Source organism: Zingiber officinale, unplaced genomic scaffold, assembly GCF_018446385.1.
Source record: "Zingiber officinale cultivar Zhangliang unplaced genomic scaffold, Zo_v1.1 ctg126, whole genome shotgun sequence".
Taxonomy (NCBI): Eukaryota; Viridiplantae; Streptophyta; class Magnoliopsida; order Zingiberales; family Zingiberaceae; genus Zingiber; species Zingiber officinale.
The window spans coordinates 356287-428375 of NW_024589822.1; the positions used below are offsets into that span (position 1 = coordinate 356287).

Below are 72089 nucleotides of genomic sequence, written 5' to 3' on the forward strand. Positions count from 1 at the left end.
ATCACGCGCGCTGCGCACGGTAAGGTGCGCTCATTAAATGCAACCTGTATCTAGTTGACACGTGGTAATCCCGCTTTGGTCAGGGTATGGCGGTGGCGTCACCTCCGATGGGACAGCCGCCGTTTGAAATGAACGGCCGGATGATAACCTCGCTATTCACGACCTGCATCGGACGGTGGAAATTGATCGCAGCCGTCCTTATAAAGCTCCGACTTCTGCTCTCCGCCGCACTTTGGCTTCATCGCTCCCCGACACCTCGCTGCTCCTCTTTTCTCCGGCGACTTTGCACCTCCGACGACCTCAAAGCCCCCTGCGGCTGTCTTTCTACCAGTAAGCCTTTCTTCTCCTCGATTCCTCGCGCTTTTTTTCCCTGTCAGTCACCTTTATCCTTCTGCCTTCTTTCCTGGCTTTATTCTTTTTTCCTTCCTTTCCGCGTTCATTCCTAGCCCTATACCATGACTAGTACCTTACAGCCGACCGGCGGGGCTCCTGGTCTTTGGTACTCGACCATGGAGAGCCGGTTCGACGAGGAGGACGCCTTGCGCCTCACTCGAACCTATAATCTGTCGATCGACCACCACATTATAGTAGCTACCCCCACCGACCGGCCAGACGAACCGCCGTCCGGCACCGTTCTTTTCTTCCGGGACCAATTTTTGGCCGGGCTACGTTTTCCACCCCATAAGTTCTTCTTGCAAGTTTGCAATTATTTTCGCATTCCGCTCGGCCAGGTAGTCCCTAACTCCATTAGGCTGCTGAGCGGAGTGATAGTTCTTTTTAAACTGAACGACATCCCCCTCGACCCTAAGATTTTTCACTACTTTTTTTATCCCAAGCAAGCCGAGTGGGGTACCTTTATTTTCCAGTCTAGGATAGGTTTTGTCCTCTTTGATAACATGCCGAGCTCCAACAAATATTGGAAGGAGCATTTTTTCTATGTACGTTTTCCCGAGCCACCGACCTTCCGTACCAAGTGGCAAACGGCGATGCCAGCGCAACCAGAGCTCGGCAAATTTAGAGGCGATGCGGCCTACCTTCATGCAGCCGACCGGCTGGTTGGTCAGCGCTATCACATTGACAAGCTGCTCCTTCCGGGAGTAATGTATATATTCGGCCTGTCTTCTACCCCAGCCGATCTGCCCTGCAGCATGAGTAAGCGATTCTCATCCCTCCTTTTTCTTTTGTTCTAACTGATTTAATCTTTGTTTCTGCAGCTGAAGTTATGTGGCGTGCTAAGGCAACCGAGAAGCTCAAACTGAAAGCCGCCCATATTGAGGCGGTGAAGAACAAAGAGGTCGCCGAGCGGGGCCTTGCTCCAGCTGATCCGGCCGACGAAGGAGGTGAGGGGACTCAGGATGCCCCCGAAGCCTTAGCAGCTCCTACCTCTCACGACGAGGTCGTGGGCGGCATAGAACCTTCTACCCAAGCCGAGGTAGAGGGTCGTTCGGCCAACGATGTTCCACTGCTCACTCGGAAGCACAGACGGCCAGAGTCGGCATCTGCATCAACTCCATCTGATGAGCCACAGTCCGAGCGGGGCGCTGAAGCTCCAATGTTATCCGGGACAATTTCCATAGAGAGTACCCCGACGCCGCATGGCTCTCCAAGGGCAACCTCTGAGGTGCCGCCCTCCAGTCCTCCAAGAACCCTGCGCCGTATCAGGTGGTTGGGCGAACTTCCTTCTTTGTCCACCGATAGGCCATCCGGTAAGGCCGTTGCTTCTCAGAGCGAGCCGAGCGGCCCAAAGTTGATTAAAACCGTCATGCGCCTCCCTTCGGAAGAATACATGGCTGTTGCTGATCGGCCAGTGGTCCCTGAGCAGCAGATCACCTTGACGGGCCCTCTTGCCAAAGCTTGGGAGGATGCTCGGCGTCGAATCGCCATGCTGACTCCTGGTCAGCTCGGCGACAGGAACTTACAACAGGCGACCGGGGTATGTTCTCTTGCTTTGTTGACATATTTGAATTAAGTTTTTAACTTTTCACGTTTGCTCGCAGAACTGGGTGGAGCAGATTGCCATTAGCAATCGATTGGCCGAGCTGGAGGACGAATTGAAAAAACTCAAAGCTGCGGGGGACAACAGACAATCGACGGCCGCTCTGGAGAAGGCCAAAAGATTGCTGGAAACCGAACGGAAATGAGCTTCCGATCTGGCGAGCGAGGTCGCTCGGCTTGAAGCTGTGGTCAAACAACGAGATAAAGAGATCAAGACGACGACCACTCGGAAGCGCAAGGCCATCGATGACATGGACCGAATGAAGGTGGAGAACATAGGGCTGGAGCAACGCATCAAGGATCTGGATGCCCTTCTGGCCACCGAGAAGGAGAGCCGCTCGGCCGATCTTCTCAAATTTGAAGGAGACTTGAAGGATCTCCAGGCCGCCATTGATGCTTCCCGAGCCACGCTTAAAGAGTATCAGGAGGGGGAGTCTGCTCGCTCTGACGAAGTGAGGAAGGCATTTGTCCGCTCGGAAGATTTCAGAGAGAAGTTCACCGACAAGATCTCCCTCACTTTCGAAGAGGCGATTAAGGCGGCGGTGAATTACTTGAAGACTAAAGGCCATCTTCCCGCCGAGCTGACCATCCCCCCAGAGGATCTAGCTACCGTGATGGGCGCCATTCCTGATGCTCTTTTTGATTTCGATGCGTAAGGAGTGTTTTTTATCAACTTTTTTGTATCCTCGCCGTTCGGCAGAACTTATTTTTGTTGTAACTTCTTTTGTTTGCCTAGCGTTTGGCGTACGTAAATCATCTTTCCATTCCTGCAACTTTTGTTTTGGCAAGAAATTTTTCTCTCGTCATGTCTAAAGTGTTCTTTATAACTCCTCCGCTCGGCTTCATACTCTAACAAGGGCTCAAGCCGATTATCTTCAAAAAACGTCTTTCGGCGTAGCCGCTCGGCGCGCAAACATCACTCGTTCACGTGCTCACATCTTTAATTTTTATTAACCATCTTTTGCTTTGCACCTTACCTAAAAAGGGGTTTTCCCTATATTTTTTCTAAGCGAGTCGCTCGGCCGGATGTTGGCTTTAAAGAACAGGCTCTGTCGTCGGTCAGCTCTTAGCGTCGGAATGTATCACGTGGATGGCTATCCTCTCGGAAGTTTATAGACGCCGTCTCGTCTCTCGATTTTTAACGTCGGAGCTCGACGGTCTTCCGCTCGGAAGTTTATAGACAGCGGCTCGTCTCTCGATTTTTAACGTCGGAGCTCGACGGTCTTCCGCTCGAAAGTTTATAGACGCCGGCTCGTCTCTCGATATTTAACGTCGGAGCTCGACGGTCTTCCGATCGGAGGGTTTATAGACGCCGATTCGTCTCTCGATTTTTAACATCGGAGCTCGACGGTCTTCCACTCGGAAGTTTATAGACGTCGGCTTGTCTCTCGATATTTAACGTCGGAGCTCGACGGTCTTCCGATCGAAGGGTTTATAGACGCCGATTCGTCTCTCAATTTTTAACGTCGGAGCTCGACGGTCTTCCGCTCAGAAGTTTATAGACGCCGGCTCGTCTCTCGATATTTAACGTCGGAGCTCGACGGCCTTCCGCTCGGAAGTTTATAGACGCCGGCTCGTCTCTCGATATTTAACGTCGGACCTCGACGGCCTTCCGCTCGGAAGTTTATAGACGCTGGCTCGTCTCTCTATATTTAATGTCGGAGCTCGACGGTCTTCCGATCGGAGGGTTTATAGACGCCGATTCGTCTCTCGATTTTTAACGTCGGAGCTCGACGGTCTTCCGCTCGGAAGTTTATAGACGCCGGCTCGTCTCTCGATTTTTAACGTCGGAGCTCGAAGACCTTCCACTCGGAGGGTTTATAGACGCCGATTCGTCTCTCGATTTTTAACGTCGGAGCTCGACGGTCTTCCGCTCGGAAGTTTATAGACGCCGGCTCGTGTCTCGATATTTAACGTCGGAGCTCGACGGTCTTCCGATCGGAGGGTTTATAGACGCCGGCTCGTCTCTCGATATTTAACGTCGGAGCTCGACGGCCTTCCGCTCGGAAGTTTATAGACGCCGATTCGTCTCTCGATTTTTAACGTCGGAGCTCGACGGTCTTCCGCTCGGACGTTTATAGACGCCGGCTCGTCTCTCTATATTTAACGTCGGAGCTCAACGGTCTTCCGCTCGGACGTTTATAGAAGTCGGCTCGTCTCTCTATATTTAACGTCGGAGCTCAACGGCCTTCCGCTCGGAAGTTTATAGACGTCGGCTCGTCTCTCGATATTTAACGTCGGAGCTCGACGGTCTTCCGCTCGGACGTTTATAGACACCGGCTCGTCTCTCGATATTTAACGTCGGAGCTCGACGGCCTTCCGCTCGGAAGTTTATAGACGCCGGCTCGTCTCTCGATATTTAACGTCAGAGCTCGACGTTCTTCCGCTCGGACGTTTATAACGCGGCTCGTCTCGATATTTAATGCCGGGCTCGGCGGTCTTCCTTCGGGCGTTTATAGACGCCTCGTCTCGATATTTAACGCGTCGAGCTCGGCGGTCTTCCTTCGGAAGTTTATAAACGGCTCGTCTCTCGATATTTAACGTCGGAGCTCGGCGTTCTTCCGCTCGGACGTTTATAGACGCGGCTCGTCTCGATATTTAACGCCGGAGCTCGGCGGTCTTCCGCTCGGACGCTTATAGACGCCGGCTCGTCTCGATATTTACTCGAGCTCGACGGCCTTCCGCTCGGAAGTTTATAGACGCCGGCTCGTCTCTCGATATTTAACGTCGGAGCTCGACGGTCTTCCGCTCGGACGTTTATAGACGCCGGCTCGTCTCTCGATATTTAACGTCGGAGCTCGACGGTCTCCCGCTCGGACGTTTATAGACGCCGATTCGTCTCTCGATTTTTAACGTCGGAGCTCGACGGCCTTCCGCTCGGAAGTTTATAGACGCCGGCTCGTCTCTCAATTTTTAACGTCGGAGCTCGACGACCTTTAAGGCTAATTTTGACTGATTATATACGCCCCGCCGAGCGGCGAGGGGTCTTCGTTGTCGAACACTTGGCTCGGATAATTTTTACGCCCGGCTGAACGGCACGGGGTCTTCGCCGTCGAGCTTTTGACCCGTGTAATTATACGCCCCGCCGATCGGCACGTGATCTTCGCCTTCGAGTCGGTGACTCGAATCTTATACACCATCAAGGTGGGCCGCTTGGCGGATAATGCCAATTGAGTTTTTTAACATTTTGCTTCCTGCATTTCAAATATACAGCCAAATGGAAAATATACAGCATACATTACATTGGCGCACCTTTCACCCTGTCCCGGAGAGGCTGGATATAATTTGCCCTTCATGGTTGATCCAAGTCCCAATCCATCTTCATCCGCTCGGCGGTGCTTCCCCTTGAATGTCGGCTGGATCTGTCTCGGGGGAGGCCTCCGCTCGGGGAGCCTTGCCTGTTGCGACTTCAGGAGGCGTACGGAATAAGGGCCGATGACATTCAACCGCGGCAGGCGATGCTTCCGCTCGACCACCTGATGCTGACGTTGTTTGTTGCTCCCGCCGTTCGGCTTGCACATTCTCTCTCTGTTGCTCCACGAGTTTAGCTACTCATGCCTTGATTAGAGCGTCGAGTTCTTCCGTGGAGAGCGTTACCGTGTGTTGTCGTCCAGCCTCGTCCATTGCTTCCGCTCGGATGCAGGAGCGTTCCCACAGACGACGCCAAATTGATCCTGTCTGAATGCTGAATCAACGGACGCTGGGCACGTGACGCTCTCTGGGTTGATGATGTAGATCTCCGGCTAGTCGTACGAAACTCCGGCGAACCTGCACAGAAGTCGGGCCGGGAAGGGGTTCCCGGCGGCGACTCTCCGACGCTCAAGTCAGGCAAGCAAGCAATGAAAGAAGTGGCTCCAAAGGTCCTTCACACGTACCTCCGGCGAAGTATGAGGCTCTTTATATAGAGCGGTGAAAGAGCTCCTGCATGTCCACCGAGGCGTACACATGTCGGCAGCCCATACCTCGGTATGTGTCTGCTAGAAAGCTTACCTGACGCCATACTGCTACAGTCCAAGCACGTCTTCGATGGGACAACAGAGCACCTCGTTGTCAGACTTGGAGTATGGCCTAGCCATATGACTTGACAGCTGTCATAAGATGTTCGTCTTTCTTTACCGACCACAGGCCGGGACGTCCGACCGGCTGGACGGGGAATCCGTCCGGCCAGCCTTCCCCTCTTATGCGCCGGCCGGATGGTACTCACATCACGTCCGGCCTGCCGTTGGCATCGATATGCTGGGGATATTTCCAGTAGGGTACTATGTAGGGACTGTTAGCAGTATGTCACCTTCTCTTAGGCCTTCGGCTCGGCTCTTTGCTACTGTTTCAATTGAGCGTCGGAACCCCGATCCCTGTCAGGGTGCCCTTTACTATCGGATGTTCACCGGTCGGCCGATCGGTCTGCCCTTTTCTCATGAGTCCGGTCGGCTCACCCTTCTCCGATGGACCACCTGGCCCTTTGACCTACACGTGGCGTTGACCCCTCGCTATGGGGTCCCGTGCCTTAACCGTCGGATCATCAACCTAACTTTATGACAAATAAAATTAATAGTTGGTTTGTCTTCGGTCACACAAAATAATAGCAGTGACTCCGATGGGGAGGATACTATTAAATGCGCCTAAGTGTATACCATTACTTGATACTTAGTCCATTAAATGAGATTGTGCCCCTTCAGATGGAGAAGATTACACAAACCTAAATAATTTCCTATAATCATCCATAAAGGAAGTTTGATCTAGTGATCCGCAAGCAAACTCATCCGATGTGGAGGAAGACACTCAGAGCCAACGTGCAAGTTTGAATGCATCACTTACAAACTAGTAATGGAGACCGTGGAATTTAATTAAATAAACCCTCTCCCACTTAGTTATTTAAAATCGAGGAATTTTAATCATGCATGCACATCACAGCACATAAAACAGCATATAAAGGCAATAAATATGAAAATAAAATTTCCAACTATTATAGCCTCATCCAATGCTGTCCTCCAATATACTGCCAATGGATCAAGCCGTCGTGTATGCCGCCAATGGATCAAGTTGTCGCATCTATCTCGCTTCCTTCTCCGTTGTGCCTCTGGTCCTCAAACAATACCACGCCTTGCAAGGATACGATCCGCGACAAAAATAAAATTTTATATTTATTGATCCTATATTCCACAAGGGAATGCACATGTAATCTAGATCGAACAGAATGTAAAACAACAACAATAATAATATGGCAATCGACCATATTTAATTATTATAATCATGCACACACAACAACCTCGACATGCCCGAGGGTTCAAATCACATACAAGCACACAAAAGCCATAATAGTTGGATCTAGGATGCCTGCAACCACAGAGTTAATCTATTTAGCACATCCTACTATTATCCGGCCTAAACTTATGTATGAGCAGTGCATAATTTAACCGAAAACCAAACACACAGAAGCAGAAAACTAGCTCTGATACCAATTGTTGGTGCTACTTGGAATACCGTTCTGTTTCTCTTGTACAAAAAAATTGTACAAACATAGAACTTTTCCTAGCAACCCATGTGCTCTTCAGAAGTCAAACTTAGATTGGAAACGAAACTTAACATTTTTACTCCAAGTTCGTTCTTCAAAGTTAAACCTAGATTGAAAATGAAACTTAACATTTTTACTCCAAGATCAACCCTTGTGTTTTTCTGAAGTTAAACCATATTACAGAAGTTGATTAAATATTTATTTCAAGGATCGGCTTCCAGGTCATAGGCGAGGCATTAGGCATTCTTGGTTATGGGATCATCCACCACTTCCTAGACAAAGCCTTTCAAAGAAATTGAATATTTAAACTTCTCACAGTAACCTTAGGTTTAACTACAAAGACCTCAATCAAAGCACAAGATCGAAACATAAATCAAAACACGAAATTGCTAGCCTCTTGTGTTGGTATTTCAGGATCTATACAAAGAAAACAAAACTAGTTGTACTGTGGAGTAAATAACTAGTTGTACCTTTTTTCGTAGACAAAGACCTCTTGATCTTCTGCCATATTTCTCTCCTCTTCTTGGGAGTTGTGTGGGCGACGATCTACCAAGTGAAAAACACACCCGGACCCTTTTTGTTTCCAAGCCATCTACCACCAAAAGACACAAAGAAAAGAGCGCCTTCTTCTTCTTCTTCTTCTTCTTCTTCTCCTCCAAACCGCCGACCACCAAGGTGCTTCGTCTCTTTGTTTTCTTTTCCTCCAAGCTCCGGCCACCAAGAGAAGATGGGGTGCCGACCCTAGAGGGAAGAAAAGGGAAGAAGAAAAGAAGTGGGGTGTCGGCCCTAGAGGAAAGAAAAGAAAGAATGGGGCGCCGACCTTAAGGGAAAGGAGAGAGTTTTTAGTTGTGGAGAACAACTTATCAATTCTTAATTAAATTAATAATTTTTGTGGCATAACCTCCTCTCCTTTTATAACCCTTTGCCCCAGATAAAAAAAAGAGAAAAAGTAATAGATTTTTTTTAGAAAAAATCTCTAGAAAAGAATTAACATAATTATTTTTAGAAAAATTTCTTAAGAAAGAATTAGTATAATTCTTTTTAGAAAATTTCTAAGAAAGAACCAACATAATTCTTTTTAGAAAAAATCTCTAGGAAAGAATTAACATAATTATTTTTAGAAAAATTTCTTAGGAAAGAATTAATGTAATTATTTCTAGAAAATTTCTAAGAAAGAATCAACGTATTTTTTTTTAAGAAAAATCTCTAATTTCGTTGAGAAAAAATCTCCTTTTTTTTTTCTTTTCTTTTGGTTTGGCCGACCCCTTTCTTGGGCACCAAGCAAGGCTTGGCCGGCCCCTTTCTTGGGTAGGAAGCAAGGCTTGGTCGGCCCCTTGCTTGGGCACCAAGCAAGGATGTGGCCGGCCCCTTTCTTGGGTAGGAAGTAAAACCAAAACGGGTGAATGCGAGACTTTATAGAGGCTACAACAGGGATCGAGAGGAGAAATTGGTTTTGGCCTCCTGATGGACTTGAGCTTCCTGTGCTTGACCCGAACACCTAACTCAAGTTCATCAATAATAACTCATACCACTAAAGAGTTATTATTGAACTACCACACCAATCTCATATTATATTATGGGCTCCTTCTTATCATGAGTGTGTTAGTCTCCCAGTGTTTAAGATATCGTATATCCATTAATTAAATGAATTACTGACAACTCACTTTAATTAACATCATCCTCCAAGAGTAGTACCACTCAAATTTATTATCATGTCGGACTAAGTCCACCTGAAGGGTTTACATGATAATCCTTATGAGCTCCTCAAGGGGACATCATCAACCTAAATTACTAGGACACAGTTTCCTTTTATAATAAAAAACACACCATATAAATAATATTATTTTCTAGCTTATCGGGCCTATTGATTTAACTAAATAAATCTCACCCTTTGATAAATTAAAGAAATAAATACTAAGTATATGTGTTTGTTATTATATCGGAATTAAGAGTACGCACATCCATAATAACAGAGGTTTTATTATTTTATGCAGTCAGTATAAAAAGAAACAACCTCAAATGGTCCTACTCAATACACACATAGTGTACTAGTGTAATTTTATAGTCAAGATAAACTAATACCAAATTACACTACAACCGTTCCAATGGTTTGTCCCTATCCATCTCAATCGTGAGCTACTATTTATAATTTATAAGGAACTGATAACATGATATTCTGTGTGACACCACACACTATGTTATCTACAATATAAATTAAATTGACAACTGCATTAACATAAAAATGCAACACTTGACCAAAGTGATTCTCATTTCAAAATATAAATGTTCATACAAAAGTTAGACTTTTAGTATACATCATAACAAAGGCAACTTGGAACCTCCCTACTAGTATACTATGAACGTAAGCATAGACATCGACATAAGCATGAGAGCATAAGCATAGCATGGTAAATGACCTAGGCATAATGATATATTTGATCATGAGCATATACATAAGCATAACATAAGCATACGGAAAAATATAATCATGAGCATGTACATAAATATAACATAAGCCTAAACATAAGTATATAAACAAACATAATTAGGAGCATGTACACAAGCATAACATAAGCCTAAACGTAAGCATACTATATCATATAATCTTTTTAAAATAAGGATCGTTGAAAGTGATTAGCTATCATCCTATGATCGATTGATCAATCTTAGCTGTAAAACCATGGTACCTAGCGATGGGACGTCAGCAATTCTCATCACTGGGCCATGGCCTAATATGGAAACCGATATTCGGCTCTCTCTAGGGTCTTGTCCCGTAAACGTGATCCCTCTAGGGCCTTTTCCCTCATAGTATTTTCATCAAATCCTCATCATTTTGTCACAGTTAACTTACCTAATATTGGACTCCCTCTAGGGCCTTTTTCCATAAATAGGCTCCCTCTGAGGCCTTTTTACTCATGGTATCCTCATTAAATCTTTATTATTATCATTATTACTTTATTACAGTCAACTTACCCGGTATTGGGCTCTCTTCGGGGCCTTTTCCTGTAAACAGACTCCATCTGGGGCTTTTTCCCTCAAGGTATCCTCATTAAATCTTTATTATTATCATTATTATTTATTACAGTCAACTTACTCAATATTGGACTCCCCTCTAGGGTCTTTTCCTGTAAATGGGCTCCCTCTGGGCATTTTCCCTCACGGTATCCTCATTAAATCTTTATCATTATCATTATCATTATCACTTGATGAATTGTTCAGGTTATTGATTTCCTAACATTTATCATGATACAAACTGGAAATTAAGCTATAACATGTGATATTAAACAACTAACATGTCAACAAGATCATTCAATGACCTCAATACATAGAATATGAAGATCCCCACATATTTTTATAGTATTTAAGGGACCTTAAATTTTGATGAAATATCTTTAAATGTTCTCTATATAGTAACCATGAGGTCTATAATTTTAAGGGTCATTGTATGCATCAATAAAATGAAGAAACTACATAAAATGTTAAAACTACAAATAAGGATCCGATTTAATGAAGCATGAAGAATCCTAACGTTTTCACAAGTGATTAAATGACATTAAATTCAGATTTAATTCACATAGTGGTTACACCAAATCGAAGTGACCCTGCTCTGATACCAATTATTGGATCGAAACATGCTAGAGGGAGGGGGTGAATAGCGCTCGTGGCTTTCACTTTTCGTTTCGGAGATCTTAGAATAAATGCATCAGAAATAATAAATAAAGAAACACAAAGGGACACCAAGATTTACTTTTTTCGGAGCCTGGGGCGACTCCTACTCTAAGACCCACGCTTGTTGAGCGTTTACTTTGAGCAACAACTATAATCTCACAAAAGATTACAAATGAATATTACAATTAATCTGTACTGAAAATTATACCGACACAAGCGAATCATAAAACTGAAGCTTCTGGTTGTCGGTGTCTTGTTGTAGCTCAGTCGAATCGTCTCATTAACAGTGCGTTGAAGAAAGGTTGCTTGGAAAGTGTTGTGTCAAGCTGCTGGTCGAGACTGTCTGATATAAGTCGTTGAGGGCTCCTTCAAGGCCCTTGAGGGCACCTCCGAAGGCCCGGATCAACAGCGTGGATATGATCTGCAACTCCCGCAGCTTATCCTCTTGAGGGCACCTCCAATGCCCTTGAGGGCGCCTCCAAGGCTGTCCGAGGCACCTCAGCACTCCATGAGGGCGCCTTCAACCTGGCTTTCTGTGCAGCTTCTACCAAAGAATCTGAGGCACCTCCAAGCTCCATGGAGGCACTCCGGACACTGTTTATCCGAGGATTTGAGTTCTTTTTACATCCTACAAGATACGTTAGTCCACAAAATAACAACATATCCTGCAAAACAAAGTTAGCATACTATAAACATGATAACAAAAGTATTTGAAGACTCCGGACTGTTCGGTTCTGACTTTGGATTTCCGTCCGGAAACCTTAGGTTGAACCGACACCTATTGTTCCCTCAGCGGGGAACACGTCCTCACCTACTCCACTCAGGAGAGTATACCTATTGCCAGTTCGATCCTCCAGATCGACTGAGTTTTTGCTTAGCGCTCGAGTCTTCAGGTCTTTCCGCTGGACGTCCGCTCCACGACTCGTTCAGATTTTCCACCCGATCCGCAACACGGGGATTTTCACCTAGAGTTTTAGACTCTAGGACTTTCGTCCGAAAATCTCGACTCGCCAAGGCTTTCCGCCTAGGGTTACCACCCTTTAGGATTTTCTGCCTGCCTAACCGCAGCTAGGACTTTTGCCTAAAATACCTTAGGACTTTTCCTGCAAACTCATTCAAACACATTAGATTACAGATAACCTTAACTTTGAATTTTTTGCCATTAAAAAAACTCAGGTTCGATCGTCAAATGCTTCCCGCACCAACAAACCACACTGATCAATTGTTCGATGCTAATCAATTATCTCAATTGATTTTGCATCCTTTTGTTTGTTTGAGAAAACGTAGTTAATCAATTACCTCAATTAATTATGAACCCTTCTGTTTGCTCGAGAAAACACAGTTAATTGATAGCACCAATCGATTGGCACTACCTAATCAATTGTCCCTCTCAATTTGAACACCTTTTGTTTGCTCAGTAGACTCCTAATCGATTAGAATAGCTCAATCGATTAGAGCAACAAACTCGGAATTTTGAGTTTAGGGTTTGTCAATCGATTGGTAGCCATCACCAATCGATTAATAACCTTAATTTCAGTATTTCCATGACTGAAATCATGTCTTGCCTGGTATTCGATTGACATCAACCAACCATGACTTCCTCTTCCTAACATCCATTCATCCGTGACCTATTGGGACTTCCACGTTGCCTAGCATCCAATCAACCTGACTTGCTAGAGTTTCCTTACTCATGTCAAGTGTCCGATCTTTTTTAACCCACTTGGACTTTTTATCACCAAGTGTCCAATCCTCCTTGACCCATTTGGACTTTCTCCTTGTCAACTTTTTGTTAGACTTTCAATCACCCAGTGTTTGATCCTCCTTGACTTACTTAAACTTTTTCTCTTAACAACTTCCCGTTGGACTTCCTATCACTAAGTGTCAGATCCTTCTTGACCCACTTGGATTTTTCCTTATGTCAACTTCATGTTGGACTTTCAATTGTCAAGTGTTCGGTCCTCCTTGACCCATTTGGAGTTTTCCTCTTGCCAACTTCCGTTGGATTTCCGATCATCAAGTGTTTGGTCCTCCTTGACTCACTTGGACTTTCTCTTTTCTCAACTTCCTATTGGACTTCTAATCACTAAATGTCCAATCATTCTTGATCCACTTTGACTTTTTCTTTTGCCAACTTTTGATCACTAAATGTCCAATCCTTCTTAATATACTAGGACTTTTTCTCTTATCAACTTTTCGTTGGACTTCCGATCATTATATGTTCGGTCCTCGTTGAACTACTTCGACTTTCTTCTTGTCAACTTCCCATTGGATTCTCAAATTAAGTATTTGGTCCTTCTTGACTTAATTTTTCTCTCACATATTGTCGAATATCAAAATCCAAAATCGAGCCAACCCGAACTTGGTCAATCTTAACCTGAGGTAGTTTACACCAACAATATTATTTATGGATATTTGAGACTAATTAAATAAATTTTTTTTTTATGAAATTAATTTACAATCAATAATTTATAAATATAATAAATATGTTTTTAATCTTTTGAATATATAAATAAAAAAAAATCATACAATAGTTTATTTCATAGGTTCAATATCAATATACGAGGATAGAAACACATTATAATAATTATATTTTGAGAGGAGATTTTTTTTTAAAAAAAAAAAATTACTCTCCATACATGCTCTCGAGTATACATTGTAATGTATGTAATCTATAGCAAACAATGTTCCTAAAAAAATGTTATGGTAGATTCACGACCATCTCAATGAGGCCCTTGGTAGAATGATTTTTTTTAAGGCCTTAATATTTTCTTAAAAATTAAAGATTAAAAATATTACTAGCGACATTTAATTTTATTAGTAAAATTTGAAAGGATAATTTTATACCCAGCAAAAGATTATTTGGGTCTTTCCCAAATCCCACTTCTCTATTAGTAAAATTTTAAAAATAAAAAATTAGGTTAAAATTTTGAGCATAATTTATTAAAATATAATATATATTGTATAATAATTTTTTAATTAAATAATTAATATTAAATTTTGTCAATAAAATATTATATAATATTAAATAAAATATTGTTTAATAACTATTACTATACATTTTAATTGCTATTTTTTTTAAAAAAATTATCGATCAATTTTAACTTCGATAGAGGGAAGTCTTGACATAGCGGTAAAATTATTGTTGCGTGACCAAGAGGTAACAAACTCGTGTAGGATTGAAAACAACGAGGAGGGGGGAATGAATCTCGTTTATAAAATCTAAGTTAGATCATTAGTGCAAACTGCACCAACAGTTCGAGCAGTAGATATAGTCACTGTGTTGAAAGATGAAGACCCTTCCCTACGATCCTGCATTAGTGAGAGCTTCATGTATCGTGCTATATTTTTTTATCAATTTCAATTTTGATAAATTATCAATTAAATTTATTTAGATAAAAATATTTAGCTGGTAAACATCGATGATGAATTATAAAAAAAAAAGTATAAATAATAACTTGTAGAGGAGCAAGGGCACAAGATAACGAAGCAGTAAAAAGATAAAGAAAAACATAAAAATTTAGCGATAAATAAATAGTACGATATTAAATATGTTTTTAATTTTTTAAAGTATTTTTAAAATATATCAATTAGTATAAGCAATAAATATTTTAAATTTATTAACCAAACTTAAGTTCTAACGGTAAATTAATTTTTATCAATAAAAAATTAAATTACGAATCAAAATAAAACTATAATGGAAAATAAATATGGACTAAATATCAATTAGCCTGCACATCTTTACTTGCACATTCATAGACATATAAATTCGAAAGCCTAGACATATATCCGAGCACTCAGATAAGTTGTTACTTTTTATGATAATGATATATAAATATTAATTGTTATACATTACGCAAAATCTCTAACATTATGATAAAAATCGAATACGCTCATCCCCAGTGCCCCCGTCAATCCGGTCCAAGGCCAACACGGAAAAGGTAAATCACGCAAAATCTCCAACATGACTTATAATGTACTCGACCTAATAATCAAATTTTTTTATATTATTCTTAACAACATGACTTATAGTGTACTCACCTAATAATTAATTTTTTTATATTATTCTTTATTATTAATTGGTCATTGATATTTTTTATACTGTTTCAAAATTATAAATTTATTTTATTGGATAGTTTGAATTAAAATAAATTTTAATTCATTTTTCTACCTTCATTAACTGAAGATGAATAAATTAATTAGATAAAGTTAGTCAAATCTATTAAGTCATTTGAGTTAAATAAACTTGGCAGATGATTAGTAAAGAAATTGAACTGAAATTTATAAAAAACTGTGTTAAAATGAATGTTTAATAAATTTATCAACCAAATGACTTGGATTATTGATGCAAGTTGAATAATTTAAATAAATTAAATAAACTATATAATTTAAGTTAATTGAAAAAAATTAGATAAATTAAATAAATAATTCCATTAATGATATCATTTTATCAGTATAACTAAATAAAAATATTTTTTAAAAAATAGTTAATGCTTTATCGTATTAAAATTTCAGATCAAATGGAGATAATCGAATTATTCTATATTTTCTTAGTTTAACAATAGTTTAATTATATATACATAATGTTTATTAAAAAAAATTATGTGATAATTAATTTTTATATTCATTATCTTAATAAAATAAATATATCATAATCTATGGGTACAAAAGTTCATATGAGCCCATGGACCTTTTTTAAGGATTCCGATGTAGAAAAAGAATTGATAGTTTATACTTCTGTCGTATTAATTATCATTTCAACGATCAACTTCTCCCATAATGATATCTATACTACCTAGTATCGTCATGATATCAGCCAATTTCATTCTTTTAACTAGTTGAGGAAGAATTTACAAATTTATGAAGCCGGGTGGACGAATTTTTCATCTCTAAAGGAAAATACTATTGTCTCCTGTCAAATAAATTCTTAATTCCCCCTTTGGGGCTTCTACTCTTACGTAAGCTTAATTTATATAACTATCAAATATGCCCTAAAAAATATTTTTCAAAAGTCTTAATCCGTTACACAAATTTATTTACTGTCCCATTAAACAAGGAAGATATTCATTAGGATTTACTTATCGTCATAATTACCATTCTACCCTCGTGATAGATCCTCATAAGGGTGACATGGTACTTAATCTCCTCCGTCTCTTTAAATTTTAATGGCCAAGATCCATTTCTGCAATATTACAATTAGACCTCCCGATCACGAAACCCTAAAAGCCCTCCTTCCTCCTCCGCTCCTCAAGTCCTCATTCCACCGATCCAAAACATCTTGCGAGCGCAGTCGCCCTTTTTGCCGACTGATCCAAAACATCTTCTTCCTACTCTTCTGATTTGGAGTATCCACAACAGTGGTCGCCTCTCGCGAGTTCGTCCATTTTCTTCCTTCCCTGCCGTCTGTCCATCGAAGCAGACCTAGGGTTTGGAGCAGGGGAACTTGTCGAGCCAACTCATTGAAACGACGGTCAACATCTTGTTTCTACTCTCCTTTCTCTTTTGTAGCTTCAAATTATTTGGATTCCTCAATCTCTTCGATGTTGCAATTTTGTGTGTTGAGTGAAGTGATATGTCGAAGGCGATGTTTGTCCGAGATCAAATCTGATCTGAATTAATTATACTTTCTTTTTATTTATATCTTTGGTAGTGTTTGATGTGTGATTTTGCTTCATTTAGGGTCTGAAAGTTGTGCGGGGATTGTTTGACATATCTAGTTGAGATCCCACTTGTAGGCGTGAAGACCAAGACTTTTGAGGTAATTTTGGCTTAGATTTGTATTTGAGGAAGGCTTTTATCCACTTGTTTCTATGAATCATGGTATTATATGCCCATATGCCCATATGCCCATACATTTCTGCTCGGCCTGAAATTTGGTTGTGTTTCATCCTTGGTTTTTATAACCGGTGTTTCAAGTCAATAAATATTATAATTGGGGAGATTCTATATTTGATATGAGTGTTTGGTTGCTTGTGGTTCTATATCTGTCAAACTTAATTGGTTAGTTTTGGTGTATAGATACAACTGTTAGTTTGTCTTTCAAGGAGTTGTTGCTAGTGTTAGGACCTTCGGACGCGGCTAGAGAGGGGGGGTGTGAATAACCGACCCCAAATTCACGTTTCTTCCTACAATTTGAGTTAGCGCAGCGGAAATAAAAGATAGAAACGAAAATGGAGAAGATCAAACCTCAAACGCGACGATATAACGAGGTTCGGAGATGATACTCCTACTCCTCGGCGTGTCCGTAAGGTGGACGAATCCTATCAATCTGTCGGTGGATGAGACCCCGGAGAACCGGCTAATAAAAACTCCTTCTGGGTGGAGAAACCTCGCCACAATCTCTCTTGCAACAGCAAGATCAGAGTACAAGAAATACAGCAAGAGACCAAGAACAATATGAATGTAAAAAAACACTGGTTTGCTTGCCTTCTCGTTGACTGTTGATGAAGCAGCAACTTCACGGACCCAGTCGAGGGAAGCTCACACGAAGCTTCAGTAATGGAGAGCTCAGCAAAGCTCTGATCGCAAGGAACAAAAAGCAGCAGCAAGAACTTCTTCTACTGTAGCGGCCTTATATCCTGCACCTGCGAAGAAGACAAAGAGAAACCAGAAATCTAGCCGTTGAGTCACAACGGCTAAGCCTGGACCGATCAGGCTCTATCCTGATCGGTCCAGGAGGTCCCTGATCGGTCCACAGACCGATCAGGCATCGGTCCTGTATCCCTGATCGATCTGTGGACCGATCAGGATACAGGTGGATCGGTTCACAGACCGATCCCCCCTTCTCTGAATCCCCTCGCTTCCTAAGATAACATCGCTTCCTGATTGTTCTACGGACCGATCAGATAACTAAGGTATCACTGGATCGGTCAACAGACTGATCCAATTTCCCAGCCTTAAACCTAAAGCCTTCCCGGTCTAGAGAACAAGCTACCGAGCCCTCTCTGACCTAGTCCGGAGAACGAGCTACCGAGCCCTCTCCGACTTCCTCATCCGGTCCAGAGAACGAGCTACCGAGCCCTCTCTGACCTAGTCCGGAGAACGAGCTACCGAGCCCTCTCCGACTTTGTCCGGTCCAGAGAACGAGCTACCGAGCCCTCTCTGACCTAGTCCGGAGAACGAGCTACCGAGCCCTCTCCGACTTCCTCATCCGGTCCAGAGAACGAGCTACCGAGCCCTCTCTGACCTAGTCCGGAGAACGAGCTACCGAGCCCTCTCCGACTTCGTCATATCCAGAGAACGAGCTACCGAGCCCTCTCCGACTCTATCCGGTCCAGAGAACGAGCTACCGAGCCCTCTCTGACCTAGTCCAGAGAACGAGCTACCGAGCCCTCTCCGACTTCGTCCGGTCCAGAGAACGAGCTACCGAGTCCTCTCCGACCTCCCATGCCAAGCTTCCTCCTTGGACTTTTCCCGTGCCAAGCTCCCTGCTTGGACTTTTCCGTGCCAAGTCTCCATACTTGGGCTTTTCCCGTGCCAAGCTCCCTGCTTGGACTTTTCCCATGCCAAGTCTCCATACTTGGACTTTTCCCGAATTAGGTCAACTCAAGTCGGGTCAACCAGGTCAACCTTGACCAAAGGTTGCACCCACAATCCACCAAGTTCCTAATCTTGTCAAACATCAAAATATAACTTCTCTATTCTTGTCAAACATCAAAATATACCTCGAGTCAGGTTAACTTGAGTCGGGTCACCCAGGTCAACCTTGACCTAAGGTTGCACCAACAATCTCCCCCTTTTTGATGTTTGACAAAAACCATAATCAAGTTAGGTTAACCTGATAACCTAACTTAGGTTTTCCAATAGTTCTCCAATGTTCTTCCTTGAACATTCTCTGAACATTCTCCCCAAACTCCAATGTTCTTGCTTGAACATTCTCTGGACATTCTCCCCCTTTTTGACACACATCAAAAAGAGTGAATCAAGGTCAAGAGTTTCTTCCTAATGAAAGTCCCATACCTTTCATTGAAACCCTTAATTTCCCCCTTGATACTAAAGTCAACAATCAACTTAGTGATAATCCCATATCACTCATCCTCAGGAATCTTGACGAGTAAAAACTCCCCCTAAAAGTCAACTCCCCTTTGACCAATAGGTAAAACTCCCCCTAAAGGTCAACTCCCCCTTGACCATTGCACCAACAATGTCTTGGAGAGTTTCAACCCTTTAGAAATCAAAAACACCAACTTCCAAAGCTAAAATTTCAGACAACAATCGAAAATCAGCATTTTGGCACGCTCTGATCGGTTACCAGACCGATCAGAACTTCCCTGGATCGGTCACCAGACTGATCCACACTTCTCTGGATCGGTCCAGTGACCGATCCAGACTTCCCTGGACCGATCAGGATCCCCTCTGATCGGTCCACAAATCTCTGATAGGGATTTCTGATTTTTCTCCCAAAATTCAGAAACCCCTAAAAAATCACAGAAAATTCCAAAAATTGTAAAATTTTGATGATACATTCCTCATAACATATGTTATCATGGAAAAATAGTTTTCTATGAAAATAACTTCCATTTTTAAATCTTGATACAAAGTTCGAAAGACTTTGAAATAGCTCAAGGTTAATCCATCTTTGTGCCAACTTGCTCAATGATGAATGCTATCATTAGAAAAGTTTCATCAAGGTTTTTCAAATCAATTTTGAAATGTTTTTAAACCATTTAATTTAGGACCACAATCTTAGGGCTAAGTGTACATGACTTGTACGCAAGCTTTCCCTATGATCCTCAATTTCAAATTAGGCTCATCTAGGTACAAGAACTATGCACCTTGATCCTAACTCATAATCCTAATATCTCACACACATCTAAGGTGTATCAAACACATCCAAGTCAATTTTGATGTGAGATATGGGTTTAGGTCATCTTAAGCTAAGTTCTCATGCATTTTCTAAACAACAATTTGATCTCCATATCAAATTGTGTTTTTATCCTTAAATCAATTTAATTGATCATACATGCAAGAGATGATGACATGACATAAAATAATATCATAAGTGGAAACATGTGCCAATGTCATGATGTCATGGCATAAAGTATGAAACTTAAATAAGGCATGACATATAACTAACCTAAGCATTATCATGACATTTCAAATGATAGTAAATTAGATATGATGTCATGACATGGCATATGGCAAACAATATATGACAAATAACATATAAAGGTATAGAAAATACCTAATTCTAGCTTTAGTTGTCATTTTTGATAATTTTGATCATTTTACCATAAATTCTATATTCCTAAGTGTAATAGATCTAAAATCATATACTAAAGATTTTTAGATCACTATGTGCCAATTAGATTGACCCTAGAAAATTCCTCAAGTGTGGTTGGCACATCCTAATCACCTTAGGAATGAGTAAAATTTTAAATTTCATTTTCAAGGCTTGATTACACCTTGAAAATTCCTAAAATGCCACCTTTTGCCATGATTAGGTTAACTACCTATCCAATTAAGGTTGGCACACTCTAAATCATCTAGCGTGAAGGAATCACGCTCCTAGGAACCCAATACCTATTTGAGCTCATTGGGTTCACTAAATATTCACTAGGGATGACTTCCCTAGCAACCCTCCTAATGACCCTCCTAGGCTTTAAAGCCTTGGTCATTTGGGACTCATCAAGATCAACTCTAGGGGTGACTCCCCTTGTGACCTTGGTGATGGTCTTCTTAGCCCTAGGTCTTGTTCCATAATCGAATGGAACATTATGATAAGCGGGCTTGACCACTTGAGACTTAGGTTTGTGACCCAAACCTCTCATGTCCTTGGGCTTTGATTTTTGACCCTTAGACCCTAGAGTTGACTTCTCTAAATTCTTAAGGGCATTTTCTAAAGTATCAAGTCTTGACCTCAAGACTTGATTTTCCTTCTTTAATACCTCAAGCTTTAATTTTCCATTTTCCTTTGAGGTATTCCTAGGCATATGTCTAGTTGTTTTGGGATTCCTATCTAGGTTTTCCTTAACCTTAGATGAATTAATTCTAGGGTTGGTACTTCTAGTATTGTCCTTATCTAGACTAACATGTTTGGCACCTAGGCACATGTATCGATTTCTATAGTTATCATGCTTATCATTATTGACAAATGCAATAAAGCTACTAACATGTGTCTTAGTAGAATTGCAAGGATATGCCTTAAAGGGTACCTTAGGGTTTGCCTTAGCTCCCCCCCATAGATGTGCTTGGTCTCTTGTCCTTGTGAGGTTGCCTACCCCTCGGACATTGGCTCCTATAATGTCCCCTTTGCTTGCATTGGAAGCACACCACGTGCTCCTTGCCCTTGCGTATCGGGACTCCGGCTTCCTTGACCTTTGGCGCCGGTGGAGTCTTCCTAATCCTCTTTGGACATTTACTCTTGTAATTCCCATATTCCCTACACTCAAAGCACATTATATGTAATTTACTTGAAATTAAGTTACTTGAGTTACCTAGGGTTGATGATGGATATAAGCTCTCTTCTTCATCCCTTCCGGAGGTAGAGACTTCTTCTTCTTGCTCCAATCTTGAAGAAGAACTCTTCTTCCTTAGATGTTGAGTAGCCCTCAACTTCTAAATCCATACCTCCATGATGTGAGCTACTTGGCTCACTTGACTCCTCTTCATGACTTGAATTGGAGCTCTCCTCATGGAACTTAGCCAAGTTGTTCCACAACTTCTTGGCATCGTTGTATCCACCTATCTTACGCAAGACATCATTAGTTAATGAAAATTCAAAGATTTTCGTTACCTCGTCGTTGATCATGGATCGGTGGATTTGTTCCTTCGTCCACTTCTTCTTCTCAAGAGGTTCTCCTTCTTTATCCACCGGAGGAATAAAACCTACTTGTACACAATTCCAATTTACTAGGTTAGTCATAAGAAAATACTTCATTCTTACCTTCCAATACGCGAAGTCGTCGCGATCGTAGAAGGGTGGAATCGTGAAGTCTTCTCCAAGTCGATCCATTCTCTAGCTCGTGCTCCCCCGGGTGTTAATCCGTCGAAAAGCAACCTTGCTTTGATACCACTTGTTAGGACCTTCGGACGCGGCTAGAGAGGGGGGGTATGAATAGCCGACCCCAAATTCACGTTTCTTCCTACAATTTGAGTTAGCGCAGCGGAAATAAAAGATAGAGACGAAAATGGAGAAGATCAAACCTCAAACGCGACGATATAACGAGGTTCGGAGATGATACTCCTACTCCTCGGTGTGTCCGTAAGGTGGACGAATCCTATCAATCCGTCGGTGGATGAGACCCCGGAGAACCGGCTAATAAAAACTCCTTCTGGGTGGAGAAACCTCGCCACAATCTCTCTTGCAACAGTAAGATCAGAGTACAAGAAATACAGCAAGAGACCAAGAACAATATGAATGTAAAAACACTGGTTTGCTTGCCTTCTCGTCGATTGTTGATGAAGCAGCAACTTCATGGACCCAGTCGAGGGAAGCTCACACGAAGCTTCAGTAATGGAGAGCTCAGCAAAGCTCTGATCGCAAGGAACAAGAAACAGCAGCAAGAACTTCTTCTATTGTAGCGGCCTTATATCCTGCACCTGCGAAGAAGACAAAGAGAAACCAGAAATCTAGCCGTTGAGTCACAACGGCTAAGCCTGGACCGATCAGGCTCTATCCTGATCGGTCCAGGAGGTCCCTGATCGATCCACAGACCGATCAGGCATCGGTCCTGTATCCCTGATCGGTCTGTGGACCGATCAGGATACAGGTGGATCGGTCCACAGACCGATCGATAACCCTCGAAGCTTCGTTGGGTTACTGATTGTTCTACGGACCGATCAGATAACTAAGGTATCACTGGATCGGTCAACAGACCGATCCAATTTCCCAGCCTTAAACCTAAGGCCTTCCCGGTCTAGAGAATGAGCTACCGAGCCCTCTCTGACCTAGTCCGGAGAACGAGCTACCGAGCTCTCTCCAACTTCCTCATCCGGTCCAGAGAACGAGCTACCGAGCCCTCTTTGACCTAGTCCGGAGAACGAGCTACCGAGCCCTCTCCGACTTCGTTCGGTCCAGAGAACGAGCTACCGAGCCCTCTCTGACCTAGTCCGGAGAACGAGCTACCGAGCCCTCTCCGACTTCCTCATCCGGTCCAGAGAACGAGCTACCGAGCCCTCTCTGACCTAGTCCGGAGAACGAGCTACCGAGCCCTCTCCGACTTCGTCTGATCCAGAGAACGAGCTACCGAGCCCTCTCCGACTCTATCCGGTCCAGAGAATGAGCTACCGAGCCCTCTCTGACCTAGTCCAGAGAACGAGCTACCGAGCCCTCTCCGACCTCCCATGCCAAGCTTCCTCCTTGGACTTTTCCCGTGCCAAGCTCCCTGCTTGGACTTTTCCGTGCCAAGTCTCCATACTTGGGCTTTTCCCGTGCCAAGCTCCCTGCTTGGACTTTTCCCATGCCAAGTCTCCATACTTGGACTTTTCCCGAATTAGGTCAACTCAAGTCGGGTCAACCAGGTCAACCTTGACCAAAGGTTGCACCCACAATCCACCAAGTTCCTAATCTTGTCAAACATCAAAATATAACTTCTCTATTCTTGTCAAACTTCAAAATATACCTCGAGTCAGGTTAACTTGAGTCGAATCACTCAGGTCAACCTTGACCTAAGGTTGCACCAACAGCTAGTTGCAAGGTAGGTTCTTGTCGTTATGTCTTTCAAATCTTTGTATTTTTGTGTGTCGTAATCTATTCCCAACTTGCACAATAATGCTAGATTTCTTGGTGCTACTCCCTCTTATGGTTGTTATATTCATTTAGATGATTTTGAAAAATGTTTATGTTATCATCATTATCAAACCGTGTTTGCCCAACAATTCAACACTTTATACAAGGTTATATATATCACTAGACTTTTAGAAAATCTTTACATCCTCCATAAATTAAAAGTGCTTAATAGGTTAAAATTTGATTCATTGTATTAGAGAGAAGTGCAATATAATGAGCCCATTCCTCTTTTGTTAGTTATAATAGTTAGTCATAATATTTTCTGCCAAAATTGTTAAGAGGACTTAGAGTTTTTATAATATATTCAAATCAATTTGAGGCTAAAGGGTGTACATCACATTTGGGGATGCACCTACTGGTAGGGTCCCCTTTACCTTTAGTGGAGATGGTAGGATAGGGCTTTAGTGGAGGTAGGGTAGGGTCTCCTTGAAGATTGTAGGATCTCGAGATTGATTGTAGGGTACCCATTAGAAGTTTATTTAATGGGTACTTGAGCTCTTGCTTTTTCATTTCATTTCAACTGAGCTCTTGGGGTTCCCGTTGGTCTGAAGCCTTATGTAGTAGGGTTCCTTTATTCAATTCATGGGATACCTTTAGGGGTATTTAGATACAGATGATAGAAAATCTGATGTACCCTAGGGAGGAGAAGAGCTAACACCTCTTATAAATACTAATTGGTTTCCATCATTAGTGATTGGTTGACCTCTTTTCTCATAAATTGAGAGTGACCTATTGTTTGAGTTCCTGCTCACTTCTTTTGAGTTCCAGCTATGAATAGCGTTTTTCCTCATTTAAAAGACTGAGCCATTGACTTAAGTTAAAGTAAGGTAAGACTGAGCGATTACCCTCTTTTAGGCTTGGGGTTAGTGTAGGGGATCCTTGAGCTCTTAAGGATATTATTATATAGAAAAAGAGCGGTTGAGCTTTGGCTTTATGTCCATTAATAGAATAAGCTCGGTAGGATATGAATATTCATAGAATGCTCTTAATCGAATGAGCTCTTGGTATTCTATTTGAATTTCAGGACTAATAGAAATGAGCTCTTAAAAGGCTTAATCCAAAGAGCTCGGTAGGGAGATTTTCTGAGTTCGTTAATAGAATAAGCTCGGTAGGGTATAAGAAGGTAAGCTCATAAAAGAGAGATAGAGGTCCTCTTAAAGTTGAGGGTAAGCTCATAAAGAAAAAGGGCCCTTAAGGTTGAGGGTAAGCTCATAAAAGGTGCTCTTAAGCTCTTAAGGTTTAGTAGGGTAAGCTCAAGGTATTATAGGGAATGACATATTCATTTCAGGTAAGCTCCCTCCTGTAGGGTAGGAAAGAAATCCTTTCTGGATTAGTAGGAAAAAAAAGCTCCTTCGTGCGCGACTCTGTTCGATCCGTGTGCGCGACTCTTGCTGTTGGTATTAGCGGACTAGAGGGTTTCATTTAATATGAATTTGAATTTGCTACAGTGGGTTGATTCCTCATTTGGAGGGGTTGTTGAACCACATATTATTTGAATTTGTTACAGTTGGGGTAATTTCTTACTATAAAACAATATTTAATAGCTCAGAATAGGCTAAAAGCGATAGCGTTACAGCTAAGAATAGCTCAGTTCTGGGTTGAACTTCTGATGCCAGCTCAGAATAGGAATAGCTCAAAGGGATCAAACTCAAATATACCGTTAGGATGAGATGAGACTTATTTCACTTATAATGCCTTGACCTAACAGAATGCAGTGAGCTGAAAATGAAATGAGTTGAACTTATGATGCTAGCTTGGAATAGCTCAAGGGAACTCATAGGAATAGCTCAAGGGATTCAAAGAAAAAACATAAATGTTGTTAGTGAGCATGAAATTAGATTCAATTAGTTTAACTGAAGATGCACTCAAGGGATTCAAAGATAGCTCATTTGTTGAGCATGAAATTAGCTCAACCTTGACTGACTTTGCCATTAGGGTTAGGAATTGATTTCGCAATTAGTTTCATTAATGTTCCTGCTATGCATTTGTGGAGCATGAAATTAGTTTGTTGAGCATGAAATTAGTTGAATTCGACTCTTACTTAACCTAGTTTGATAGAGCCTCTGACGTACCCGCTGGATGAAAACGAGTGATTCTCCAACTTATATCCATAACACGTATATTCCCTACTCATAGGACCCGACACTCGTGATCTCCGACTAGGGAATCAATCACTCCCTCACCTAGAACCAAGTATCCATCAAGAACCAAATGCCTTTAATGAATAGCTAGGAATAGAAGCTCAGAATAGCGTTACAGCTAGGAATAGAAGCTCAGTTACTGCTTATTAATCACGAGGGGCGAAGAGCTGAGCCGACAGGCAAAGGGGCGAAGAGACAGACTGTAGGGTCTCATAAACTCCATAGGGGTTACGAGACTCCAGGGGTTCCTAGACAAAGACTGTAGGGGCTCAGAAACTCCATAGGGGTTACGAGACTCCAGGGGTTCCTAGACAAAGACTGTAGGGGCTCAGAAACTGTAGGGGTTACGAGACAGCAGAAGTTCAGAGACGAGACTGAGAATAGCTTAGAATAGCTCGGTTAGTGTTACAGCTTCTTAATCAGTAGGCTAGGGTAGGGGTTAGACTAGAGTTTGACTCCAAATGACTCCTAGAGTTTCACTCCAGATAATAGAGACTAGGACGTACCGAGCTAAAATATACCTACAGGAACATTTGAGGAATGCTAAAGAAGAAATTAAGTGAGAAATCAATGCCTGTCAGTCCAATCAGACTCATATAAATCTTAGTTAAGCCAATCAATGCCAGTCATGGAAATCTGAGTTTACAAATGAGGAATCTAATTTCCTGCTCTGCCTAACTGGAAAGTCAAGGTTGAGCTCATCTCATTTTATTCCTTACGGGAGCATTTGAGGTACGTCTGGCACATCTGAAGTTCAACTAACCCTTGAGTGCATCTGCAGTTAAACTCATTTTATGTTCAAGAAATGTGCATATAGGTTGAGGATATATTCTTTGAGTTATCTGGAGTTCATTCTCAGCTCACTAAATTCCTAACGAGTCATCAACTCAATCATTGACTCTATTTCCTAAGTCTTATTTCACTAACAGCATTCAATCCCCAGGGTAAAGCCCTACCATACCAGGAAGGCTCACTCAATTAATTCCTAAGGGCAAAGTTTAGCTAGCTCATTTCATTTTATGCCTAAGGGTCTATTCGAGTCTCAAGGTTTCGATCTATTCAGATCTGATTACGGACAATAACGAATATGGAATTGAGTGTTCAAAGCATTAACTCATCTATCACACTCAAACTCTAGTTTAATGTGCACTGAGTTTAAATACCCTATTGAATTGAAATGGTTCAATGAGTAAATATCCCTTTTTTCATTCGAACTTTAACCACAATAAAGTACCTCTTTTAGAGTTTCGAAGTCACCAGCACTTGTTTCCTAGCTCATTGTATTAAGAATCCGAATAGCTCATTCTATTAAGTAAGACCACGAGCGCGACGCACGAGATTCTGTTCTTCAATGCGGGTTCTATTTCCTTTCCGGATGAGTTTGTTTTTTCAACTAAGTTTCAATGAATTTCTTGAAAACAAGGAGCTCAACATTTATGTCTGACGGAACTTAATATAGGAGTCAGAATCCCTAGTTCTATCTATCTCATCTGCTGCGTAACATTGATTTCCGACGTCATCAATCCAATCACTGTTATCGTAATTAAGAGTCTCTGTAGCTCAACTTATTTGATTCTATTTGATTTTGAATAGAAAAGAAGTGTATATTTTATTTGCTTCTCTTTTTTTTTCATAACTTATTTGAGTCTTCAACAAATGCATTTATGCTTTTAGGATAGGTTTTTTTGTCGCCAGGGTTCTCTTTAGTTTTTGCATGAGGCCAGGCCAGGGTTCTCTTTAGTTCTCGCATGAGGTGTCTGGCTATTCCCATCTCAATAGTCAGATTCTGAGTCTGACTAGCCCTATCTTAAACTCACAATTCAAGTGTCTTTACTAGCTATAAGTCTGAAAAGCCCATTTGACTATCAGTTTACTATCTACCTTTCCTTTCTCCAAAGCTCATTTCTCTATCTCCCTTTCAGAAAAGTCCATTTGACTAGCTACCTCACTTCCCTATCTATCCTTTTTTTTGTCCAGTATAAAAGCACAAGACCTACTCCCTTCCTAGTTCTTTTCAGTGTCTGACTATCTGTCAGGAACCTTTCTGTCAGCTACCTTTCCGTGGGGTAGCTTTCTGTATAAACGTACTCTCTTCCACCTGAGGAAGAAAAGAGTTTCTACCAAGAATCAAATCCGGAAGCCTAGTTCTTATTCTACCTGTGAATTATGGTTTCCTACCTGTACCTGTGAATAAGAGTTTCCATATTCTGAATAGTTTATGACCGGATTGACCCATCTTTCTTTTTATCCCACATGTTACACCTTAGTAGTATTTCACTATCTTTTCTTTGACTCCTACCTGTCCTACCTGACTATGATTTTCGAATTACTATCTCTATCCTGCTTATCTGATCTTTCCCTCTCTCTATATCAGAGATATCTGATCTGTCTGTCTGATCTTTCCTTCTTAGCTGACCAATTCAACCCGAGTGAGATCTTCTGAATGGACGTGTGTATCGGCGTTTCGTGAGTCCGCGTCTTCCCTATATCTACTACTGAAGCTAGCTCTGAAGGAGTCTACTTGTAGCAGCACCTAGCTGTAGTCTACTTTTTTCACCAGCAGCACTTGTAAGAATTTTGATTTGCTCATTACTCTTAATGCAATGCTTCCTCTCATTAATATTCATTACTGCTTCATTGATTAATGACTCTTAAGTTTTCCTTTCCTCATTACTTCGAACGCTTAGCAAAAGTCCAGTCGATCTGGAGGATCGCACTGGCAACAGGTAAATCTCCTGAGTGGAGTAGGTGAGGACGCGTTCCCCGTAGAGGGAACAGTAGGCGTCGGGTCGACCTAGGGTTTCCGGTAGGAAATCCGAAATCAGACTTGGACAGTCCGGAGACTGTCAAAATATTATTCATCATATTTCTGTGCTAACTTTGTTTTGCATGGTTTGTGTTTGGGACTAACACATTTTGCAGGAACAAAGAAGCACATTTGACCTCAGATGAACAGTGTCCGAGGCGCCTCCATGGGGCTTCGAGGCGCCTCGGGTGCAAGCCGAAGCCAGCTGTCAAGAGGAGCTGGAGGCGCCTCGGAGGAAGCTGGAGGCGCCTCGGAGGAAGCTGGAGGCGCCTTGGACCAGGGCTTGCCACTGTAAGTATTCCTCGACTTAATAATTTAGTTAATTACTTGTTACGCAAATTAGTAAAATCAAACCTTAAGGTTAAGTTGTTAGTGCAATATCCCTCAGGTCAAGGTTGACCTGGTTGACCAAGCTTGAGTCTTGGTTTGGGTTTCGATGTTTGACAATACAAGACTTCGATGATATGGACAAGTGCAGGTGCAGTTGTTCATTTGGGGAGATTGTTTGGTGCAATTTCCCTCAGATCAGGGTTTGATCAGGTTGGTTGAAGAAGATTCAAGCATGTCAAGGTTGACCAGATACTTGACTGGGAAGTCCTAACTGGGATGTTAGGCAGAAGGAAAATCCTGGTAAGTGAAGCCAGGTGAAAGACCTAGTGAATGAAGCTAGGCAGCTTGAAAGTCCTAGTGAGTGAAGCTAGGCAGCTTGAAAGTCCTGGTGAGTGAAGCCAGGCAGAGGAAAATCCTGGTGAGTGAAGCCAGGTGAAAATCCTAGTGAGTGAAGCTAGGTGAAAGACCTGGTGAGTGAAGTCAGGCAGAAGAAAAGTCCTGGTGAGTGAAGCCAGACAGAGGAAAGTCCTAGTGAGTGAAGCTAGGCAGAAGGGAAGTCCTAGTGAGTGAAGCCAAGCACAGGGAAATTCAGATGGGTCAAGGTTGACCAGACATCTGGTGAAAGTCCAAGTAGGTCAAAGGGATTGACCGGATACTTGGCACGAGGAAGAAAAATCCAAGTAAGTCAAAGGGATTGATCGAATACTTGGCAAGAGGAGAAAAGTCCAAGTGGGTCAAAGGGATTGATTAGACACTTGGTGAGAGAGTCCTAGCTGGTCAAGGGTGACCGGATGCTAGGTTTTATGTACCAACAAGTCATGGTAGATTGGATGTTAGTTTAGGGGGCTTTGGACTTGGTTTTGGGCAAAAACCAACATCTGGATTGATCAGCTGATTGATCCAGTAGATCTGGATTGATCAGCCTATTGATCCAGCAGATCTAGATCGATCGGTCGATCGATTGGGTGAGTCCCCGCGAACAGAACCCCTCTGGATCGATCAGTGGATCGATCCAGAGGTCCCAATCGATCAGTGGATCGATTGGGAGCTGTTGTTTATGCGCGATAAGCCCTGGATCGATCCATCGATCGATTCAGGCTATTCCAGAGAGCACAGAAGCGCTCTGGATCGATCGGTTGATCGATCCAAAGCTTCCCCGATCGATTGGGAGCAATCCAATTGATCGGGATCCGACCGTTGGCGTCATATTTAGCTGCAGGAGAGCGTTTCCTTCAGTAGAACTCTCAGAACTTACACGACTTCATCTCAGATCTTCACCAGTGATCACAGAGCTTCTCCACAGGGTTCTCACCGCCAGTTCTTGAAGCTCTTGGAGGTTTTTCCAAGTCAAGAGGCGGATCTACAACAAGAGGAAGAAAGCTAGGGTTAGGGCTTTCTATACTCATTGTAAGCTTTTGCTTGTATTTGTGTATCCTTTCCCTTTCTTCTTGTAGTGTGAACTTGTAGGGCTTCTCCGCCTTCGGTAGTTACCGAAAAGGAGTGTTTATTAGTGGAGGTGTGTGTGAGTGTGTGGATCCTTGGACTAGTCACCTCCTTTGGAGGTGGATACCAAGTAAATCTACTTGTTAGCGTTGTGTGTGTTATTTCTTGTATATTTCCGCTGCACATCTTTGAAGAAACAAGCAACGCCGACCACGAGCATGCGACGAGCTATTCACCCCCCCTCTAGCTACATATTTGGTCCCAACAAGTGGTATCAAAGCGAGGCCGCTCTTCACCGGAATCATCGCCGGAAGGGGCAAACATAACAAGAAGAGCTAGAGGGTGAAGAAGTTGGAGCAAAATTTTTCAAAGTCAAAGAATTCAAGAAGCTCAACTTCAAGATGAACTTGGATTTGACACAAGGGTGGCTCCACCGTACACATCTACAAGCTTCGATCTTTGGAAATCAAGGATCGAAAACTTCTTAATGGTGGAGATAGAGCAATGGTTTGCTCTAATGGAAGGCTTCGAGGCTCCAAGAAATTCAAAGGGCAAAGTTCTCAAGAGGAACAAATAGAGCCCAGAGCAAGTCCAGAGGTGCAAAGCAAATGACAAGGTAACCAAATTATTGGTTAATTTATTACCTAGCACAATTCTATGCAAAATTGGACAATATGAAGATGCCAAAGAGCTTTGGAGCAAGTTGGCTAAGCTCCATGAAGAACCCTCCACTGTACCGAATCAAGAGGAATCCAAAGAGGACGACTCATTGGAGCAAGACCAAGAGGAGGACTCCGAAGTTGAGAGATGCTCAACTTCCGAAGAAGAGGAAGTCCAAGAAGCTTCATCTTCAGAGGAATGCAATGAAAAGGGCAAGGAGAGAGCATACTCCTTGTTCCATATACAAGATGAAGATGAAGAAGCCTCCATCTCTAGGATTGAGGGGGAGCAATCTTTGGTGACGCCGGATCAAAAAGAAGGAGAAGCTTCTACATCTGGGTCAAGAGAAGAAGTGGAGGAAGAAGCTTCCACCTCCACAAATCAAGCTAAATCAATGGGAGGAAAATCAATTGCGGATCAAGAGGAAGCCTCTACCTCCGGATCCAAAGGAGAAAGTGTCAACCCTACACATGAAGGTATAAGTGTGTCAATTAATAATAAAAATCATATCATATGCTTTGAATGTAGGGAACATGAGCATTACAAGAGTAAATACCCTAAATTGGCCAAGAAGAAGGGTCAAGTGGCACAAAAGGGCAAGGAGAAGCCCAAGGAGACCATCCCCAATACAAAGAAGAGCAAGGAGCACATTATGTGTTTCTCTTGCAATCAAAAGAGGCATTACCGAAGTCAATGCCCTAAGGGGAAGAAGGTGGTCAAGTCTCAAGGAGAAAGCTCAATTCAAGGGGGAGCCTCCAAGGTAAAAAGAAAGGTAACTTTTATTGAGCCTACCCCTTTAAATTATGGTAAAAAGCATGCTAGTTCAAGTTTATATCATTTTAATGCTATTAACTATGAAAATAGGAGGCATGATAAAGTTAAGGAAATTCATGTAGCTTATCATGCTAAAACCTCACAACCTAGATTTAGAAAGGTAGATAGGAATTTAGGCAAGAACCCTAAGGATTCTAGGTATTTGCCTAAAAAGAAGAAAAATCAAGGTTTTAATGAAAAACATAAGGTTGAAGAATTATGGAAGGAAAATCAAGTCTTAAGGTCAAGACTTGACAAATTAGAGAGGACTCTTAGAAAAATCACAAATATGACACAAGGGTCTAAGAGTAAAAACCTAGATCTAGAAGTATCAAAGTGTGTTCAGACTGCACTAGGCACCAAACTCAAATTCAGCACAGCCTTCCATCCTCAGACTGATGGACAGACAGAGCGAGTGAATCAGATTTTAGAGGATATGCTCAGGGCTTGTGCACTAGATTTCAAGGGAAGTTGGTACAAGTATCTATGCTTAGCTGAGTTTGCCTACAATAACAGTTATCAGGCGACCATCAAGATGATACCTTATGAGGCGTTGTATGACAGGAAGTGCAGATCACCTATTTGCTGGCAAGAATCAGGTGAGAGAAAAGAAATGGAAGTAGAGCTAGGCATTCAGACAGAGCTGATAGATGAGACTACTCAGGCTATCCAGAAGATCAGACAGAGGATTGAGACTGCCCAGAGTAGACAGAAGAGTTATGCTGACACACGCCGTAGGCCACTTGAATTCCAAGTATGGGATTCAGTTTTTCTCAAGATTGCTCCTATGAAGGGAGTGATGAGATTTGGCAAGAAGGGCAAACTAAGTCCCCGCTATGTAGGACCTTACCTGATCATAGAGAGGATTGGGAAAGTAGCTTTTAGGCTGGACTTACCACAAGACATGTCAGCAACACACAATGTATTTCATGTCTCCATGCTAAAGAAGTGTCTCCATGACCCGAGCCAAGTGATTCAGCCTCAGTCAGTGCAGATCCAAGAGGATCTTAGTTATGAGAGCAGACCTACACAGATAGAGCAGTCAAGAGACTAAGAAATAAAGAAGTACCACTAGTGAAAGTCATTTGGTAGAACCAGAAGCACGAGGAAGTCACTTGGGAGCGGGAGGACAGTATGAGACAGAAATATCCAGAACTATTCTAAGTTCGAGGACGAATTTTTTATAAGGTATGGGGGATTATAACGACCCAATTTCCCCTATTTTGAGTCCTAAATGTCCTCAAAAATACCTGGAAATATTTTAAAAATATTCTAGAGATTTTTAGAAATTTTTGGAGTATTTTTATATAATTTTTGGAGGTCGTTTGATATTTTTACTAAGCGAAGGAAAGTTTGACAAAAAAATATCCAAGCATAAATTTAAACCGGAGACCTCGGGTTAAGCAGAGATTCGCTTAACCAACTAATCGAGCGATCATTTCTTATTAAAAACGAGGAGAAAAAGTTTATTTAAGCAGTAGATAGAAAACAGAAGAATAAATAGGAAGAAAAACGGTTGCCGCCAGGATTCGATCCCACGACCTCGACCCGAGCAGAACCGCAGCCGAACACAGAACCAACTGGTCTACGGTGGTTTTATGATTAAGAGGGGAAACGGATTTATTTAAGCTATAGTTGGAACATTTAAATTAAATGGGAAAAAAAAAGTGCAAGGCTGAGGAATCGAAGCCGAGACCTGTGCCTTCGGTTAAAAGCCGGCTGACCAACTGGGCTAGCGGTCGGTGCTAATCGGATGGGCAGAAACAAATACTTAAGCAGTAGTTAGATGATAAAAAAAACCCTAGTTATACGAAGAGAACCCAAGTTTCTCCCGTGACCTAAAAACTCCCGATTCCTCTTCTCTTCTCACGCGACGGCGCGGCGTCCCTGCTATTTGGGCGAAAACGAAGACGACGAAGCCCTAGCTTTGTCTCCGGCGCCGGCGAAAGGTCTTTTTCCGGCCGGTCTTCAACCGTGCGTGACCATCTCGACGAGGGGAGCTCGGAAACGTGAAGAAGAGCCGAGATCTCAAGCTTCTCCCGAAGCCCTAGCTGCCCTCTTCGGTTGTAAGTCCAAGAACAGCGAATTAAGTACTACTCACCTGCGGTAGGAGTTGTTTCGGGTTTCCTTTTTGATTCTTCCTTTGCTTCCGAGGCCTAGCATGAACCCTAGACTCTTAGTATTTGGCTGCACAGCAAGTTCGACCTCTCCTTTATACGAGCACAGCATGTTAAGATTGAGAAATCGGGTTCTTTGTTCATTTTGAATTCAAAGCATGTTGTAGAGATTTTTGGTCCTTTTGGGCTCTCTGCCGTGAGTCATAAGGGAAGAATATGAAGTATTAGGTGTAGTTTTTGGATGTCCTAATTAATGTTCCGAGTATGAACAGATTTTAAGCTCAAGTTGGAGTTTTAATTTCTTCCTTTGTTTTGGATCATACCGTACAGATTGCCAGTTCATGGTTGCTGCTGTGAGTTCATTAAGGATACAAGAGGGGAAGGGTTTAGGGTTTGATATGTAGCTGTCTTGTGCTATTAGTTCCCTTATACCGGGTAGATTGTAGCATTTCTTGCTTATGCTATTAATTTCCTTATGCAGTTAAGTAATAGCATGTTCTGCCTATGTTGTTAGCTCTTTATGCCATGTAGATTAGAGCATTTCTTGCATAGAATTTCTGTTTCGAATTCATTGTTAAGCCGAACAGCCCCTAATTCCAGCCTGTGGTTGTGTTTTAAGCATGCCTTTAGCTCTTAAATGTTGCATCCGGGTAGGTCTACCTGCTGCCATAAATTCCAGCAAAGTTGCTTTCTTTTGCTCTATTTTATAGCATGATTAGTAGGCTCAAAGTTGCTTTCTTTTGCTCCATTTTATAGCATGATTAGTAAGTTCAAAGTTGCTTTCTTTTGCTCTATTTTATAGCATGATTAGTAAGCTCAAAGTTGCTTTCTTTTGCTCTATTTTATAGCATGATTAGTAAGCTCAAAGTTGCTTTCTTTTGCTCTATTTTATAGCATGATTAGTAAGCTCAAAGTTGCTTTCTTTTGCCTTATTTTATAGCATGTTTAGAAAGTTCATATTTGCTTTCCTTTGCTTTGTTTTATAACATGCTTAGAGAGTTCAGATCTGCTTCCCTTGTGTTACTTTTATATAGCATGCTTGGTTCGTTGTAATCCTATACTTATTGAGCCAATATTCCCAAATCATGCAGAGTGAGAGAAGAGTGCAGGATTATCTTTGTTGAAGAACAATAATGACACAAGGAGTTAAATTTGAATACATGCACATATACTCCATGATATAAACTAATGGAACTGTTGAAGAAGATGAGATTTCCAAAGCGGTACAGTATCATTTTATTAACCTTTATCTGCACAAGTGTGTGCTATCTAGAGCGAATAGGATTTTCAATTGCGTATACAGCGGCTGCAGATAGCATTGGTGTGAATCAATCAAGCAAGGGTCTAATACTTTCGGTATTCTACTATGGATATGTTGTGTCACAAGTGCCTGGGGGTTTGGCTGCACAATATGTTGGAGGACGACGAGTTCTGCTGTTTTCGTTTTTGCTGTGGTCGCTAACATGTGCATTTGCTCCACTAGATGCCGGCAAAGTGAATATGATGGTTGTTGCCCGCTTCCTTGTAGGTGTGGCACAAGGCTTTATATTCCCCTCCATTCACACAATTCTAGCACAATGGGTCCCTCCCCATGAGCGCTCGCGTTCTGTTTCTCTTACGACATCCGGGATGTACCTAGGAGCAGCTGTGGTATGCTTGTGTTGCCAAGTCTGGTAAAATACAAGGGACCTCAGTCAGTTTTCATGGTTGAATCAGCTCTGGGTATCATGTGGTCATTTCTCTGGTTTAGGTTTTCTAGTGATCCAGTTCGTTCCGAACATCCCAAAGCTGCTGCTGTAGGTTTCGGAGAGCACAACTTGCATGTTTCAAGAGAAAAGAAAATCCCAAGTGTTGGAAACCTGAGGCGCTTCACTAAAATTCCTTGGAAGAAGATAATTTTCAACTTACCAATTTAGGCAATCATGGTAAACAACTTCACCTTTCACTACACACTGTACGTACTAATGAACTGGTTGCCAACGTACTTTGAACTCGGCCTTCAGCTCAGTCTTCAGGACATGGGATCTTCTAAGATGATTCCTTACTTCAACATGTTCATCTTCTCAAACACAGGAGGGATTTTAGCTGATCACTTAATCACAAGAAGGTTCTTATCAGTGACCAAGACTCGGAAGCTTCTCAACACCATCGGCTTTGTCATTGCAGCTCTTGCTCTAATGGCCATTCCACTATTCAGGAATCCCTCCTGGACTGTCATATGCTCTTCGATTTCTCTTGGATTCTTAGCACTTGGAAGAGCCGGGTTCGCTGTAAATCACATGGACATGGCTCCGCGATATGCAGGAATTGTTATGGGAGTTTCGAATACCGCCGGGACCTTAGCTGGTATCGTTGGCGTCGGGCTCACCGGAAGGATCTTGGAGGCCGCAAAGTCAACTGATATGGATCTTACAAGCATAGAATGTTGGAAAAATGTCTTCTTGATCCCAGCCTATCTCTGCATATTTAGTTCTTTCTTTTTTTTACTATTCGCAACAGGTGAAAAGATTTTTGAGTAACTAACCCTCCTTCGGCATGTTTGTTGGTCCATGGACACTCACACTCTTATTACCATTTGATATGGTAGCAAAAATATAGTGTACAAGTATATTGTTAGCCAAAGTAGTACAAGAGGGTAAATCGTAAATGCATGTGATACCAAATTTGTATTACTGATTGGAAAAAATTTAAGTTTTGAGATACCAAATTTGTATTATTCTCGGAAAATTTTAAAGTTTTTCTTTTATTATGGTTATTGTTAGTGACAAAAAGGGGAGTTTTACTGATCTTATGGTCACACATTTAATTTGTGGAAATAGTCTTTATTATGTAGACTTGTAGATTTAATGTGGTTCTATTCTTCTTTGGGACCATGAGCTTCGAGCTCTATGTTGTTGTATTATCAGTTTGGGTATTCTATCTATACTCATTGCCAATTAGGCTTTGGTCTAAAGTTGCTGTCATGTTTGATATAATCGCGTGAAGTTTCATTAATAGATTTTAAATGGAATTTGAGATAGTTGGAAGTATTCGAACTTGGTTATGGTCAGGCACCAAAATCCAGGACATAAAGCATGCTGTGAACTAACATGTCTAAGTGCTACCTGTGTCTCTTGTTGCTAAGAGTGAATTCTTTGAGTACCTATTCATTTAATGCCCTTACCTTTGTTAATTTATGAGTTTATCTCTAATGGAGCCCTTTCAACTTCATGTTTTACAAGGTGAGTCTAAATTATCATGGGATGATCGTCTCAGAATTGCCACAGAATCCGCACGAGCACTTGTCAATCTACACTTCTATATCAATTTTTCATAGGGACGTCAAGTCATTAAATATTCTTTTAGATGATACTTTAAGGGCAAAAGTATCCTCTTGATTAAACTCACATACTGCAATTCAAGGTACCTTTGGATACTTAGATCCGGAGTATTATCAAACGGGTCAGTTGACCGAGAAAAGTGATGTCTATAGCTTTGGAGTTATTCTTCTTGAGATTTAACAGGAAAGAAACCCATTTACTTAACCAATGCTGGGTTACCACAAAACCTAACGATGAATTTTCATCAAACAATAAGAGAGAAGAAGCTCTTTGATCTCGTAGAAGATTGTATTTTGCAAGAAGGAACCGAGCAAGAGCTTTTTGAAATAAGTAGTTTGATAAAAATGTCTTAGTTTGAAAGGTGTGGAAAGGCCTACAATGAAGGAAGTTGAGTATAGATTGCAAGACATAAGAAAGACGAGAATGAAAAAGAATATTCCAGAAAGCAAGGAGGAAACAGAATGCTCACTCACCCTTTGATCTTCCTTCTTCAAAATTGGCACACCAAATAAATCAAGAAAATTCCAGAAATTATAGCTTAGAGACTAGATAGAGGACATACCTTTTCTGTTTCAATTTTCAATTGCTACTTCCATTCACCTGCATATAAAATGAGTTGCAGGTTGGCACCTAATTGATTAATCACTATCCCAACTTTCATCACCCTTTTTCTCATCAAGCGCACCTATCTTCTGTCTACTCCCGCTATCGTTGTCTTCTGAATCTTCATTGCTGAGATAATCATAAGGGCCCATTGTTGATTCCACAAAATTGTGTCCGTCCTCATCTTCTGATTCCCCAACCGCATCTTCTGAATCTCCCAAAACATCACCATCTAGGCTGATATCTTCATGTTCTCTCCATCTGGTTTCAACACTAGCTCTATCTCTCAAATATTCCTTTGGGGCAGCCCTGCTTTTTCTCTGTTTTATTTTATTTGTCTCTCTTTCTCGAGTCCCGTCTTTACTATAGGAGTTATGTCTATCAACATCAATTGTAGCACCACTCACTTTGTCATCATAATCCCACTCGTCTTCTGAAGCTGTGGACATGTCATTGTCACTATCCCAATTTTTCCTCTCTGTATTTCCCAATCCAGTAGAAGTACCATTCCAACGCCTTACATGAGCCCTATCCTCATCTTCTGAATTATCACTTCTCCAATTTGGTGCCCTGCTTGACCGACCCATGTCATTTTTTCCCCAATACCTAATTCTTGAAAGTTCCTCTTTCTCTACCGCTTCCTCCTCTTCCCACTCTTTGTCTGCAGCATCTTCAATCTCTCGAATAAAGCGGTCAAGTTCCTCCTGGTCACTGTCCTCAGAAGGTACATCAATAGACTCATCTAGATTATCAACAATTTCTGCTGTGGATGGTTTATCCCCATGGAATATATATGGAGTCCCTTGTTTCTCATCAATAGCCCTAAAAAATGTAGTAGCAATTCTCTGAATGCTAGCCATGGCAATTGGGTCCTCTGGATTGACACCCTTGCGTCTTAGCTCTTGCTCAATTTTTTTGATGTTCAACTTTTGAGATTCAAGAGCCTGCTCAAATCTGGCTTTGAATAGGGCCTACAATATGACAAGACAAAAAAAAGACTCTTGACACCATAGCTACGGTAAAATCAATGGAATGACAGAGATTACACAATAGATCATGTGTAATTTAAGGTAGCATTAGCAGTTTACACATCAATGTTATGAACATTATCCTTCATGACACATAACAAACTACTTTGAAGTAGAATTTATCTGTCAGAAAAAAAAAAAAGTGAAACAGACTAGAGCAAAAAGCAAGGGAACAACTGTGATCATTTAAAAGGATCACTATGCACTAATTTATCCCAATAATAGTGAGAAAAGGCACCCTTTGCAACAAGTGGCGGTTGAAATGGCATGAAAATCTAAAGTGCAAATGCAATGCCTTGACAAGTATGAGAGTTCTTGTATGCTAGTTCAACTCTTCCCATGAACATGAACATGAACATGAACATTCTAGGTAAATCTAGAATTTGAAATAACAAAATTTATGGATATGCACAAAGTAGAACTAAAGAAAACACTTATGGAATTTTTAAACCACGAACTTCTAGTTATAAACATGTAAACAAGTTCACATGAACCCCAAGCATTTGGATTAAAATTCTGTCATGAAATCAGTTGATTTTCACACTTGCAGCATATAGTTAGTGGATGAGACATGATGTACCTTCCTTTTAGTCAGGGTGTTGATTGGTATCAGATTCTTTGGTTGTCTGTAATTTCGTCCACGAAACATAATAATGGTTTTCACATCGTGTATATTAACAACAATGCCGCCACTTAATCTTGCTATCATGGTTGCCATTTCTTTGATTTTTTCCCTAGGAAAATTGTCACAACAAACTTGCACAGTCTCATGAAACTTCCAATGGAGATGCATGTTTTGAACTACTCCTCCAAAGACCCCACGAACTCCAACAGGAACATAATTTCTATTTCTGAAACCTATCTTCTTATAAGCCTGAAGCTGCTCAAGAGTAAGAAGCTCAGGATCATGCCGAGGAGGTGGTAACTCTGGCAATTCATATTTTTTGAGCTTTTGAAGAAGCAATCCCACCTTTTTCTTGGCCTACATAATAATTATATTAGTTAAGTCAGTACAAACAAGCAACTATAGTTTGGAAATTTTAAGTAAAAATTTATGATAAATGTCAAATCCCTTTATACAGAAATACTTATTGGTACTAGAACCACTTATCTACCTAGTAATGATGCAAGGCGAAGAGTATGCAATGTTACTAGTTGAGAAAGGAATGATATTGGAAAAGATGATCAAAATTGTCAATCCTCAAATCAATCAAAGAACATTATAGAGAAAAGGCAGGACAAATCAACAACTGTTTATTGAGAGAATGACCCGCAGAATTTTAGAATCCTAGCTTACTCTACGTAAGTTGTATAGTAGCCTTTCCTCTTCTGTCATTAACTTCTTTCTTTTTTTTTTTGCACGTCTGATCTCTTTTAAAGTTTTTCCTGTTTCTCTTCGCATTCTCTTCTCCACCTTGCTCCGCATGCTTCTTCCTCTTGTTGTCGACATAAATCGATGCCCAGAAGTTGAACCCAACTGGTTGATAGAATTACAGTAAACTTCTCTAGGCAGCACTGAGTGCACATTATTCGGCCACGTTTTCAAGCATGTAATCCCATGTGAATAACACCTGTCAGTAATGTTGGGAATATGCCCGTAAAACAGATATTTATTATTAATTGCTGAATTAAATAAAAGAAGTATTTATTTTATTGTTTGATTGTTTTATGCTTATTTGTATAAAAATGAATATCTGTATAAAATCCATAATATATTGATGTAACTATGATTTTAGTATATAAGATTGTTATATACAAGAGGATTAAAATCATAGATAATATATTTAAAATGTCCATGATTGATTAAAGTATGGATCTTTAATTGGAAATCATGAATGCAGTTTGCTGACATTATGAATATGATAGTCTTATCCGGACAATCAGTGTAATGACACTAAGCAGAGGCATTTTATATAATATGATTATATAGGACAAGGACCAGATGTGATTTAAGTGTCTATGTTTAAGTACTGTTACAAAGACTCGAATCAACATCGCTAAGATGATCATATGTAGATCAATCTAAATCCTGAGTTGTCATAGACTCCTTGTTTGTATTAACAAGTCTCTTGATTTGTTTGTTAAAATCTATTTTAAATAATAGGTGTAACACTTACATTTTGGAGACTCAGTTATACATTCAGCTGGGAATATGATTTATAGATACGGAATCCGTAACTTCCGAAAGGATGCTAAAATGGTTCTCTTGAGTGTTGATTCTAGCACTGAATAGTTTGAGCGCTCTAATTCATAATTAGATTATGAATTAACTATTCACTAGTGAATCAATGGTACTTAAGGTTTTAGATACAAATAGAGAGGTAAAATGGTAATTTCGCCTAGCTCTATTTGTGAACCATGAACGGAGGGTTGATCGACATGTAATGATTATATCAATGGACTGTTCAAATCTTTTGAGTAAATATGTTCCATAATTCTCAAGAGTGCAATTCCGGATTTTAGTGGAATAATTTCGGAATTAATAAATTAGATAATTAGTTAAAGAGCTTTAATTAATTGTATCTAAATTTATTGGAGCTTGAAATTATGGGTCCATGGTCCCCAAACCATCTTCGTATAATCATGATGGATACTCTTAAATAATTAATTTGATTAATTATTTATTCTCACAAAATTTATTAACTAATAAATTGTTTATTATTTTTACTAAAAGAAGATATTCTATTTGTAATTTGATTACGAATAAAATATAAAAGAGAGAGAAATCAAATATTCAGATATTCTATTTGTAATTTGATTACGAATAAAATATAAAAGAGAGAGAAATCAAATATACAGATATTCTATTTGTAATTTGATTACGAATAAAATATAAAAGAGAGAGAAATCAAATATATAGATATTCTATTTGTAATTTGATTATGAATAAAATATAAAAAAAAGAGAAATCAAATATTCAGATATTCTATTTGTAATTTGATTACAAATAAAATATAAAAGAGAGAGAAATCAAATATACAAATATTCTATTTGTAATTTGATTACGAATAAAATATAAAAGAGTGAAATCAAATATTTGGATATTCTATTTGTAATTTGATTACAAATAAAATATATATAAGAGAAAAATCAAGTATTTAGATATTCTATTTGTAATTTAATTACGAATAAAATATAAAAGAGAGAAATCAATATTTGTGAATATTATAAATTTTCTCTCTCACTTTATAATACACGTTCCCATTTTTTCTCTTCCACTTTTGTATACATGTTCCCCTCTTTTCTCTCCCACTCGATAATACAAGTTTCCCTCTTTTTCTCCCATGTTCATAATACATGTTCCCCTCTCTCCTTACTATAATATACATCTCTCTTTCTCTCTCGAAAAGAAATAAAGAATGAAAAAGAGAATTTTTGGTGAAAAATTCTACAGTTCATTTTGTGAGAAAAGTTAAAAGAGTTAGCCCACACTTTTGTCCATCTGTTGATTCGAAGAATTGGAGAGGAAGATCGTGGCATTGGAAGAACTCCGGCAACCTGTGAAGAACTCCGGCGACCTGCAAATCTTAGGCGCGAACTCAAGGTAAAGATTCTATTTTGTAGAATTATAAAGAAAATATTATAATGTTTGCATGTTGAATTATAAGAGATTTTATAATTAAACAGGATCTTTTGTTCGATCTAAACAAAATTGTTTTGTTGTGAAAAATTTTAAAAGGCGTTTAATCTATTTTTCACACCTTCCGTTGCGCATCGAACAGTTAAATACCAACATGTGGTATCAGAGCCAGGTTATTGAAAAACATTATGATATTTTATTTATATGAATGATCACATGATTTGTTCGATATTTGATTGAATGCCATGTATTATATATTTTTTAATGCATGATAGTGATTGGCTAATTTTATGACTCCGTTTGTTTCTGATTTTATTATCAAGATCAGGCTAAAATTATTTTCTTTAATTACCAAAGAGTTTGGATTTTATGGATGGATAATTTTCTAATTCCACCTTACACTTATTAGCCTAAAAGATCCACTGTTCTAGTATAAAATTGTTTTATTTAAACTAGTTGATATATTTAATAGTTTTGATAATTAATGTAATTATCAAAAGTTAAATATTTCGATTACTTCAGTGGACAAAATTGAATTATCCATTTTTAAATATTTAATAGTTTTGATAATTAATATAACTATCAAAAGTGAGATATAGTTTTGATAATTAATATAATCATCAAACCAGAAGGAATATAATTATTTTATTCGAAATAATTAATTTATTTAATAGTTTTGATAATTAATGTAATTATCGAAAGTTAAATAATTGGATTCAAAAGTTGATAAAATTAATTCAATTAGTTAATTTTATAATTTTGATAAAATAGTTCAAGGTCATGAACTATTAATTAGAGGTAATTAAAGATTACAATTTTAACTCAATTCCATATATTATTCAATGATGTTTTATGTTTATAATAGCAATATGTCATTTAGAATTAGATGGGTCTATTCTGTGCATTATAGCATATCGCATGTTGCATGTTGCAAACATCATGTATAATTGTAATTCATAAATTGTTTATGTTACAATTAATTAGAATTATTGAGAATTCTATAGACCTAGGTAATTATGACATAAGATGTCTAATTAATAATATGATTATTAAAATCTAGGATTAGTGGATAATTAGTTATCTAAGAAATTAAATAATGAGTAATTATTGGTCTCCTTCGTTGGTCTAGCACCGTGAGAGTTAGAATGGCGCCTCTTAACGCTTTGATTTCGTTACCCTACGGGTGGTGTCCGTTTTGATTTAATATCAAGGCTAGATCTCTGATGATAGAATTTTTAATGTATTTTAAGTTTGACCCACCCTTACGGCGGCACTCTTGAGTTAAGTCTAAAATTTGAAACGAAGGTTTTTACTCATAAAGATATGAGATCAAAATTGTTGATTATATCTTTGACCAAATTTTTTTTTTCCGGTAGTTAATATGTGTATGAATAAAAGTTATTTTGGTACACATATGTTAATCAAGAAGAGTCTTGGTTTGACTAAGCAAGCAATGTGACCTTCCCAACGATGGCATCATTCTTCGTGGATAGTTGAATTATCGAAGGAATAGTATATGGGATTTTTGATTTTATCCTTGCATTCTTACATCATGTTTACTATTCCTAAATATATACATATGGATATTTTTTTTCAAACAATTTAATCATGCTATTTATTTGAATTCAGCAATAATGTCAATGGGAAATCCAATTATGTCTTTACTCACAAACAATACTTTGACTGGGGAAAACTTTCCTAAGTGGAAAAGCAATATTAATATCGTGTTGGTTAGTGAGAACAATAGGTTTGTTCTTACAGAGGAATGCCCACCGGTACCACCTGCAAATGTCACTCGTGCTGTTAGAGAACTGTATGATCGTTGGATTGCGTCCAACAATAAGGCTAAGGCATATATGCTTGCGAGCATGTCTGATGCACTAAGAAGCAAGATGGAGCCCAAAGAGTGTGCTTTTGAGATCATGGAATCTCTGCAAGAAATGTTTGGGCAACAATCTGAGCAAGCTCGTCATGAGGCCACAAGAAAGTACACAAATGCTAGAATGATTCTTGGCACTCATGTTCGTGATCATGTCATGCAGATGACAAATTATTTTTCTGAGGCTGAGATGCATGGGGCTGTAATTGATGAGGGTACACAAGTGAGCATAATTTTGAATTCGCTCTCTAGTGACTTCATCCCGTTCACCAGCAACTATATTATGAATAAGCTGAATTATGGGATGACTCAGCTGCTGAATGAACTACAAACCTTTGAAGCTATCTTAGGGCTTGTGAAGAACAAGGCTGAAGCAAATATTGTTAATAAACCCAATTCTTCAAAAGGTTTGAAGAGAAAAATGGCTAAAGGTGGTAAATCTGGTGGTAAATTCAAAAAGACAAAGGATGGGTCTAAGAACAACAAAACCAGATGCAAGAAGGCCGAGAAGAAACCTAAAGGAAAATGTTTCCACTGCGGTGTAGATGGACACTGGAAAAGGAACTGTCCAAAATACCTCGCAGAGTTGAAGGAGAAGAAGAAAGGTAAATTTGATTTACTTGTCTTAGAAGCTTGTTTAGTAGAGGATGACTCCTCCTTCTGGATAGTTGATTCAGGAGCCACTAATCATGTTTGTTCTTCTATACAGCTACTTAGTTCTTTAAAGGAGCTTGCAGATGGGGAGTTGACACTTAGAGTTGGCAATGGGGCATTAGTTTCAGTCAAGGCAGTGGGAGTCACCCGTTTAAATTTTAAAAATAAATATTTAGTGTTGAACGATGTTTATTTTATTCCTGGATTTTGTAGGAATTTGATTTCTATTTCAAAATTGCAATTTATCATTAAATACTGAACTATTCAAAGTAGCTTATCCAAAATCTAACAAAAGGCAAAAGCTTGCAAATAGTGATGAAACATATCTATGGCACCTTAGGTTAGGTCATATCAATTTAGATAAGCTAAATAGACTAACAAAGGATGGTCCTTTGAGAGAGTTAATTGTTAACACTCTACCAGTTTGTGAATCTTGTCTAGAAGGGAAAATGACTAAAAGATCTTTCTTTTCGAAGGGCGAAAGGGCCAAAGAACCACTTGAGTTAGTGCATACTGATGTGTGTGGACCATTGAATGTCCACGCACGAGGAGGTTATGAATATTTCGTCACATTTATAGATGATTATTCGAGATATGGATATGTTTACCTAATGCAAAGGAAATCAGAAACTTTTGGAAAGTTTAAGGAGTTTCTAGCTGAAGTTGAAAAGCAATTAGGTAAATCACTAAAAATACTTCGATCAGATCGAGGAGGTGAGTACCTTGATACCGAGTTCAAGAATCACCTAATTGGGAAAGGGATTATATCCCATCTCTCGGCTCCTAGAACTCCGCAACAAAATGGTGGTGCCGAAAGAAGGAATCGAACTTTGTTAGATATGGTTAGATCCATGATGAGTTATGCCTCGCTACCTACATCTTTTTGGGGATACGCTTTACAAATAACGGTCTATATTTTGAATGTGGTACCATCAAAATCAGTCCCTAAGACCCCAATAGAAATGTGGAATGAGCGTAAACCTAGTTTGCGCCATTTTAGAATTTGGGGATGTCCAGCACATGTACTAAAAGGGAAATCTGGGAAATTTGAACCACGAACAGAAGTGTGTTTGTTTGTTGGCTACCCAAAAGGCACGAGAGGAGGTTTGTTTTTTAGCCCACAAGAAAAAAAAGTATTTGTATCAACACATGCTACTTTCCTTGAGAATGACTATATGACAAACTTCAAACCTCGAAGTAAAGTTGTACTCGAGGAATTGCTAAATGATCAGATCATTTCACAACCGATGATTGTTGAAGATAATAGGAAAGAAAAAGAAACCACTATTCCTAATCAGGAAAGTTTGGTACCTAGACGAAGTGGGAGAGTTGTTAGAACTCCTGCCCGCTACAGACAGGACGGTGAAACAAATATTGTTGTAGCCGATACCAATGATGATGATCCATCATCATATCAACATGAAATGAATGATCTTGATAAGGAAAAATGGCAAGAAGCCATGAACCAAGAAATAGAGTCAATGTACTCTAATTCGGTCTGGGAACTTATAGATCCACCTGAAGATGTCGGGCCCATAGGATGTAAATGGATCTTCAAGAAAAAGAGAGGTGTGAATGGAGAAGTAGAGACTTTCAAAGCTAGACTAGTGGCAAAGGGTTATACCCAAAAGGAAGGAGTTGATTATGAAGAAACTTTCTCTCCGGTTGCCATGATAAAGTCTATCCGCATTCTCTTGTCCATTGCCACTTGTCTTGACTATGAGATTTGGCAAATGGATGTCAAGACAGCCTTTTTGAATGGTCATCTTGAAGAAAGCATCTATATGGTGCAACCAGAAGGGTTCGTAGTTAAAGATCATGAGCAAAAAGTTTGCAAGCTACAAAGGTCCATTTACGGACTTAAGCAAGCATCTAGATCATGGAATCTTAGGTTTGATGAGATTATTAAGACCTATGGATTCCAACAAAATATTGATGAACCTTGTGTTTACAAGCTCATCAATGCTAAAAGTGTGGTTTTCTTAGCCCTTTACGTAGATGACATTTTACTCATTGGGAATGATATAAAAGTGTTATCTCATGTAAAGACTTGGTTGACTGAGCAATTCCAAATGAAAGATTTGGGAGAAGCAAGTTATGTTCTTGGGATCCAGATTATTCGGGATAGGAAGAATAAACTCCTAGCATTATCTCAAGCAACTTATATTGATAAGGTGCTCACACGTTTTCGATGCAAAATTCCAAGAAAGGTCTCTTACCAACCCGACATGGAATTACTCTTTCGAAGGCACAATGTCCCAAAACATTGCAAGAGGAAGAGCATATGAGACGTATCCCATATGCATCAGCAGTGGGGAGCCTTATGTATGCTATGTTGTGCACTAGGCCTGATATTTGCTATGCAGTGGGAATGGTTAGTCGGTACCAGTCAAACCCAGGATTAGATCATTGGGTTGCAGTAAAACATATTCTCAAGTACCTGCGAAGAACAAGAAACTATATGCTTGTCTATTCAGGAGGAGTCCTGAACCCCTTGGGATATACTGATTCTGATTTCCAGTCAGATAAGGACTCTCGAAAGTCGACGTCTGGATCAATATTTATTCTTGGTGGAGGAGCAGTTGTTTGGAGAAGCATTAAACAATCCAGCATAGCAGATTCTACCATGGAAGCAGAATATATAGCAGCTTGTGAAGCCGCTAAGGAATCAGTTTGGCTGAAAAAGTTCTACTCTGATCTGGAAATAGTTCCAGATTTGGATAAACCATTAACCCTGTATTGTGACAACAGTGGGGCTGTGGCAAATTCAAAAGAACCACGGAGTCATAAAAGAAGCAAGCACATAGAAAGAAAGTATCATCTCCTTAGGGAGATTGTACGTCGAGGAGATGTCGACGTTATGAAGATAGCGTCGAAAGAGAACCTTGCAGATCCGTTCACCAAGACATTACCTGAAAAAATGTTCATAGGTCACTTAGAGGGAATGGGTCTTAGAGATATGTCTCATTTGTTTTAGGTCAAGTGGGAGTTTGTTGGGAATATGCCCGTAAAACAGATATTTATTATTAATTGTTGAATTAAATAAAAGAAGTATTTATTTTATTGTTTGATTGTTTTATGCTTATTTGTATAAAAATGAATATCTGTATAAAATCCATAATATATTGATGTAACTATGATTTTAGTATATAAGATTGTTATATACAAGAGGATTAAAATCATAGATAATATATTTAAAATGTCCATGATTGATTAAAGTATGGATCTTTAATTGGAAATCATGAATGCAGTTTGCTGACATTATGAATATGATAGTCTTATCCGGACAATCAGTGTAATGACACTAAGCAGAGGCATTTTATATAATATGATTATATAGGACAAGGACCAGATGTGATTTAAGTGTCTATGTTTAAGTACCGTTACAAAGACTCGAATCAACATCGCTAAGATGATCATATGTAGATCAATCTAAATCCTGAGTTGTCATAGACTCCTTGTTTGTATTAACAAGTCTCTTGATTTGTTTGTTAAAACCTATTTTAATTAATAGGTGTAACACTTACATTTTGGAGACTCAGTTATACATTCAGCTGGGAATATGATTTATAGATACGGAATCCGTAACTTCCGAAAGGATGCTAAAATGGTTCTCTTGAGTGTTGATTCTAGCACTGAATAGTTTGAGCGCTCTAATTCATAATTAGATTATGAATTAACTATTCACTAGTGAATCAATAGTACTTAAGGTTTTAGATACAAATAGAGAGGTAAAACGGTAATTTCGCCTAGCTCTATTTGTGAACCATGAACGGAGGGTTGATCGACATGTAATGATTATATCAATGGACTGTTCAAATCTTTTGAGTAAATATGTTCCATAATTCTCAAGAGTTCAATTCCGGATTTTAGTGGAATAATCTCGGAATTAATAAATTAGATAATTAGTTAAAGAGCTTTAATTAATTGTATCTAAATTTATTGGAGCTTGAAATTATGGGTCCATGGTCCCCAAACCATCTTCGTATAATCATGATGGATACTCTTAAATAATTAATTTGATTAATTATTTATTCTCACAAAATTTATTAACTAATAAATTGTTTATTATTTTTACTAAAAGAAGATATTCTAATTGTAATTTGATTACGAATAAAATATAAAAGAGAGAGAAATCAAATATTCAGATATTCTATTTGTAATTTGATTACGAATAAAATATAAAAGAGAGAGAAATCAAATATACAGATATTCTATTTGTAATTTGATTATGAATAAAATATAAAAAAGAGAGAAATCAAATATTCAGATATTCTATTTGTAATTTGATTACAAATAAAATATAAAAGAGAGAGAAATCAAATATACAAATATTCTATTTGTAATTTGATTACGAATAAAATATAAAAGAGTGAAATCAAATATTTGGATATTCTATTTGTAATTTGATTACAAATAAAATATATATAAGAGAAAAATCAAGTATTTAGATATTCTATTTGTAATTTAATTACGAATAAAATATAAAAGAGAGAAATCAATATTTGTGAATATTATAAATTTTCTCTCTCACTTTATAATACACGTCCCATTTTTTCTCTTCCACTTTTGTATACATGTTCCCCTCTTTTCTCTCCCACTGATAATACTCTTTTTCTCCCATGTTCATAATACACGTTCCCTCTCTCCTTACTATAATATACATCTCTCTTTCTCTCTCGAAAAGAAATAAAGAATGAAAAAGAGAATTTTTGGTGAAAAATTCTACAGTTCATTTTGTGAGAAAAGTTAAAAGAGTTAGCCCACACTTTTGTCCATCCGTTGATTCGAAGAATTGGAGAGGAAGATCGTGGCATTGGAAGAACTCCGGCAACCTGTGAAGAACTCCGGCGACCTGCAAATCTTAGGCGCGAACTCAAGGTAAAGATTCTATTTTGTAGAATTATAAAGAAAATATTATAATGTTTGCATGTTGAATTATAAGAGATTTTATAATTAAACAGGATCTTTTGTTCGATCTAAACAAAATTGTTTTGTTGTGAAAAATTTTAAAAGGCGTTTAATCTATTTTTCACACCTTCCGTTGCGCATCGAACAGTTAAATACCAACAAGTAACATATACACAAACTCAGATTTCAGAAATGAGAAAGCCCTGTCAATAGACCCGCTAAATAATAAACAATTTTAAGACCAGTTATTTGCCCACCTCTTTCCGAGAAGTGAAGCACTTTTCCAGCAGTGTCTTTGTAAGTTTCTGAGAGCCCGCATGTTGGAGATGAATATCATTCAACTAAATAAAGGATGAATATTTGTTGGCTTTTCCACAAAGCAAATATCATACACCTAGATAACACCATAGTTAAAGTTCCGAGATCAGAAAATTAAGGACAGAAAGACAATCCTAAATGTTGTTCAAGACTAGGTGCAGCAGATGTTTCCTCTCAAGTATCAAAAAACACCAAAAGCCAAGAACTATTAGCGACATTCTCATCGAGAAGCTAGGGAAAGGAGAAGAGGAGTAATAGAAAGTATAGTAGAAGAAGCATAAGAAAGAGAAAAAAGTGGCTAAGCATCTTCTCCGATCCACAGGTGCCACCATAGTAGAGTTGTGCATACAAAACTTAGGGTTAAAATGAGAAGTAGCTTTCAGTAAAAAGGATTTTTATTGAAAATTTGTATTCACATTGAACTGAGAATTAAAAGAATTATGACAACCTCCAATCTGGTGATAAAAAATGTTAGATGCCTCCATTCAGTCATAAAAACAATGTTAGAAAGAGATCGTAAATAATAGATGACCAGTTCCAAAAAATCGCTTGATGAGGGCATTGTAGATGTATGAAGATATTCAAGGTAATATGATAGATTATTTAATGTAGCACACAAAATAGTTAACTGAAATACTAAATATTCTAAAGAAAATTTGGCACCTATGTTACAAGAACTTGTGATGTTCATACCGTGTGCAGAATGTTGTCTTTGGTACCTCTCATCTTTTACTCTAAGAGTATACATGAGTGTCTTTGAGTTGATCAAACAAACCCTCTACCCGTGGCAAAGGGTATTCGTTTTGATGATCACTATATTCAGTTGTCTATAGTCGTTACACAATCTTAGTGATCAATCCTTCTTTTTTAACAAATGATAGGGAACTCCCAACGAGAAAATATTTGGGTGTATGAATCCCTTATCTAACATTAAGATCCTATAGTTGCAACTTCAGTTCTTTAAGTTCCCTTGGTGTCATGCGGTCCGGGGTTTTGGAGATTAGACTTGTCCCCGAAGTACCTTAATCACGAACTCCAATTGATGGTCGTGACTCGTGATAGCATGAGATAATTAATAATGTGTCATAATTAATAATATGCCCAATATATTTTTGTCTGAGTCTCCTATACTAATATATAGGCCAAATGAAAAGAGAATCCTCTACCTATAAAAGTCTCCTATACCTATGTACTATATACAATCAAATTTAAAACATCATGATCCCTTGAATATTTTACATAACTAATCTTAGATTCTTCAATCTTAAACAAGAAAAGCATGTTCCTGATTAGGACATCTAAAAAATTAATGGATAAATGAATTCTTTTTTTGAAAAACCTAATCATAAAGAGCAGCTAAGAGGCATGGTGATGACAAATAAACAAATGTTTTTTTGATGAAATATTAGCAGGAGAAAAGGTGGTTAGATAAAATGGAAAAAAAAAAAAAGGTATACTAAGTTTTCTTGGCACCTAATTTTGTTATAAAATTGTCAAAATTATAAGAGAATTTTTTTTCCACTTGAAGCCCTACGTAATCTCCTTACACATATTTACAAGTCAGTAAAATTAGGACTTGACCTCAAAAATTGATTTGAATACATTATAAAAACTCTAAGTCCTGTTAACAATTTTGGCAGCAAATGTTATGACTAACTATTATAGCTAACAAATGAGGTATGGTCTCATTATATTGCATTTCTCTCTGATAAAATGAAAATTAAATTTTAACCTATTAAGCACTTTTAATTTATGGAGGATGTAAAGATTTTCTAAAATTCTAGTGATACTTATAGCCTTGTATAAAGTGTTGAATTGTTAGGCAAACAAGGTTTGATAATGATGATAACATAAACACTTTTCAAAATCATCTAAATGATTATAATAACCAGTAGACGAAGCAGCACCTAGAAATCTAACATTATTGTGCAAGTTGGCAATAGATTACGATACACAAAAATACCGTGATTTGAAACATAACGATAAGAACCTACCTTGCAACCAGCAACAATTCCTTGAAAGACAAACTAACAACTCATGTATCTATACACCAACACTGACCAATTAAGTTTGACAGATGTAGAACCACAAGCAACCAAACACTCGTATCAAATATAGAATCTCAGCAATTATAATATTTATTGACTTGAAACACCGGTTATAAAAACCAAGAATGAAACACAACCAAATTTCAGCCCGAGTAGAAATGTATGCGCATATAATACCATGATTCATAGAAACAAGTGGATAAAAGCCTTCCTCAAACAAATCTAGGTCAAAATTACCTCAAAATTCTTGGTCTTCGCGCCTACAAGTCAGATCTTGACTAGTATATGTCAAACAATCCCTGAACAACTTCCAGACCCTAAATCAGGCAATATCACACATCAAACACTACCAAAAATATAAATAAAAAGAAAGTATAATTAATTCAGATTTGATCTCAGACAAACATCTCCTTCGACACATCACTTCCCTCAACACACAAAATTACAACAACGAAGAGATTGAGGAATCCAAATAATTTGAAGCTACATGAAAGGAAGGAGAGTTAGAAATGAGATGTTGACCGTCGTTTCAGTAAGTTGGCGCGACAAGGTCCCCTGCTCCAAACCCTAGGTCTGCTTCGATGGGCAGACGGCAGGGAAGGAAGAAGATGGACGAACTCGCAAGAGGCGACCACTGCTGTGGATTACTCCAAATCAGAAGAGGAGGAAGAAGATGTTTTGGATCAGTTGCTGCAAAAGGAGAAATCGCTCGCAGATGTTTTGGATCAGTCGAATGAGGACATGGTTCGTCGGAACGGGCGTGGAACGGCCGGAACCGGCGTTCCAGCACGGGAACGTCTCACGCCGTTCCAAAGTTCCGATAAATAACGTGGCTTGCTCTGAAATGCCGTTCTCGGACGTTATAACAGTAAAAGAACGGATCGGAACGGCGGAACGGAACGGGAATCGGAAAACGACGTTGGAGGCGCTCCGGCGTGGCCTGAGCGGGAAGCTTGAGCGCTGTCGAAGAAGGCGGCGGCGCCGGCAATTTAGTGTTGCTACGTGTGAGAAGTGAGACAAGAGAGAGGAGACGGATAATTTAATAAATAAAATTTATTTTCTAAAAATAAAATCATTTTAATATATAATATTATAAAAAATCATTTTAAATTTTTAAAAAATCTAAACAAAATCTATATAATCATATAAACTCATTTTCTTATTTACTATTATATATATTATTATTATTTTTCTAAGTAAATTTAATTAGATTAAATTTTAATTAATTTTAATTATTATCATTATATATATATATAATATTTATTATTTAGTATTATTATTATTATTTAGTATTTTTTTACACAACTTTAAATAATTAGTATATCATTAAATATTTAATACGATAAATTACTAATAAATTAACCATAAATTAAAAAAATTTATTAAGTGATATATATATCCGAACCATGACCGTTCCGTGAAACGCATGGTTCGTCGGAACGAACATGGAATAGCTAGAACGAATGTTCCGGTACAGGAACGTCTTATGCTGTGCCAAAATTTAGATGAATAACATTCCGACTTCTCAGCATCTATAGTCTTGACAGCGTTGCTGCTATTTGAAATGGAGGATGAAGGACGGCGCCAGAGGCGCTTTTCGGCGTGGCCGGATCGAGCAGCTGATAGGCGCGGGCACGACGGTGATGGGAAAGTCGTCTCTTATTATTGCTATAGAGTTCGGCGCTGACGCTATATATTGTCAATTTCATCTTAAAATTATTTTAAAAATTAAAATTTAAAGTTTTTTTAAACTTAAAATTATTTAAAAAATTAAAAGTTAAAGTTTTTTTAAAATTAAAATATATTTTAAAAATTTAAACTTTAATTTTTCTCCTTAAAAATTATTTTAAAATTAAAACTTAAAATTTTCTCCTTAAAAATTATTTTAAAAATTAAAATTTAAAATTTTCTCCTTAAAAATTATTTTAAAATTAAAACTTAAATTTTTTTCCTTAAAAATTATTTTAAAAATTAAAACTTAAATTTTTTATTTAAAAAATTAAAACTTAACTTAAAAATTATTTTAAAAATTAAAACTTAGGGTTTAGGGTTTAGGGTTTAGGGTTTAGGGTTTTAAGGTTTAGGGTTTAGGGTTTAGGGTCGAGAGCTTCAGGCAAAAACCCTAGAGGTGGTAACCCTAGGTGAAAGTCCTGGTGTCGCAAACCAGGTGAAAGACTGGATTAACCGGGAAGCGGAAGTCCAGCAGAAAGTCAGGAAGCTTCGAACGCTGAGCAAAAGTCCCGTCGATCTGGAGGATCGCACTGGCAACAGGTAAATCTCCTGAGTGGAGTAGGTGAGGACGCGTTCCCCGTAGAGGGAACAGTAGGCGTCGGGTCGACCTAGGGTTTCCGGTAGGAAATCCGAAGTCAGACTCGGACAGTCCGGAGACTGTCAAAATATTATTCATCATATTTCTGTGCTAACTTTGTTTTGCATGGTTTGTGTTTGGGACTAACACATTTTGCAGGAACAAAGAAGCACATTTGACCTCAGATGAACATTGTTCGAGGCGCCTCCATGGGGCTTCGAGGCGCCTCGGGTGCAAGCCGAAGCCAGCTGTCCAGAGGAGCTGGAGGCGCCTCGGAGGAAGCTGGAGGCGCCTTGGACTAGGGCTTGCCGCTGTAAGTATTCCTCGACTTAATAATTTAGTTAATTACTTGTTACGCAAATTAGTAAAATCAAACCTTAAGGTCAAGTCACTTCTAAAGGAAGTAGTAGTCCTTAAAGAAGTGACTAATACTCCAAAATCTTGCCTGACCCAGGTTAGACTGGAAGTTCAACTCAAGTCCAAAAACTTGAGGAAGAAAATTCTAGTCTAAAGACTCAGGTCAAGGATTTGGAGAAAACTTTAGAATAGTTCTTCTTGGGTTCCAAGAACCTTAACCTAATTCTTGACACACAGAGAGCCGTTTACAACAAAATTGGGCTAGGTTACAAAACCAAAAAGAAATATAGATCTTACCTTTCCTTAGTAAATAGAAAAAATAGTAAATCAGTTCAAGCATGTGTACCCAAGTCCAACCTGATTAATCAAGTTGGACTTGGTCAATATTGGGTCCCTAAGGATCAAATACATTATCTCGACAAACCGTATCGAGGGTATGATCCAGGGGGAGCTAGAAGAAAAACAATAAAAATAAAATTTAATTAAAATTCAAAATTCAAATTAAAAATTAAAATTAAAATTAAAATTAAAATTAAATCAAAAATCAAATCAAAATCCAAAATTTAAATTAAAATTTAAAATCAGAATTAAAATTAAAACTAAATTAATTAAAATTAAAATTTGTAATTAAAACTAAATTAATTAAAATTTGTAATTTGTAATTAAAACTAAATTAATTAAAATTAAAATTAAATTAATCAAATTAAAATCCAAAATTTAAATTAAATAATTTGAAATTCAAATTTAAAATCAAAATTAAAATTAAAACTAAATTAATAAAAATTAAAATTCGTAATTAAAATTAAATTAATTGAAACAAAAATTAAAATCAAAATAAAAAAATTTGAAATTCAAATTGAAATTAAATTTTTACAAAATCTTAAAAATCCAAGGGAATGCTCCAGAATATCTGGCACCTCCAAAATTAATCTACCCGATAAAGGTAAGCAAAGTAGACTATCCGGTAGGATAATTAAGGTTAGAATAAAAATGGGTTAGGGTTAACTTGATTAACGGTACTGGTGAAGTATTGGATGATAGTACGTTAGGGAAGCTTAGTCATCGCATGTCTAGGAAGATATGGCTTCGACCTGGTGCATTTGGCTAAGTGGAACTGACCGAAGCTACCCTTTATGGATCCTAACCAGTAGACCAAGGTTTTGTACTAAGTTTAATGGGTAGGACCATTTGGAAAACCTCGAAGACATGGTTACTTTAATGATGTCCTTGTGACTCACCATAGTCCAGAAGTTTATCCAAAAAATGTCTACTTGTTGAACCCAAAGTAAAACTTGAATCTAACACAAAGTTAAACCAAAACCCTAAATTTGAACCTAATTCATCTAACAAAAATTATAGGATTCCCTGATTGAAAACTTAGATTGGGTGAGATGACTAAGGAAAAGAAAATTAAAATCAATTTGAAATTCAGAATATAAATTTGAAATTCAAATTCAAATTCAAAATTAAAATCAAATTTGAAATTCAAGATATAAAATTTGAAATTCAAATTAAAATTAAATTTGAAATTAATTTTTGAAATTAAACTAAAATTCGTAATTAAATAAAAATAATAATTTTTAACTTAAAATATTTTTCAAAATTTAATCAACTTAAAATATTTTTCAAAATTTAATCAACTTAAAATATTTTTCAAAAATTAATTAACATAAATATTTTTCAAAAATTTAATTAACTTAAAATATTTTTCAAAAATTTAATCAACTAAAAATATTTTTCAAAAACAAAAATTTAATTAACTTAAAATATTTTTCAAAAATTTAATCAACTAAAAATATTTTTCAAAAATTTAATCAACTAAAAATATTTTTCAAAAATTTTATTAACTTAAAATATTTTTCAAAATTTAATTAACTTAAAATATTTTTCAAAATTCAATTAACTAAAAATATTTTTCAAAAATTTAATCAACTAAAAATATTTTTCAAAAATTTAATTAACTTAAATTATTTTTCAAAATTTAATTAACTTAAAATATTTTTCAAAATTCAATTAACTTAAAATATTTTTCAAAATTTAATCAACTTAAAAAATATTTTTCAAAAATTAATCAACTTAAAGATTTCACCTAAGTTTCAAAATTGGCTAAACTTTTCTTAAGTAAATCTTTTAAGCTTTATTGAAGAATTATCTCTTTATACATTTAGCTAAGAGTTTTACAATGAAAATTAAATATAAAAAGCCATGCGTTTGAATAGCTCTTCAAAATTAGCCAAACATTCGTTTTTAAAAGCTAACTGTCCTCTTTAAAAGTTTTTCCTAAACATAATTCAATTTTCGAACTTAAGAAAATTCCTTTTTAAAAGACTTTTAAGTTTAATCAAATATCTTTAAATAAAGTCTTTAAAAGCTTAAGTCTTCAAAATTTTGGCTAAACATAGTTATTTGGCACTTAAACTATTTTCACTTAGCAAAATTTCTCTTACAAAGGTTTCCCTACAAGTATTTTTTAGGCTTCAACATGTTTCACTAAGTTTTTCCTACAAAGTTTTTTTTGATTTATGGCAAAGGGGGAGAGTAGGACAAAAATTCAAATTAAGGATTCTCTTATTAAGGGGGAACCTTAAGGGGGAGCCTTAACTTTGAAAATTTTAAAGTTACCTTAACCTTTATAAAGCTTAAAATTTCCTTAGCTTGTCACTTAAGTATGCTTACGTTTGTGCTTAAACTTCTTATTTAAAAGCATGCTTATGTTTATTTATGCATTTTGTTTTACTTAACTTTGAATCTGAGTTGTCATAATCAAAAAGGGGGAGATTATTGGTGCGGGAAGCATCAGACGATCGAACCCAAGTTTTGATAATGGTAAAGAGTTCAAAGTTAAGTCATCTTGTGATCTAATAAGTTCATGGAGCTTGCAGGAAAGTCCTAAGTGCTCTTAGGTAAAAGCCCTAGCTGCAGTTAGACAAGGTGAAAACCCTAGGGGGTGGTAACCCTAGGTCATAGGGGGTGGTAACCCAATGCGAAAAGTCTTGGTGGGTCGAGAGCTTCAGGCAAAAGTCCTAGGGGGTGGTAACCCTAGGTGAAAAGTCGTGGTGTCACGAACCAGGTGAAAGACTGGACAGGCCAGGAAGCGGGAGTTCAGCAGAAAGTCCGAAAGCATCGAGCGCCGAGCAAAAGTCCAGTCGATCTGGAGGATCGTACTAGCAATAGGTAAATCTCCTGAGTGGAGTAGGTGAGGGCGCGTTCCCCATAGAGGGAACAGTAGGCGTCGAGTCGACCTAAGGTTTCCGGTCGAAAATCCAAAGTCAGACCTGGACAGTCCGATGACTGTCGACTATTATTTGTTATATCATTTCTTGTGCTAACTTTGTTTTGCAAGGTATGTGTTTGGGACTAACACACTTTACAGGAACAAAGAAACAACTTTGGCCTCGGATGAACAGTGTCCGAGACGCCTCCAAGCACCTATGGAGGCGCCTCGGGTACAAGCCGAAGCCAGCTGTCCAGAGGAGCTGGAGGCGCCTCGGAGGAAGCTGGAGGCGCCTTGGACCAGGCGTTGGAGGCGCCTTGGAGCAGCTTGGAGGCGCCTTTAGAGGGATAAGGTGCGACCAGGCTTGCACTGATCCACCCGTGCGACTCAGCGGCCTGGAGGCACCTCGGACAGGCTTGGAGGCGCCTCCAGCACTGTATAAAAGAGGGATTCGAGCAACAGAAAAAAAAAACATAACTCCCGAGCAATCCTAACGCTACAAGCTGCTAACGAGACGATCCCGAAGTGCTGCAACATAACCCCGACGACCCGGAGCTCCAGCTTTCGTTTCTTTGTTGTCGGTATTGCTTAATTCTGTTGTACTTAATTCATATCTATACTATTACGATTTGATAGTGAATTGCTCAAAGTAATCGCTCAACGAGCGAGAGCCTTGGAGTAGGAGTCCCCCAAGGCTCCAAACCAAGTAAAAACACTTGGGTCTTTTCTGTGCTTGATTTTTCCTTTATTTCCGCTGCATTACTCTCGAACGATTTCCGAATACGAAACAAACGAAATAACCACAAGCGCTATTCATCCCCCCCCTAGCGCTTTCGATCAAACAAAGTTGAATAATTTAAATAAATTAAATAAACTATATAATTTAAGTTAATTGAAAAAATTAGATAAATCAAATAAATAATTTCATTAATGATATCATTTTATCACTATAACTAAATAAAAATTTAAAACATATTTAAAATCTTAGAAGGTAATCGAATTATTCTATATTTTCTTAGTTTAGCAATAGTTTAATTTTATATACATAATGTTTATTAAAAAAACATAATGTGATGATTAATTTTTATATTCATTACCTTAAACAAAATAAACATATCATAATCTATCCGTTTAATTTATATAACTATCAAATATGCCCTAAAAATATTTTTCAAAAGTCTTAAAATAAATGACTTTTTTTTAAATCACAATTTTTTTTGTGCGGTTAGTTGCAAAGAACCCGTTACACAAATTTATTTACCGTCCCATTAAACAAGGAAAATATTCATTAGGATTTACTTATAGTCATTTAGAACCATTCCACCCTCATGATAGATCCTCATAAGGATGGCGTGGTACTTAATCTCCTCCGTCCCTTTAAATTTTAACGGTCAAGATCCATTTCTGCAATATGACAATGAGACCGATCACGAAACCCTCATTCCACCGATCCAAAACATCATGCGAGCGCAGTCATCCTTTTTGCCGACTGATCCAAAACATCTTCTTCCTCCTCTTCTGATTTGGAGTAATCCACAGCAGTGGTCGCCTCTCGCGAGTTCGTCCATTTTCTTCCTTCCCTGTCGTCTATCCATCGAAGCAGACCTAGGGTTTGGAGCAGGGGAACTTGTCGAGCCAACTCATTGAAACGACGGTCAACATCTTGTTTCTAACTCTCCTTTCTCTTTTGTAGCTTCAAATTATTTGGATTCCTCAATCTCTTCGATGTTGCAATTTTGTGTGTTGAGTGAAGTGATATGTCGAAGGCGATGTTTGTCCAAGTTCAGATCTGATCTGAATTAATTATACTTTCTTTTTATTTATATCTTTGGTAGTGTTTGATGTGTGATTTTGCTTCATTTAGGGTCTGGAAGTTGTGCGGGGATTGTTTGACATATCTAGTTGAGATCCCACTTGTAGGCGTGAAGACCAAGACTTTTGAGGTAATTTTGGCTTAGATTTGTATTTGAGGAAGGCTTTTATCCACTTGTTTCTATGAATCATGGTATTATATGCCCATATGCCCATACATTTCTGCTCGGGCTGAAATTTGGTTGTGTTTCATCCTTGGTTTTTATAACCGGTGTTTCAAGTCAATAAATATTATAATTGTGAAAATTCTATATTTGATATGAGTGTTTGGTTGCTTGTGGGTTCTACATCTGTCAAACTTAAATGGTTAGTGTTGGTGTATAGATACAACTGTTAGTTTGTCTTTCAAGGAGTTGTTGCTAGTTGCAAGGTAGGTTCTTATCGTTATGTCTTTCAAATCTTTGTATTTTTGTGTGTCATAATCTATTCCCAACTTGCACAATAATGCTAGATTTCTTGGTGCTACTTCCTCTTATGGTTGTTATATTCATTTAGATGATTTTGAAAAGTGTTTATGTTATCATCATTATCAAACCGTGTTTGCCCAAAATTCAACACTTTATACAAGGTTATATATATCACTAGACTTTTAGAAAATCTTTACATCCTTCATAAATTAAAAGTGCTTAATAGGTTAAAATTTGATTCATTGTATTAGAGAGAAGTGCAATATAATGAGCCCATTCCTCTTTTGTTAGTTCTAATAGTTAGTCATAATATTTTCTACCAAAATTGTTAAGAGGACTTAGAGTTTTTATAATATATTCAAATCAATTTGAGGCTAAGTCCTAATCTTGCTCACTTGTAAATATGTGTAAGGAGATTACCTAGGTCTTCAAGTGGAAAATAATTCTCTCATAATTTTCAAGTGGGAACCAACTTGGTTGAAGAGCTGATGGGGCTGCAGGATCGGATCGATTAGAGACGGCGGCCTCAAACTCGAACTCCTAGAAAGCACTTGTCTCTTCTTCCCGTGGCCAGGAAACCTCAAAGAGTAAGACACGATGCAGGGGAAGGGAGGGAAGACATGCGCGCAATCGAAAGGAAAGGAAGATGAAAAGACGAAGGCGAAGATGGAAACCTAGCTCTCGGCTGAAAGGAAAAGTAGAAGAGATGTGAGTCGGGGGCGGTGAAGACTTGTTTTCGAAAAAAAAACGCTAAGTTAGGAGTTAGGATTTTATCAAAGGATTAGTTTAAAAATAATAAACCGATTAATTTATTAATAAATAGAAAAAATATTATAATCAGTTTAAACTTATTACTTCCGCACATAAGTATATGAATTTTATATTGTGAGTTATTACTTCATCAAATATAAATTATGAAGTAAAATATTAGTAAAAACTAGTAGTGAGATCCACGGTTTTTAATCAACGAAGTATAAAATGAAATTTATTTCATCAAATTTATTATCGAAGTTAATTATCATATATTATTTCATCAAGTATATATGATAATTAGCTTAGATAATAAATTTGATGAAGTAAATTTCATTTTAGGCTTCATTGATTAAAAACCGTGGGTCTCACTACTAATTTTTACTAATATTTTATTTCATAATTTATATTTGATGAAGTAATAACTCAAAATAAAATTCATATACTTCTGTGCGGAAGTAATAAGTTTGAACTGATTATAATATTTTTCTATCATCTCTTCTACTTTTCCTTTCAGCCGAGAGCTAGGTTTCCATTGTCGCCTTTGTATTTTCGTCTTCCTTTCCTTTCGGTCGCGCGCATGTCTTCCCTCTCCCACCCCCACCCCCCCTTCTTTCCTTTCCCTGCAGCGTCGTCTCTTCCTCTTTGAGGTTTCCTGCCCACAGGAAGAAGAGGCAGGTGCTTTCTAGGAGTTCGAGTTTGAGGCCGCCGTCTCTAACCAATTCAATCATGCAACCCCATCAGCTCTTCAACAAGGTTGGTTTCCTGCCCTATGGTTTCTGGCATCTCCTACCCTAGGGCATCTCCTTCCCTATAGTTTATGGCATATCCTCCCTATGTTTTCTTCTAGATTTCCGTAAATCTATCACTCAATTGACATTTTGGATGTTAAATCAATTACTGATATTTCTTGCCTCGCCTAAACCATTTTAACTAGTTTTACAACCGGATTATGATCAAGACTGGACTTTTGTTTCCATTGACTGGACTATCTTCCTAAATCATTGAAGTTGTAAATTTGGTACAAGACTGGACTATTGTTGAACCCTTTTGGTGTTTAAAACTTCATCTGCAACATCAACTCTTAAGTCTACTGATATGAAAATGAATCTCGTGTCTCATATTGCAATGCATAGTGATTTAATAGACTGCAAGTCTTAATGCACTATCGACTTCCCAAAACCACCACATCAATCTAAAACACACATAAATACATACATTATTAAGAAAATAAATCTCAACAAATTAGTCTTCTTCCAATGACTTGATTGTCCTAGTAGAAAGCCCTTCATTTTGTTTGTGCTGACTCAATCAGAATGTTGATCAGTTTCATCTGTATATTTTTCATCCAGTGGTGTGTTTTCCAATTGATTATCAATTGTCAGCTTTTTGTTGCTTCAGCAAGATTCCATAATTATCTTTTGTAATATGGCCATCCATGGCTTCAGATTTTTTAATTTTGTTTATGAAGATCGCTTCAAGTCCTATAGACTAAGATAATTTTGTTTAATTGTCTTCTTTAACATGCCAATATTCCCAAATCATGCAGAGTGAGAGAAGAGTGCAGGATTATCTTTGTTGAAGAACAATAATGACACAAGGAGTTAAATTTGAATACATGCGCATATACTCCATGATATAAGCTAATGGAACTGTTGAAGAAGATGAGATTTCCAAAGCAGTACAGTATCATTTTATTAACCTTTATCTACACAAGTGTGTGCTATCTAGAGCGAATAGGATTTTCAATTGCGTACACAGCGGCTGCAGATAGCATTGGTGTGAATCAATCAAGCAAGGGTCTAATACTTTCGGTATTCTACTATGGATATGTTGTGTCACAAGTGCCTGGGGGTTTGGCTGCACAATATGTTGGAGGACGACGAGTTCTGCTGTTTTCGTTTTTGCTGTGGTCGCTAACATGTGCATTTGCTCCACTAGATGCCGGCAAAGTGAATATGATGGTTGTTGCCCGCTTCCTTGTAGGTGTGGCACAAGGCTTTATATTCCCATCCATTCACACAATTCTAGCACAATGGGTCCCTCCCCATGAGCGCTCGTGTTCTGTTTCTCTTACGACATTCGGGATGTACCTAGGAGCAGCTGGTGGTATGCTTGTGTTGCCAAGTCTGGTAAAATACAAGGGACCTCAGTCAGTTTTCATGGTTGAATCAGCTTTGGGTATCATGTGGTCATTTCTCTGGTTTAGGTTTTTCTAGTGATCCAGTTTGTTCCGAACATCCCAAAGTTGCTGCTGCAGGTTTCGGAGAGCACAACTTGCCTGTTTCAAGAGAAAAGAAAATCCCAAGTGCTGGAAACCTGAGGCGCTTCACTAAAATTCCTTGGAAGAAGATAATTTTCAACTTACCGATTTGGGCAATCGTGGTAAACAACTTCACCTTTCACTACGCACTGTACGTACTAATGAACTGGTTGCCAACGTACTTTGAATTCGGCCTTCAGCTCAGTCTTCAGGACATGGGATCTTCTAAGATGATTCCTTACTTCAACATGTTCATCTTCTCAAACACAGGAGGGATTTTAGCTAATCACTTAATCACAAGAAGGTTCTTATCAGTGACCAAGACTCGGAAGCTTCTCAACACCATCGGCTTTGTCATTGCAGCTCTTGCTCTAATGGCCATTCCACTATTCAGGAATCCCTCCTGGACTGTCATATGCTCTTCGATTTCTCTTGGATTCTTAGCACTTGGAAGAGCCGGGTTCGCTGTAAATCACATGGACGTGGCTCCGCGATATGTAGGAATTGTTATGGGAGTTTCGAATACCGCCGGGACCTTAGCTGGTATCGTTGGCGTCGGGCTCACCGGAAGGATCTTGGAGGCCGCAAAGTCAGCTGATATGGATCTTACAAGCATAGAATGTTGGAAAAATGTCTTCTTGATCCCAGCCTATCTCTGCATATTTAGTTCTTTCTTTTTTTACTATTCGCAACAGGTGAAAAAATTTTTGAGTAACTAACCCTCCCTCGGCATGTTTGTTGGTCCATGGACACTCACACTCTTATTACTATTTGATATGGTAGCAAAAATAAAGTGTACAAGTATATTGTTAGCCAAAGCAGTACAAGAGGGTAAATCGTAAATGCATGTGATACCAAATTTGTATTACTGATTGGAAAAAATTTAAGTTTTGAGATACCAAATTTAATTTGTATTATCCTCGGAAAAATTTAAAGTTTTTCTTTTATTATGGTTATTGTTAGTGACAAAAAGGGGAGTTTTACTGATCTTATGGTCACACATTTAAGTTGTGGAAATAGTCTTTATTATGTAGACTAGTAAATTTAATGTGGTTCTATTCTTCTTTGGGACCATGAGCTTCGAGCTCTATGCTGTTGTATTATCAGTTTGGGTATTCTATCTATACTCATTGCCAATTAGACTTTTGTCTAAAGTTGCTGTCATGTTTGATATAATCGCGTGAAGTTTCATTAATAGATTTCAAATGGAATTTGAGATAGTTGGAAGTATTCAAACTTGGTTATGGTCAGGCACCAAAATCCAGGACATAAAGCATGCTGTGAACTAACATGTCTAAGTGCTACCTGTGTGTCTTGTTGCTAAGAGTGAATTCTTTGAGTACCTATTCATTTAATGCCCTTACATTAATGCTCCTAGCAGATCATATCTATTAAGTATATAAATATAAAGAGTGGTCACTTTTCTAGCAGATCAAGCTTTTGAATCCTAAGTAGTTAGCCAATCAATTTTAGTGTGGTATTCTAATAGGAGGTACTTCGTGAATCTTCAAATATGTTTGTGACAATAATATTATCTCATTGAATTCATTGGGTTTGGGTTATTGTATCTGACCCCAAAGAGTTGGGACAAATATAGGTTGTTGATGTTGACAACAATGATGATAACATCTTATTTTGATATGGCAAAAAATTATTGTTGGTTAATTGTATGATCTTACATTTATGCTCCTATCTTGTGAACCTCTCATTGTATTTGAGATCTCGTTCTTGACAAGCTTGGGAGTAAGCAATATATCAATGCTTGGAACTATAAATATTGTTCAAGCTGAATACGGTGAGTTAACTATGTTAGTCTGACTTGGTTTTTTCTTGGTTCCATGTCGAGCTTGTATTTATTGCTATCCTTGTTACTCATTCAGCATGTATCATCATTTCTTGTGAATCATATGGTGAATTGTGCCCTTCCATTGCAGGATGATAGTCTGATGCTTAGTATACATTGTGTAGTCCTCCAAAGTTTCATTGTAAAGCATATAGTTTAAATTGCTTTCATTATTACTTAAATAAGTTGGTTCTTTATGAAAATTACAAAGTGATATACTTTTCAATTTTGGTGATACAATTGACACTTTAAAAGCAATTTGTAGATGAATAAATTCAATGAGTTAATTAATTGAACTTTTGATACTCCTATTCTAGGGTTGGAATTTCCAAGAATTTTTTCACTCAAATTTGCAACAACCTACAACTTTTTAAAAAGATTTGTTTGGTTCAAATCTTGTGTTTCGGTAAGTTGGGAATTAGTTATAGTTATGGAATCATATCAATTTGGCGCATACTGTTTAGAATAATCACAAATGTTCTTTTTGTGTGTGATAATGGTATCTTTTTGGTTGGTACTTAATAGTCCTTATGACATCTAGAGTGTCTTACTCATAAAATGTAAATAGTGTTGCAGGTTTTGGCTGCAGTCATCAAAGCAGGTGCTGCTAGGGAACACGAAATACTTGCTGAGATCAGAGATGCTGTTTTTTCATTTATTCGTAAAATTGAACCAAAGAAGGTTATGGATACTATGCTAGTTTCACGTGTCAGAATATTATACATAAGATCTCTGCTTGCTCGATCACCTGAGCTACAATTGATCAAGGTAATGTATCCCACTCGCTGCTACCTTCTAAGAGTTTCTTACTGAACTGGTTTCATTTCTTGATAGCTGTGAAATCCTTTAATCTTGTTCCACTCCTTTTTAGTAGGTTTCTTCAGTAGAACGGTTCCTTGAAAAAGCTAATGATGGCCATAGCAGATGCCCTAGCCGTGGTAGTAGTCCTAGTAGATCTCTGGTTCACTATGATTCAGTTCATGGTTTTAAGGTGAACATAAAACCAGAAAAAAAAAGTCTAAATTGTCATCCATAGTCTTAAAGCTTCGAGGGATTGATCATGTATAAACCTTTTTCAAGACAAGGAAAAAGTACTACTTAGACTATTGGCTAACACATATGTTACTGGTGTCCTAAGTATTCTTTGGTTTGTAAGTGTAGGAGACGTGGAGGCATCATGTTACTGGATGAAAGCTCCAAGAAATAATTGAGGAGTCTAAAGCTTTTGCCATTGGAAATGAGGCACTTGCCGCACTCTTTGTTCATACACCAGCTGGTGAGTTGCAGTGCCAAATTCGGTCATGGCTCGCAGAGAATTATGATTTCCTCTCTGTCGTGGGTGCTGATTCTATCAGTGGAAATTCTACTAGCCAACTAGAACTTCTGTCAACTGCCATTATGGATGGATGGATGGATGGATGGTCTTGGTACTGCACAGTTTCCGAGTACTGATGCTTTGGGCCAACTTTTGTCTGAGTACACCAAGCGAGTTTATTCGTCACAATTGCAACATTTAAAGGTGCTACTATTGTTATTATCCTACTAATGGTTGCAAGTTCTTGAAGTTTTATTGTCAATTACATTCCTGTACCTCTTTTTCTTATTTCAAATGGAGTGTTGTATTTTTACAGCAGATTATAATTGGTCTGCTTCAGTCCAAGCAGGTGGGTGGGGGTGAGTTGAATGAATGATTAGGTGGTTGGATTGATTAACCCGTCAAGACATGGTGAGCCAGATGATTCAGAAGGCGCGATTAGGCCAGGTGGCCCGATAGGTATTGCTGGACCGAATGGTCCTGACAGGCACGTCGGGTTGCATGTGTTGGACGGTGTAAGATTGAGCAGGCTGAACAATTTGGGTGGGTCAAGTGTACTATATGATTTGGGCGTAACTAGTACCGAATGGGCAGAACAAGTTGTGGAGGGTAAGGGACAAGTTGGGCTGGATGGACTATTTAATCTGAAAATGCATATTAATTGGCCAGTTTGCTTAGTCAGGGAGGCAGGGTGGATCAATCACACTGAACTAGGCAAATCGTGTGAGCTAGATGAATTATACAATATTACTTGTAAAGCATTTTATCATTGTAAAAACAACTTTGTATCTATTTCTTATAATATTTCAATTCCATGAATCAAACACTCCATTAGTATGTCTTCTTTTCTACTTGAGTTCACATGTATGATGAACTGGGAATCAGAAACATTCTTGATTGCATATCTCCATTCTTATCCTATTATCTGTATTAACAGTCTATTTCTAATATTCCATTGGATGTACTTATTTTAGTAATTTAAAAATGCTAAACTATAAAATCTTCCTTAAGCACTTCTCATAAAATCTAACCTAAATTTAAAGGGACGGAGGAGATTAAGTACCACGCCATCCTTATGAGGATCTATCATGAGGGTGGAATGGTTCTAAATGACTATAAGTAAATCCTAATGAATATTTTCCTTGTTTAATGGGATGGTAAATAAATTTGTGTAATGGGTTCTTTGCAACTAACAGCACAAAAAAATTGTGATTTAAAAAAAAAAAGTCATTTATTTTAAGACTTTTGAAAAATATTTTTAGGGCATATTTGATAGTTATATAAATTAAGCGGATAGATTATGATATATTTATTTTGTTTAAGGTAATGAATATAAAAATTAATCATCACATTATGTTTTTTTAATAAACATTATGTATATAAAATTAAACTATTGCTAAACTAATCAAATATAGAATAATTCGATTACCTCCATTTGATCTAAGATTTTAAATATGTTTTAAATTTTTATTTAGTTATAGTGATAAAATGATATCATTAATGAAATTATTTATTTGATTTATCTAATTTTTTCAATTAACTTAAATTATATAGTTTATTTAATTTATTTAAATTATTCAACTTTGTTGGATCGAAAGCGCTAGGGGGGGTGAATAGCGCTTGTGGTTATTTCGTTTGTTTCGTATTCAGAAATCGTTCGAGAGTAATGCAGCGGAAATAAAGGAAAAACCAAGCACAGAAAAGATCCAAGTGTTTTTACTTGGTTCGGAGCCTTGGGGGACTCCTACTCCAAGGCTCTCGCTCGTTGAACGATTACTTTGAGCAATTCACTATCAAATCGTAATAGTACAGATATGAATTAAGTACAACAGAATTATGCAATAATGACAACAAAGAAACGAAAGCTGGAGCTCCGGGTCGTCGGGGTTATGTTGCAGCACTTCGGGATCGCCTCCAAGCCTGTCCGAGGTGCCTCCAGGCCGCCGAGTCGCACGAATGGATCAGTGCAAGCCTGGTCGCGCCTTATCCCTCTAAAGGCTCCTCCAAGCTGCTCCAAGGCGTCTCCAACGCATGGTCCAAGGCGCCTCCAGCTTCCTCCTAGGCGCCTCCAGCTCCTCTAGACAGCTGGCTTCGGCTTGTACCCGAGGCGCCTCCATAGTGGCTTGGAGGCGCCTCAGACACTGTTCATCCGAGGCCAAAGTTGTTTCTTTGTTCCTGTAAAGTGTGTTTGTCCCAAACACATACCCTGCAAAACAAAGTTAGCACAAGAAATGATATAACAAATAATAGTCGACAGTCATCGGACTGTCTGGGTCTGACTTCGGATTTCAGATCGGAAATCCTAGGTCGACTCGACGCCTACTGTTCCCTCTATGGGGAACGCGCCCTCACCTACTCCACTCAGGAGATTTATCTATTGCTAGTACGATCCTCCAGATCGACTGGACTTTTGCTCGGCGCTCGATGCTTTCGAACTTTCTGCTGAACTCCCGCTTCCTGACATGTCCAGTCTTTCACCTGGTTCGCGACACCAGGACTTTTCACCTAGGGTTACCACCCCCTAGGACTTTTGCCTGAAGCTCTCGACCCGCCAAGACTTTCCGCATATGGTTACCACCCCCTATGACCTAGGGTTACCACCCCCTAGGGTTTTCACCTTGTCTAACTGCAGCTAGGGCTTTTACCTAAGAGCACTTAGGACTTTCCTGCAAGCTCCATGAACTTATTAGATCACAAGATGACTTAACTTTGAACTCTTTGCCATTATCAAAACTTGGATTCGATCGTCTGATGCTTCCCGCACCAATAATCTCCCCCTTTTTGATTATGACAACTCAGATTCAAAGTTAAGTAAAACAAAATGCATAAATAAACATAAACATGCTTTTAAATAAGAAGTTTAAGCACAAACGTAAGCATACTTAAGTGACAAGCTAAGGAAATTTTAAGCTTTATAAAGGTTAAAGTAACTTTAAAATTTTCAAAGTTAAGGCTCCCCCTTAAGGTTCCCCCTTAATAAGAGAATCCTTAATTTGAATTTTTGTCCTACTCTCCCCCTTTGCCATAAATCAAAAAAAACTTTGTAGGAAAAACTTAGTGAAACATGTTGAAGCCTAAAAAATACTTGTAGGGAAATCTTTGTAAGAGAAATTTTGCTAAGTGAAAATAGTTTAAGTGCCAAATAACTATGTTTAGCCAAAATTTTGAAGATTTAAGCTTTTAAAGACTTTATTTAAAGATATTTGATTAAACTTAAAAGTCTTTTAAAAAGGAATTTTCTTAAGTTCGTAAATTGAATTATGTTTAGGAAAAACTTTTAAAGAGAACAGTTAGCTTTTAAAAACGAATGTTTGGCTAATTTTGAAGAGCTATTCAAACGCATGGCTTTTTATAATTAATTTTCATTGTAAAACTGTTAGCTAAATGTATAATGAGATAATTCTTCAATAAAGTCTAAAAGATTTACTTAAGAAAAGTTTAGCCAATTTTGAAACTTAGGTGAAATCTTTAAGTTGATTACTTTTTGAAAAATATTTTAAGTTGATTAAATATTTTAAGTTGATTAATCGTAAATGGTTAAGCGTTAAGCGTTAATCGTTATGGTTTAAGGGCAAATAGGTCAGGGCTTTAGGCCTTAGGCCTAAGATGGCCTTAATTGCCTAATTGGGTTTCATGGTACTATAGTGGGTTACATGGGATGTAACGCATTTGACCTTTTGGTTTTTTTTCCCATTATGCCTGTTGCCCTTTTGGGCTTTTGAGCCTTTGTGCTTGTGTGAATTTGTGCTAAAATACCATTGGGTAATTTAGTTTTTGATAAATGAGCTTTTTCCCCCTTTCTCATACATCTACTATCAAAGATGATTATAGAAGATTATATTTGATTAGCTTTCATTACATTAAATGATAAATGTGCAGTGAACGCATAGAACCTTGTTTCATCAAATTTCGATGTCTATAGATCAAGATATAAGCTTTCAGACACTAATTTACAACCGTTCACTGCACATCACCTTTTTAGTTAATAGCAACCTATATATGTATTAAAAAATATCTACCTAGAGACATCAGAATTTGATGAAACAAATTTTTATGCGTTCGTATCATTGTCCTGATCGTAAATATATCCATCAAAATATTTTTTACCAAATATTTTTATTTTTGAACTTTTAATTCCAATGACCTAAATTTGAATCACTTTAACAATGATTGGAACAGATGTGGGTGAGTGGGTAATTAATGCAGCCAATGATTGGGAGAGAGGTGGGGGGAGGGAGGAAGGGAGAGAGAGTGATTGGATGAGAGGATGGGAGAGCGGGAAATTAAATAGATGATGATTGGGAGAGATGTGGATGAGTGGGGAATTAATGCGAGCAATGATTGAGAGAGAGGGTGCCTATGATTTTGGGTAATTAAATGAGACAATGATTGAGAGAGAGAGAATGATTAAGTGAGAAATTATTATTATCATCTCTCCCACCTCTCTCTCTCCTTCCGCCTCACACTCACCCCATAATTTTTTAAATACTGTTACTATTTTTACAATAATAATATTAACCTTATTGTTATCCATATTATTTTATTATTACATTCTCTCTATCCTCTCCATCTCGTTCCCCCTCTCTTTCACACCAGATTTATTATTATTATTATTATTTTAGTTTTTCCATCTCTCTCTCATCTTTCTCTCCCCCCACCCCCCACAAGAGAGACGTGGTGCCTTGCCAATATTAAAAATTTTTTACTACCATTTACTTATAATTATTATTAAATCTTTTATTTTATTATTATCCCTACAACCTCTTCTCTCTCCGCCCCCTCTCTCTCTATCTCTCTCTCTCTCTCTCTCGACGGGGATAGAGAGCTTACCACACTCATTACCAATATTGAATTATTATTAATATCACTATTATTTTTATTATATATCTATTATTTTAATATTATATTAAATTCGACGTCTTAATAAGTCATATTATATGAAAAAATGTCCTAATTTAGCGTCTTACCTTAAGGCCTCCAGACCTATCAAAACTTTAGAGTCAAAAAATCTCGTTTGGTCCTCCCAAAAGGGCCTATAAGTAAAAATCATTCTAAATTTTCATCCGGAATCCGGACGCGACATGCAACACCGCCCCCACGTCCGGCCTTCCTCTTCCTACCTCCCCATATATTTTCGCCGTTCCAATACCTTCCATGGGCACGCAAAACTAACTCACGTCCGAATATATCATCGCTGCCTCAAAAA

General features: G+C 38.3%; 1 protein-coding gene, 1 long non-coding RNA gene and 2 pseudogenes across 2 annotated transcripts; 3 read left to right on the forward strand and 1 right to left on the reverse strand.

Annotated features, from left to right (window-relative positions):
- Positions 1 to 16867: 16867 nt before the first annotated feature.
- On the forward strand, positions 16868 to 36962 carry LOC122035933 (annotated as a pseudogene).
- Positions 36963 to 38023: 1061 nt separating this feature from the next.
- On the reverse strand, positions 38024 to 50693 carry LOC122035943 (CRM-domain containing factor CFM9, mitochondrial-like). Its single transcript, XM_042595103.1, has 4 exons — positions 50446 to 50693; positions 40462 to 40735; positions 39745 to 40146; positions 38024 to 39107 (listed from the first exon to the last, which is right to left on the reverse strand). The coding sequence occupies exons 1-4, from the start codon at positions 50523 to 50525 to the stop codon at positions 38172 to 38174; spliced, it is 1692 nt and encodes a 563-aa protein (XP_042451037.1). The 5' UTR covers positions 50526 to 50693; the 3' UTR covers positions 38024 to 38171.
- Positions 50694 to 59916: 9223 nt separating this feature from the next.
- Positions 59917 to 63098, forward strand: LOC122035930. The gene is made up of 3 exons (XR_006127284.1): positions 59917 to 60087; positions 60298 to 60376; positions 63012 to 63098. It is a non-coding gene; the product is annotated as an uncharacterized LOC122035930 (long non-coding RNA).
- A 24-nt stretch (positions 63099 to 63122) lies between these two features.
- LOC122035931 lies at positions 63123 to 64607 on the forward strand (annotated as a pseudogene).
- The last annotated feature ends 7482 nt before the right edge of the window (positions 64608 to 72089 follow it).

Bases quoted from the DNA above. Each gene is read 5' to 3' on its own strand.
- LOC122035943 (XM_042595103.1), bottom strand. From the start codon at position 50,525: ATGATATTCATCTCCAACATGCGGGCTCTCAGAAACTTACAAAGACAC. The intron at 40,736-50,445 runs GTGGGCAAATAA...CATTACTGACAG, and splicing joins GCTTCACTTCTCGGAAAGAG to GTGTTATTCACATGGGATTA. The intron at 40,147-40,461 runs GTAAGCTAGGAT...ATTATTATGTAG, and splicing joins TACTATACAACTTACGTAGA to GCCAAGAAAAAGGTGGGATT.